Consider the following 72,089-nt stretch of genomic DNA (forward strand, 5'->3'; position numbering starts at 1 on the left):
CGGAACCCTAAAAAACTCATGTACAAATTAAGTAGAAATAGTTTCATCTAGTTTTCCGGTTTCAAACTGAATTAACTTTGAATGATGAAAGAGCTCTACATTATAGTGCAATACTCTGTTTCACTTACCAGCTCAGTCGTCAGTCTGTCGAGGCGACATCTGTTGACACATAGAAAAGATTAATACTACGACCTCTAGTGACGAGTAGCAGTACTACTTGTAGTAGCACGTAGCTCATGTGCTCTCGATACTATATTTTAAAAACATAACTTTGCATGAAATGAATATCGCTAATTTCGCTTTATAAATACTGCCAATAACTTTAAAATATTTAATTGATTGGGGTAATTATAAACAGCTGACAGGCGATGAGTCATCTTCTTGACTATAAAAATATTGACGCACGGAGTTTTCCTAGTTGTCACTCTGGAAATGCAAGACATGGGGGTAGAAAATGAACTGTATTACCAGCTGCGTAGATGCATTTTCGTATGATCAAATATTTAAGTAAACATGATCATTGACTTCAGATTTGTCTACCTCAATACAAATGGGCTCGAAGGGGGACAGCTGTAATATTTGAGGCTTACAACACTGTCTAAAAAACTTGAATTTAATTACATCCAATCACGGCTCTTAATATCGGCTTTATCACAGTCCGATAAAGAATATAATCGCTTAAATTTCCTTCTCCTAATAAGACATTTTATCGTTCGAGACGGAAGTGGCATAAAAATAGGATTGCCAACAAAATTCAGTGACGTCACAGGCATGGATGTGGTCTTCTAAAATTACATGAGATCAAAAAAAAAACAATTTCACGACGTGCGAACTGGATTTTGGCGAGAAATAAAATATTGAAGTGTTTGTTTCGGTGAACGGCGCGTGTGAAGTATAAAACGAACGTTATTAAATGGTTTTACAGTGAATTTCAAGACAGTTGTTCGTTTTGGTTGCTTCGGATACAAAAATATATATTTATGTGAGTATTACTTCGATTTTCCATACATAATGCAGTTAATATAATCGATATTAATATAATACGACGTTCCTCACGTGTTTCAAAATTAAATTAGTGTTTATTAGACCAGTACTTGTCAAAATCGTGTGTCATGCTTTTACGGTTTCACTGGACCTAAAAATAAATCAGAGTGAGTATTTTAGGATATATATTTGGCGAATTTGAACGCGCGAGGCCGGGTGAGTCGCGTGAAAGTGATTTTTATCAATGTGCGCGCTAATAACGTAGGAATAACACTTGGCCTTGACTGGCTGAAACCCGCTTTCCATGGTATCATGTTACATGAATGCATTATTAAAAAAAATAAACATTTGAATTTTTTTCTATTACTACTTAGCGCCAAAGCTCGCGTAAATTCTTTCGTTTCTTATTTCTTTTGATAGATTACTTATATTATTCAACTGATCATAGTGACCTTGGTGTGGAATTCACGAAATTATTTATCACGCGTGTGACTGACGTAATGCCTACATTCCAAGGATGCCATTTAAATACCTAATATGGGCAAATTAATTTGTATGCGATGTCAGATCCATTGCAAATTTATTCAATTTAATTTTCCTTTTGAACTGCTGTGGGCTGGTAGTAATGTTGAAGAGTGCAAGTGACCCAGTTTTATAGTTATTTGTGTACAAACTGGAATATTTTGAGCAGAGAAAAGTTGAAACATTGTAGAAATATTTTAATGTCATCTAATTTCGAGCTGTTGTCTCACCTTGATAAAAATGTAAACAGCTGATTTGTGTATTAAACAAAATAAATAATTATTCATACTAATCGTCTAATTTCCAGAAGCGCTTGTTCATTCTTTGAACTTTAAACCTTGTTTTCTTTAATAAAAAATCAAATTCCTTTGACAAACTCTCAGGAAAATTGTAATTGTTGACTTTATAAATATGTATACATTTATTCACCTTAATCTATTGCACTAGGGTAAAAAAATGTATAGATACATATTTATGAACTCAACTGTACAATATTTTGGACACCTCTGAGGAAGAAGGCCTCTCGAGGATGAAGATAATACCAAAACTATGAGACAATGTTTTGACCAGCTGCTGTCATAATAAGTGTTAACACCTTTGCTGCTGCGGCAATTTGTGTAACTCGTAATTAAGCATACTTTGGGGTCATTGGACCCCCCTCAGCAGTTGAAGGTGTTAAGGGAATAATAAATGTAACCTGTAGCTATCCAAATGTACAAAACCAATAGCTTTGATTTCAACAAAATTTACTCTAAATGTCTAATTTGAAACCTTTTATTCCAAAGTAGTTCAAACTTGGGTTTGATTTTGTTCTTTTAAAAGGACATTGGGACTTAGGAGGATAATACAGTAACAAAACAATCTTAATTACACATCTGTAATGTCAGCATTTTAGTATAGTTGAGTGAAAGACACCTCTGTTGTTAAGGCATTAGAGTGCATATTTCAAACATCAAACATTTATTCAGCAAATAGGCCACAGGGGCATTTTTACATGTAAAATTTTACAAGTAGGTACTTAAGTAATATACACAACCAAAAATTACAAAATACAATTACAAATATGGAATCAATGAAATATTAGATACTTTATTAGAGATGTATTGTATTGTAAGGACTGTATCGTTTATTATAAATACAAATAAAACCTGGTCTAACTGTTGATGTGTGTATTATTTTGTATTACTATGTTCTTAAGGTATACTCTGGGGGTATTTTTAAGCCATATCTGATATAAGAAGGTTTTACATTTATTTTATTTTAGGGACTTTATGATGATTTTAATACCGTCTAGCAATTGTAATTTGGACAAGCCTATCGAGCTTAATTTGAGACTATTTCACCGATTCCTTGGTACGATTTAAAGAAACAAAAGGTTAATATGCTGCCAAAATATGCCATCTAAGTGTCCTTTTCATGATTGCTCAATTGAACATCCACAGAATAAATGTGGTGATTTTTTATCTTTACATGAAAACGACTTTTTATGCAACATTTTGGATGCCCGTCAATTTCTGACGCCAGCGAAATGAGGGAAACAGCTAAAAGAATCTACCGAAATCCAAAGCCTAACGGACATTCATGGCGTTGAACCATGGCTAGAACAGGTCGATAGAAACGCTCCATGATGGTTATATTGTATACCAAAGTCGGGGTTGTCGTAAGTAACATGCCATATTCTCTAAAAGGCCACCAAGCACAGATCCAAAACTTTTTTTCCAACTAAAAGAAATGATTAGACTATGCCCAGATGTTTCGCTTTACGAATCATATGTAATTGCTGTTTACATAGTACGATTTTTTTTGTGTAATATCTCGTCTTGTTCGCAAACCGTAAATTTTCTTGTAGTATTTGTCCAAAATCGTTGTAGTTACTCGGGAGGATTGGGTAAATATTGTCCAAACCATATGCTTTACGTGATCTCCCAGGACGAAATGTTACTTATTATTAAAGCACTAATTAAACTATATGTGTAATTTTTTAATAAAAATATAATACCAGAAAAAACGGCTAAGTAAAGTTGTATTTATAATAAACGATACAGTCCTTAGTTCGGGCGATTTTCCGCAACTCGACGCTGGCGCCTATTTTGCGTGATAAATTGCTGTGAGAAAATCCCATTTTTATAATAATTAAAATCTGATCATGTTTAACAGACAGACATTATAGTTATTTACGATACAAGTGCGGAAAAGAGGAAATTCGACTTTTGTACGATACACGTGCGATTACCTATTCGCACTACATACATATTATGGCCCTTTAAACTTTCATACGCACGAAAAGTGCTATTTTACACACTAGTGCGGGAAAATAGGACCATATGTACTTACCTACTGTAAAATTATTATATTCATAAAACGAATTTTGAGGGTGACCTCATCTTATTTAGAAAGTTACCTCATAATTTGTTTAGCCATAAACATGGAGGTGCTAAACTGTCTCATTTTTACATAATGTTTGTCTAAGCGCTATTTGAATATCTTAGACAGAAGAATAACTAATTTCAATACTGGGCCACTTACACCATTCCGCTAACCCAGGGTTAACCGGTTAAACCTGGAGTTACCATGGTTACCACTACAATTTGACACCGGGTTAACGGTTTTACTGCTTAACCCCGGGTTAGTGGGATGGTGCTAGGAAGATAATAAAATCTACCTCATAATTATTTATTACAAGCCAAAGTAAAGTGAAGCGATTAGGATAACTTTGAAAGCATTTATAACCGCGAAAATCGAAGTTCGCAGATTGCGGGCATCTTTCTCTGTCACTCTTATTACGCCTTCATTGAAGTAAAAGAGAAAGATCCCCGCAACTTGCGATTTTTTGTTCTTGCGGTTTTTTTCTGTTTACAAACCCATATTGACATTTTTTGCTACTCTGCCCATATCTGACTGACCTTGGTTACTAATCTTCAAAGGAATTACCCAATCTGTTGCTAGGCGACTGTTATCTGCGATCATCTAGACTGAATTATAGACATGCCTGTATGGCGTGCCTAACCAGCGAGACGTAATCTTTTGTTTACACGTTAAGACGAAACAGGAGCTGAGTTTTAAATATTTTAGGTAAATATACCCGTCTCGCTAACAGAAGCGGCTCCTAAAACTAGTGCGATAAGGACAAGGCGAAAATCCTGCGTAAAAATCTCAAAAATCGAGGTTTCGTACTCGACTGTTTCCTCCTCCAAAACTTAAGCAATCGTAACCAAATTTGGAAATCTAAATGGTTATGAAATTATCTGTGTCGGACCGTTTTGCTTTTTTGGCTAATTGATATCAGTTTTTAATACTACGCCTCTCATTGCGGTATAGTCAATGAGGCCATTTTGGCCATTTTTAAAGGGCTCTAGCGCCTTAAAAAACAAAAATATCAAAAAAAGCAAAACGGTCCGACACAGATATTGACAATATTAATCTGTGTTGAAAAAATCATTGCTCTAGCATCAAAACCCACGGAGGAAACAGTCGAGTACGTTTGTATGGAGAGATGACCACTCCTGTTGGTTCTTAAGATACCTACAAATTATGAATGTCCGACCGAAACCGGATTTGTTGCCAAAATCGAAGGTTTGGTTTTGCTCTAGTTTTGGCCCAAACCACAGAATAAATAATAGTACTAAGTACAGAAGACTCACTCTCTAACAAAACGCGTCTATTACGATCAGCACAGATATGGCCGCTAGGTGACGACAGCGCCACGCGCGGCTTATGGCAAACCCCAAAATTGGGGCCGAACGGATGTACTTTTAGCTACCTGTAGCAAAGCGACGAAATCGCGGAGTGAGACACGCCTGGCCGAACTAAACCATCGGCTGGCGTGGCTCACTCCGCGATTTCGTCGCGTCGCTACAAGTACATGAAGGCCACCAATTTTGGTGTCTAGCATGTAGTTGCCGCGCACCGCTAATGGGTCCTCTACACGATGGGCCAACGCCGGCCACTCCAAGGGACGCCTTTATGCGTTAACAGGGGAGCAAGTGATATTGCTATTATCATTCTACCGCATGGCTGCGTCCCTTGGAGTGGTCGGCGTTGGCCCATCGTGTAGAGGAACCATAAGGAACGGACGCCTGCTCGCGCTTGCGCCACCTTGCGGTCATATCTGTCGCGTTTTGTTAAAGAGTGAACCTTCTGTGCTAGTACTATATATGTATTATTTATTCTGTACACATGATTTTTATGCTGAAACCTGCCAAAACCAAAAGCCGAGCCACGTGCGTGTGCGTGACGTGCGCGTGTGCGTGCGCTAAAATGTTGGAGCCGCACACGCACACGTCACGCAAGCGATGTGCCGTCTCTCATAAGGATCTGTATACTACAACGCCGCACGCGCACGTGCACGTCACGCACACGCAGCCGGTGTGCACAGGCCTTAAAACTTAGGCCAGATACTACGAATACTCGAGGGACACATTAGGAGACCTTATCACGTATTAACGCTTATTAATGGTCAGTTCTTCTTCTTCTTCTTCTTGCTCATGAGAGCCTGGGGTCCGCTTGACAACTAATCCCATGATTTGACGTAGGCACTAGTTTTTACGAAAGCGACTGCCATCTGACCTTCCAACCCAGAGGGTAAACTTGGCCTTATTGGGATTAGTCCGGTTTCCTTACGATCATTATTAATGGTCAGTTATCTGTGTAGAAATATCTGTGCCCGTGCCTCCGCCCGCGTATATAGTATTCTTTGCCTCTCCAACTTATATTGACACCAAATATTAACATACCTTTTTGATTGTTCCAGATTTTCCGAGCCACCATGCAAAAAGCACCCACCTCCAAGTTCAAACACTAGAATGTGAATACACCCGCCGCCAAAATGCCTGTCGTCTCGCCTTATATAAACAGCAGCTCCACTCTGTCCGGATCCTACCGGTCCACCCTCACATCCTCATCCAGCCTCGACAAGCCTTACTTCAGATCCAGTAGCAGCAGCACCTATTCATCATCCACCTTAAGAAACTCCTACGGCGACCGAACCACAGAATATAGAAGTAGATACTCCGATGTCGACGGTAAAAGGGAGAGGAAAAGTTCCCTAGTGGAATATTCTAGGAATTCTCGAGCGCCCAGCGTCACAGATTCGGACAGTGGCGTGTCTACTAGATTCAGATCGGACAGAAGCGAGTCTAGAGGCAGGGATGTTTCCACAACTAGAAGCGAAAGCAGCAAAGTTGAGCGCCCGAAAAGGAACTTCCCAACGTCTGCCGCTTTGGCGATGTCCACGGCTGAACTGTATAACAAATACTCACCGGCGAACTATATTCCGTACACGCAAAGGATACAGCAGCAACAGAATGAGATAGCGAGATCCAAGTCGATATCGAGCGATATCGGGCGACCGCCGGCGTCTGACGGCTCCAGGTTGAGGAAGCCTAGGAACTCCGCAGCCACAATTATCGAGGTAAGTGTTGAGAATCGTATACGTCTTGAGAGCTAACTATCAAGCTATATGGATGAAAGCTAAATTCAGTCGCTCGGTAATCCCCCTATAGTTTGTCTAAAACTAGAGGAATGTAATGAACGAAATTTTGTGCAGAGACACAAACCTACGTGAGCTTAAAAAGTGAAATTTAAATGATAAATGCCCATTAAACCAAGTTATAAGGTAACTGGCTGGCTAGCAACGTCAACATAAACATATTATTCTAAAGTAATGTGCAAAATTCTTAATTTACGTTTACGTACATTAACATTTGAGTAGAAACAAAACGAAATTAGCCAGATCGTCGATATACACAATAAGAATAAGAGCGGTCCTAATATGCCTCCTTGCGGTATCCCAATCGGTTGATGCAAGCATCAACAGCAACAAAGCAAGCTTTTAATTGGGAAAAGTTTCCTTTTATCTAGAAAAGGTGTTATGTGAAGAGCTTTTCATATCTGATATTACTCTCTTTGCTGATAATATGCATATCAGAGACTATTATATAATTGTACTTATCAAATGCATTCTAAGGTTCACGTAAGTTTGTGTTGATGTTATGATCGAGAATTTAATTTCTACTACTATCCATTTCAGGAAGAGATGCTAATAGCTCGTATATTCATCCACATAGCTTTATTGTATGTTTTCTCAAGATTGTCTTGGTTATGTAGTAGCACAATAAGTATTCTAATTCATCATTCTTGTATAGTTTCGGTTGATGTGTCTGCGAAATTATTTATTTTATTCATAGTTATTTATATTATTATTACTCTTTTCTTATGTTTTTGTTTCCGTTCCATATATTTTGAACCCCAGCTGTTTCTATGAATACCTATTGAAATCATTATTTTTAGTATTAATACTTAAACTTTAGTGACAAATAAATTGCATTAAGCGATTGTGTATACCTATATTTGTTAATAAGAAGTCGATACGATATTTTCTATCGTATTAGTATTTTCACTCCTGTTTTTAAATCTATGTGCTACTGTTTCTTGTATGAAAACTAGTACTTGTTCTTAAAAATAATACCTTTTAAACTCGCTCTAAATACATACACATATATACTTATAGGCCTCTTACTATCAAATATCTATACTTGTTATCAGAAGACTTTCGCAGACGCACAAACCATGTGTGCGCGCGTGTGTGTGTGTGTGTATGTTCATTAACATTCGCACTAAGAGAGCCATCGCTTAATAGTTGTCACTGTAACTGCTTGACGAGCACTCCATGTCACCCAGAAGAGGAACACACACACAGACACGACGCGGCAGAAAAATACCAGTAGATAACCCAGAACATTTCTGACCCAGAGGCCCGAAGGCAGGCGGTTTTACAAAGAAAGCTCACCCACAACCAGCTACGGGAAAAGAAACTCTATGACCAATGGAAATAAGGACAGCAATGGCAATGAGGTACCCTCAGTTTCTGAGATACGAAAGCGTTTCGATCCAAAAATGACAGTAACGAAACTGCCAGCGAACGACTCACGATACTCCAAAACGGTCGATCATTATCTAAACCAGCTTAAAGACGTGGAGAACGGCACAGGGTACACTAAAGTCGTCCCGAAGGACGAAAAGCCAGTGCCAGTCCACTCTTATGAGAAAAACGGCTTTAACAAATGGGATTCTTCCAGTTCACGATCAAACTCAAACTCAGACTTATCATTATCTAAAACCATATCAGAACCGACATCATTAGCGAAGCCTGCGGTCGAGAAAAACGGCATGTCAACATCATTAACAATCAAGCTACCGTACGACCGGATAGCTAGCATCAAATCTCAGTTAGACCCTAACAATCCCATAGGAAAGATTCTAGAAAAATCAACAGTCATACATGTAGAGAACGGGGACGATGACCGCCTGAAGCGGAACAGTCCTGAAATAACACCAAAGTTGAAAGAAATTAAGAACGATATAGAGAAACAAGTAAAAGCACCGCACACATCTAACTTTGCTTCGTATATACAGATCTCACAGCCTATAGCGTCAGGGACAGCCAAGAAAGAAGAAGAGGAGCCTAGGAAATCCAAACCCAGTTTGAAATACATAGATTCTGAAGAAGATAGATTAGTGCTTGATAATGATATAGACTCCCCGAGTGGTACAGGTTTTGAGAACAAAACTTTTGAACACGAAAATTTCCTTAAAAAGCGGAGTGAAAATCTTGAAAGTGAAATAGAAGATGGTGTTAAATCCATGGAAACTAGTACGGAGAGTACTGTTAGTGAACCCACAGAAGATTCTAGTCCTGATACTCCTTCTTCTAGAAGAAAGATCTTGGACGCGAAGGATATTGAAGATATCAAAGCGGTAAGTTCTATGTTCAAAAATTTGAGAAATCAGGAGAAAATTCTAGATTTGTGTGACCCAAGTCTATTTAGAAACTTTTGTTTATACAAAATTACTTCGTTGACATTACAAGTATGACGATTTTACAAATATAGAAACACATTCATTTGTGGGTACGAAACTCGCATTTCGTTTGTCACGCTACAAACATATCTTTCGACCTAAATAAGCGTTACATAAAAAGAAAATTGTGTAATCTAGAATTTTTACTTGATTTCTCGAAAACCGCCCTTTCGGCACAGAGTACATAATACTATATTACATATGCCACAACAGTATCTTTATTCACTAAAAATCGGCAAAAAAATGGAGTCGACCAAGCTAACTCTGCACAGATTTTGCAGTGCATAATTGCACCGATAATCGTCAAATGTGTGTTGTGACGTTTTTTGTTGAAGAAATGTCACTTTCGACACAGATCGGTATCATATCGTAAACAGATCGAATAACTAAAACTCGAATTGGCCTGATACTCCAGTCAAGTAAATTTTGATTTTCGGGTTTCCTCACTAAATGTTTTTGGACAATTTTATGGGGTTCCGTACCCAAAGCAATTCTCTCTGCCCAAAGGGTAAAAACGGGGCCCTACTAAGACTCCTCTGTCCGTCTGTCTGTTACCAGGCTGTATCTCATGAACCGTGATAGCTAGACAGTTGAATTATTCACAACTGATGTATTTCTAAAATAAAACAGAATAAAATAAATGTGGGGCTCCCACACAACAAAAGAAACGTGATTTTTTTTGACGTTTTTTTGCGTAATGGTACGGAACCATTACGCGTAATGGTATGGTTGATTGTGACAGTCTCTAATCAAATAATATTGTAACATCTGTATACTGACATTGCATAATCTGACAATAAATGATTACTTACTTACTTAACCCTTCGTGCGCGAGTCCGACTCGCACTTGACCGGTTTTTTATTTCGGAGTGGCGTAGATCTGTATTATGAACTCTATGCCAACGGCTCGAGGATCGACACCCGCTTATTTCTTTGGCACAGTTTTTCTAATTTGTTAACCTACTTAATGGCGTTCAGTTCCGCTTTCGACGTTTATGTGTTCGTAATGTTTTTAGAGTATTTTCCTACATAGGGTAATTCGCCAGTAACTGGCCACCGGCCAATAACTGGCCACCCTAAATGAATTCTATTCGCATTAAACACAATTAATTTTAGTATAAGGTTTCAATAACTGGCCACCTTGTACTAAAATGAATTATGTTTATAGGTGAATAGAATTCATTTTTAGTTTAGGGTGGCCAGTTACAGGCGAATTACCCTACTTATAGGTTTTCCAATATTTATTCCTTAAAACGTTTGATATTTCTGTTCTTGTGATTTTTCTTTACGATTTAAAACAGAATTGTATATTTTTTTACGTGTATTTTTGTAGGTCAAATCTTTCTCTAGATTGGGACCAAGCTAATTCTGCACAGCCTACAATAACTAAGTGTGGGAATGTCACCATAAATATCACTCCCTTCGGTCGTGTTTCAATTTATAGCCACTCGTTGCGAATTTCCTACTTTTCGCACTTGTATCATACGCTACATATCTGGCGTTATTATTACCTTTTAATAATTGATTTACGACAGCAAGCAACCGTAACCGTAACAGATATTTCCGTATTGAAACTAATGGAATATATCTCAAATATTCACGAAACAGTTCAATAGTTCATCCAATCTAAAATAAGAACATATGTTAATATAGGTGCTGTTAAGATTTAAGATTTTTTTCACCACACCAGTTCGGAAAGGCTTACTTTGCACTTCAAAAACTGATAGCAAAGTTGCATTTTATTCACATGTGAGACAAAGTAATCAAATGAAAATTTTGAGTTGTTTTCTGATGTTTGCTGATAGAATTGACTTTTAAATGATGATAAATATGTAGTAACATTAATTTGGATTTGATTTTGTTTGATATTTTACAATTAATATTTGCTTCGGATTGGTGTGGTAAAAAAAATTGTTTCACTCGAGGGCAAATTTTGTTTAACCCTCGTGCCGTGAAACCCTCGCAACGCTCAAGATTCCATTTTTCGAACCACTGGCTACGCTCATATATGGTTCTATTTTGGAATCTTTCGCTTGCTCGGGTATCATTAACTATTACAATATATATAAATAACTATTACACTCAAAAATTATAAAGTGGCTGACATTGTCTGATCGGATATCGGATGTAGGATCCTACATCCGCGTAGTCAGGCCGCGGGGGCGCACTCGGACGCCAGAACACTACAACAACCATTATGCCTACACATACGCACACAAACAAATATCGGTCCGACAGCTGACGGGGGGCCTCCGTCATGGCTGAATTTATCGGAAGCGCCGCACCGATATCGGATGTCGGAAGGCGCCTATGACAAATATACCGTTCCTACTGTCTGCCCTTCGGGGCCCCCTGAGGATGGGGGCCCAGGGCACGGGCCCCGTGTGCCCTTATGGTAAAGACGGTACTGTACGCATACAACGCGATGACGAACCACGAAGTGAATTTCTGGCACAAAAGATAGCACCTCGATTAGGAACATGGCGTTAAGAATGCGAACTATCATTAGAATTACTATTAGAAGTGCACTCGTCTAACAAACGCATCTTACGACCAGCATTAGTTGATTTTTCCTCCTAAGTCCTGAGTTCCTTTAAAAAGAACAAATTAAAATCGAATTTTGATCTATAAAGGAATAAAAGAAGGTTCCGAATTCATACATACATACACGGTGTAACATGAGGAAACCGAATAATTTTAATCACGCATTTTTGAGGTCAAAAGAAGTAAAAAATGTAATATGAGTTTAGGTCAATTTCGCGAAAAAAAGTTTTTTTTTTGTTTTGTTTTTTCAAATTTTTGAATGTATTTGTTCATAAAAAATAAATGTTATTGGTAAACTTGTCACTTAAAATTGATTTTAACATTATTTTTTCGTAGAATCTACTTTTTGCAAAGTGTTACTTGTCACTTTTTGACATCTATCAATAAGGATATTTAGACTACGTCCCATAGCAGCAACATCACCATCAAAAAGGCCTTTTACACTATGTAACAATAAAAACTTTTTTTTTAAATTAATAATATCTCTGAAACTAGGCGAATTTCAAAAAAGTTTATAGGACATTTTTGTCTCCAAATATGATCAGGAATACGCTGTTGAAATTATTCGGTTTCCTCATGTTACACCGTGTATAATCACGCCTATTTCCCGGAGGGGTAGGCAGAGACCACGGATTTCCACTTGCTACGATCCTGACACCTCTTTCGCTTCCTTCACTTTCATAACATTCCTCATACACGGTCCAAATTCAAAACTACAAAAATTACTCTGGGCCTTAGGAGGTTAAACTGTCTCTGCTTTGCCTTAAGGGCCACTCCACACTAGCGTCTCTCGAGCGTCGGCGTCTACTCAAGTCTATGGCTGTTCGACGCATCGTTGGCGCAACTGCGCAGTGACGCTATTTTCCATAGACGACGCTCAAAAAAAGCTATTATGCGATCGGTAGCTCTAAAGTTGACTGGTAGAGGTCTTCCAGCAGAGCATGGCAGTAAATCCGCCTTTTGTACAATAATGGTTAAATAAACAAACCGCGTAGTTGGTACAGAGCTAAAAAGGAAAATGTACGACCATTTTCCTCTATGGATATTGGCATTATGGAATATATTTTTTTCCTTTTGCTTTTTTGAATTTTCTAATTATTATGAGATTTAGGTTAGGTTAGATTAGTTTAAAATTTCGCATATAGCCACTCTGCCCTCCTAAGCTAAAAAGCAGTATTGCATTTAATTTTCATTGAAAATTCGTCCTTTTAGCTTAGGAGGGCAGCACTAGTCTATAAATTCGTTCTGTTATCCAATATATATCTCACGAATCTAAAGGTCTCTGTAAACTGGTTACCTGTAGATCTCGATTCGTCAGCCAATAGGAAGATAGGAACGTCGGAGGTTACGCACACAAATAAACGACCCGAATAGCGAAATGGCAACGAACCTGTGTATCTTTTTTTAAACCGTCTTTATTGGTTGGGGTCTTTACACTGGACCTTCAAGTCCATAACCCGTAGGGTACCTTGGGGACTAGATTCCAAAGGCAACCCAGCAGCAGTGGGGAGACACTCCTGACTTCGTGCAACCTCGGCTCCGTTCGGCTCAGCATTGCTCCGAGCAATTATTAGGTTTAGCACAACTTGACAGCCCTTTGCGTGCACGACCACAGATAAGATAATTACTTGAATTTTGACAACCCTAAATAGTCGAAAAAGATACTGCCATAAGTTAGAAAGGGATGTCATGATTCGACTCTGAATCGCCAAGCTGTCGAACTTCGGTTTTGTAGGAAGTGTCCTTTCTGTACGGTAGTACTATTATTTACTTATTCTGTGGGAATGAGTGGGACTTTAATTGATTTTTTGATTACATATCTATGTCAAAATCATAATATCGCCAAATATTTATCCAAAAAGAACTCATCTATGAAATGATTGAAATGGCAAATTATTTAGGCTGATTAACAGTCGCCATCAGTTATATCGGCGCGGGCAAGGTGTTCACAATATCTGAACGCGCACTCTAATTCCTTGACAATAGAGGCGTGTTCAGATATTTGTGAACACCTTGGCTGCTCCGATATATCTGACAGCGAGAGTACATGACCAGCTGCAAACATCTTAAGCAGCGCATCTGCAACATCTTAAGGCTGTCTTTCCACTGTGGTGGAGATAAGAGGAATCAAGCAACCGAGAAGAGATGTAGATTATTAACCAATGCTATTTTGTGGATGCTATCTCCGCCTCAGTGCAGAGGCAGGCAGTAAAGTTTAGAACCATCTTATCCTATGAAACTATCCAAAATAAGTTTCTTGCTTGCATAAATCCGAGATTTGACCCCGGAACAGGGAAATCTAGCTTCGGTAACTTGTGACATCTTGTCACAGAATAAATAATAGTACTACATAGGTACAGAAGACTCACTCTCTAACAAAACGCGTCTGTCACGATCAGCACAGATATGGCCGCTAGGTGGCGACAGCGCCACGCGCGGCTTATGGCAAACCCCAAAATTGGGGTCGAACGGATGTACTTTTAGCTACCTGTAGCAAAGCGACGAAATCGCGGAGTGAGTCACGCCTGATCTTGTGAAGATGTAAATCTTGGACCTACTTCTGAACATTCTAGAACTTTTCTCTGAATCAGTAAGAAGGAATTAGACATTATTATTTACGACAGGTGTATCGTACGCAAAAGCTATTCAATTATCCACCTTTTTCCCATTGATATAAGTTTAAAAATCAGTTTTTTAACAATAAGTCATACCGTCTCGCGTTGCGTCTCGACCGCTGCTAAAAATATCGCAGTGCGAAATAACTCCTGCTCACTCATTGGCTATGCAAGTAAAATTTGGGCTCCACTATATAATGAACTCCAGATCCTTATAAAATATGCGTGAAATGAGATCTCCCTGATACTGGTTCGTTAACCTACGATATAGGTAGCGATTGGAATAGGATTCTGGATACGAAATTAAAACCGGCCGAATGTCCAAGCCACGTGCGATTTAAAAAGTTGACCGCCATCTTGGAAACCGGGTGACAGTTTGTGAAAAAGTTTTCTTTTTTTTTGTCTCTGACGTCAAGAAGTCAAGTGTGAATAATTTTCGTTTTCTATTTAAGAAATTTTAATTTTAATAGCTGTTGGAGTAAGTTTGTCGGTATTTAAATCGATTTTTAAACTGTATACATTTTAAGAAAATGTTTTTAACGAATCTGGAACAGCTGTTAACTGTCACAGTGACAGAAGAAAGCGCGGGAAAATTTTGTTGGCCGTATGGAACAAATCTGTTATAAAATAACGGGCCAATTAAATATCTAATATATCTTAAAAGTCGTTGTAATATGCTTAATCCTAGTGTTTAATACACTACAAGTAGATACAGTCAACGTCAAAGATATGTTTACATTTTTCGCTTTATTACAGTCGCCATCAGATATATCTTAGCAGCCAAGGTGTTCACAAATATCTGAACACGCCTCTATTGTCAAGACGTTAGAGTGCACGTTCAGATATTGTGAACACCTTGGCCGCTCCGATATATCTGATTGCGACTGTACAAAGGGGTGAGGTGGAAAAGCGTAAACATATATGTGACGTCGACTGTGTAACTAAGATTTGTCAAAATTAAAAATCTGTCACTGTAGAAGCAGACAGCTTTGTCATTGAAAAATTACGTTTTTTAACGATATAAAACATTCAAGTAATACAATTTTTCAGCATTGCATCCTGATTTTCACAGTTAACCTTTGTGTGCGATGGTCAAAAATCGCAGGTTATAACCTCGATTACGCTGGATAGAACAGAAAGAATCGTTCTAGAAAGAAATCACAAAGATGACTGAAATTCGGTCAGGATCCTTATCATATACAGACAAGAGGTTAAATAAAATAATTCTACATTCAAATCTGGTCTATCTTTAACCAATAAATAAGAACTAATCATAAAAATATACCTGTACCACGTTCCAACCGATGATTTTCACCGTAACATTAAAAATACATGACCCACTTAACAACTAGGTATGTTCAGTCCGTTCACCCGCGCTAATATTAATGTTAATACAGTTTTAAACGAATATTCAATAATATCAGAATATTACAAATCACGTATCGCTGGAAAATGTATGACAATTCAAAGAGCATATAATCACTACGTTTTAAGAGTCGGCACTCTCGAACAATCCTCGAACCGAATTATGAACGTACATATCCCAACACACCAAATACAGGCTTAAAGATCTCGCATCCAGGCCATAATTGTTAAAAAAAGAAAAACCACACAATACTACCAACACAAAAAAAACAACGCTAGGGCTCGACACTTCCAGTACCTACTGTTTATCGATATCGATAAATGTGCGATACGTGCTGCTGTATTTACCTACTGTACTACCTATTAATAAAATAAAAGAACATTATATATATATAAACAATTTTATTTTACATGATAAAAATAACATAGTTTATTATTCAAGTAGGCATATTACAATATGCTGAATTCGCGCGCATTCTTTTTTAATCTGGTCCCTTTTTATTGAAGGCACTGGATGGAGAATGATTTCCACAAATGAACTTGTTTCCATTCAGCTTTTGAATAGGTAAATAAATACGCCAAATCCTCATTTCCTTTTCCTCAGCTTTGCCCATAATCGACATCTGAAATAAAGAGATTATCGATAAAATTGGTCGTACACTATTCGTGTCATAAGTTACTTAGTTTTTTACTTAAAAATACTTTATTCACAAAATATTTTCGTTTTAATCATGGATTGTACACGACTAAAACTAATTAAATTAGTAACTGTTAACGACTCAAAGTAAAAAATGAAAATATTGCATACAAACATCAGTTTACCGACCTGTTCGGATCAAGTTGGAAATTTGGCCAAAAATGCGTCAGTAGTTAGTCTTCTTACACACCCACTACAAACTTCACATTTCCTTAAAGATTTGGCCCCCATTTAAATAACAGCTAAAGTTATTTTACCAATTACAATAAAAAATAACCACGTATTTTCACGTTCACGACAATTCAAATGACGTTTGACGTTTTACTACCAATCATACCAACCTAAAGAAAAGTAAGTATAATACGTCTATGTTAAAAGCAAGTATGGTATGTGCCACCAAAATGCAACAGCAGTCATTTTAATTCGATAAGATTATTTCTATGCCTCAATGTTGGTAACAAGGGCTTTCATAATTTATCAAAGTATGGGGTGTCGATGGGCTGTGACAATTGACAGATGTGAAAGATATGCGTGACAGGACAGATAATATTATAAACCACGATAGTTTTTCTACAAAGAGTAGTATAATATATAGGACACTTATGTTACACATTACAACTTTTCTTTGGCAGTGAGTATTAAATCGCTTGTCAAGTAAAAAAAAATGGTTTATGAATTTTTTTTTCTCTTTATTTTTAGAGCTTGTCACCGAGGTGAAATGGTTTATGAATACAAAAGAATACAATAAAAATTTGGGGCTTCATTAACCTTGCAACAAAACCCTTGCGATTCTCGATACAATGCGGTATTTGATCGATCCATCGAATTCCTTGCCTCTACTTAGTCGGCAATGTATCGAAAAAAGCATGCGATTGGTCGCAAGGTCTGTGGAGCCTTTTAAAAATTGCATTTACGGTCTTTTCAAAATACTGGCCGATTTCATTATAAACTTGAACTTGACTGCTGACGTCAGTCAGTTTTTTATGTCAAATTATCAATTTTGAACATTTTCCGTGTTTTGTAATTTATTATTGTGATTTTATACCTATTTGAGCTGAATGTAAGTTTCCGAATAACATATTTCTGTGATATGTTTGTATATTTGTTTTTACCCATCGAAGGCCTATTGTACCTAGAACTCCTGTTATTACAGAATATCTTTAATAATTAAGGTAAAAGTACGCTTCACCGAATGCTTAAGACCTAGATTTACGTTTATTTTTTTAATTAGTTCTGGTATTTTCATACGAATATGTTCAATACAAAAATTTAAACTTAGATAAATTTGTCGTCATTTAAACATACCTATAAATTACTGAAATGATTGGACGTGTATTAAAAATATTTTTAAAGTAATTTTTTCCAATTTCCTTAATTGTACCATTTATCGAACTAAGAAACGTGATTTGCACATTATACCGAATAGGGAGGCCGCATTACCGAACTAGGAAATAATTGTATGAAAATATGGTGTTGAGTGGTGCTCAAACTTTAGTAGTTCAGTATTAAATCCCTACTATGATTCGTTCTTTAGTATTAGAAAGATGGTAAGCGATCTTGACGTTTTGTTTTATTGAAAAATACTCTTGAAAAATAATAATTTGTCTGGTCCATTTTCTATGGAAGGGTAAAATTTTATTCGCGATTTCGAGGTTGGTCCCATAGTAAAAGTTGCTAAGTATAATCCAAAAACCTCCCTGGAAATGGGAATGCAGTTATTTTTTAGCCACCCTGTATGGGAACCCCGGAATTTCATAACAAAAGTAAAAAGTTAAAAAAATCACAATCGCCCAGGACGAGAGGAATCTAAAAAAAATTTTTAGTCGTCTAGGTTTGGAGCAGCCTGTATAAAATATATTTTTATTATCTCATTGAGTTTTTTTTCCACATTCCGAGACTATTATTAGGCGTCCAATAAGTATGTCTAAAGTTTGAGAAGCGCTGGCATTGAAATGATGGTCACAAAAAATAAACATATAAATATAGACCTAGCCGTTATCGTAATAAGGATGATATTCTAATGAACATCGAATAGAATCATGGCCAACGCAAACATGAGTTCGGTAGTAGAGACCATGGGTACCATTCACCGAACGGCCGTTCGGTGAACGAAACATGGAAAATATGTGGAACCTATTTCGCGAACAGGTTTTGAAAATAGTATTTAAATCGTAATCAATATGGTATAACTACAAATCTATCATTAAATTTATTACTTGAATCGATTACAAAACCGTACATGTATAAAATTCTTGCTAATACTGACGTAAAATATCTAAAATTATTGTTTGATAATAGTCTTGCCAAAAACCTTATTTTGATGCCAAAAAGTCGTAAAACATGAACATTTCAAACGCAGTTTTATAATAATCTATATAGGTTTTTGTTGTTCGGCAATTGCTCATAAAATTACAAATACATTAATTTATTTGTGAAATTAGGTAGTTAATCTAAATAGTTTGTAATCAACCACTAGAAAAATAATTTCAAAAACATACGCTTTCCCTGATTCCGGACGCTGTTCGATAATACCTTTCAATCAAATTATCGGTGTACTCATCACCGAATTCACATTAAGCTTAATTTCTGATAATATAACTGCACTATATTAATAAAATTTACTAAAATACACAAACTAATTAGGTAATCACACCGTAAAACCATACTTTGAAACACAGAAATAAATTTAAAAGGTTTTATGACCTTAACAAATGTACGCAACTTCTTAACGATTTCTTTAAGGTTGCCCATACAAAGTGGCAATCGGCAGCGACGATCCATTTCGATCAGTTGCCACGTCTCAACTGCGGCACAATTTGGCCGACTCTGAGGCATAATGGAAGGGATAGGTATTTAACTCGTGGAAAAAAAATACGCAAGTAAATATCAGCTGTAAGTAATCGACTTATAGCCTAAAATATAAGAAATTCGGTGATACGGACGGATACGGAGCGTTCGGTGAAGCGTACTTTTACCTTATAGGGTGTAACGTTATGATGTGGCTTTTGAAAAACTTTTAGTAAACTGGTTCAATGTCGGGTCCCACTTCGGGTTTTCTCCTACCGTCCTAGTCCTACTACTTAACTCAAGAGGGTTGGTCGAAAAACCAAAACGCAACTCATAGTTACGTTTTGATTTTTCCACCACGCTAGTTTCCTGTAGCAGGCGTGGCTCACTCCGCGATTTCGTCGCTCTGCTACAGGTAGCTAAAAGTACATCCGTTCGACCCCAATTTTGGGGTTTGCCATAAACCACGCGTGGCGCTGTCTCCACCTAGCGGCCATATCTGTGCTGATCGTAACAGACGCGTTTTGTTAGAGAGTGAGTCTTCTGTACCTACTACTATTATTTATTCTGTGCCTGTAGGGAGTATACGTCAACTGTAGGGTCTGCAGGCAGGACAGGTTCCATCTAAGTCATGCCAGCCGGACTGTTTTTTACAGGCACATATACCAAAAATCGACAAATTAATGTTTTTTTGTCAACATTTTCAAACTATAGTGTACATATGAGGGAGAACTGGAAGTGGGAGTGGGAAGGGGTAGACCTCGGCGGATTTTCTCTGATCAGATCGGGGAAATCCTGAAGAAAGGCCAGGTCAAGAGCACCCTAAACCGGCGAGCGTGTATGAGGAATGTTATGAATGTGAAGGAAGCGAAAGAGGTATGTCAGGATCGTAGCAAGTGGAAATCCGTGGTCTCTGCCTACCCCGCCGGGAAATAGGCGTGATTATATGTATGTATGTATGTATTTTCAAACTACAACTGGTTTAAACTAACCGGGAATGACCGTGATTCTGACAAGCTATCACCAGTCAACATCCCTAGATATCTAGCTTATCTGATAGTATTACACTTTTTACTTTCGATATATCTCGAATTATGTAATAACTAATACGTTATGAAAATATACGTTCTTATTATAAGGTGGCTTAGGAAAATCAGTACAGTAAGTTTTTTTACAATTATCTATTTAACACTGAGAACAAATTAACCCTCTGACTGCTAAAGACGTCGACTCCTAAGGCTGATTTAGACTATGCGAGAACTCGAATGCGAGTTTCATACCATTGCGGATTTTGATCGGTCGGTTGAATTGGACGTAACCAACAGTCCGCAATGTAACTAAAATCGCATGCGAGTTCGCGCGCCGTCTAAACACAAGAAATAATAGTACTACCGTACAGAAATGACACTTCCTACAAACCCGAAGTTTGACAGCGGTTCAGGGTCGAATCATGCTATCCCTTTCTAATATATGGCACTATCCGTTGCGGCAATTTAGGGTTGTCAAAATTCAAGAGATTATCTTATCTGTGGGCGTGCACGCAAAAGGAAGTCAAGTGGTGCCAACCCTAATAATTGCTCGGAGCAATGCTGATCCGAACGGAGCCGAGTTCGACCGAAGTCAGGAGTGTCTCCCCACTGGTAAAGTACAGTCAGCCATAAAAGCATGTACCAAAAATGTAATTTTCATTATTTACCTGATCTGACATTTCTTTCTCCACTTCTTCATATAGTTTCTCCATAATAATTTGCCGCTCCGACTCGTATTTCATTTGACGAATCTGCTCTAATCTCTCCGATAGTGTTACTGTCAAAAAAACGTAAAAATTACTATTTTTGGGGGCGAAAAATCGAGCTAGCTAGGTCTTATCTCTAGGAATACGCGCATTTTTGAGTTTTTATGTTTTCCGAGCAAAGCTCGGTCACCCAGATATATATCTTCCTAAGGCCCAGCCTTAGAGAAAAACCCATAATTCGCCACAGAAATTTGAACCTTTAGTGCGGGGAATAGAGTTGATTTTGCTTTTGTTTGAGAATTGAATGAAACAAAATAAATGCGACTCTGTTCCTATTGAATATGATTTAAATTTCATCGAACTGAATAAGTACTTTATGTTGGACCTTGGGTCTTACGAGGGTATGTTAGTTTGTGAAGTAACTGTTCTTCAGAGTTCATAAATAAGGCGATCTTATAGTTTGTTTTTTTTGCATTAGAAAGAAGTTGTCAAAATTCAAGAGATTATCTTATCTGTGGTCGTGCACGCAAAAGGAAGTCAAGTGGTGCCAACCCTAATAATTGCTTGGAGCAATGCTGATCCTAACGGAGCCGAGTTCGACCGAAGTCAGGAGTGTCTCCCCACTGGTCTAAATCAGCCCTTAAACTGAAGGTTTGTCAGCTGAAGTAAATGGCGCTGCCGTTACTGATAGTGAAGGGGTGTCCTCCGGTGTCCTACGACACATAACTGTCGAACAATTCGACTGTACAGTCGCCGGTTGCGAAAATTGGCATTCGTTTTTGGCGAGATGCAATTAGGGATGCGACGTGCTTGCCCATCGATATCGATAATATGAACATTCATGTTATCACTGTAATGTTGATTTTCGTCTTTATCGTCTTGCACATTTGTACGTACGTTCTGTTTTAAATTTATTTAGTATAAAAAAAGAGAAGTTATAGTTATTAGCTGCTTTATCGGCCAAACTGCATGTGCATAGCATAGCATCTGACATTCACTATTCTTTTTGGCGTCTTTTATCAATAATCTCGTATTTTTTTACCCATTTACTGCAAAATCTAACGAAGGATTATAAGTTGGCAGTTCTATTTATGAATATTTTTGTGTCGCGCAGTGTCATGTCGCAACGCGTCAAAATTATTAAGGCGTTCTGATAATTATGTGTCTACCGATTCGTAGCCTGTGCATCGTAGATACTTGCTTCCAACGGTCCAAGGTCACCTTGATCGGAGCGCAATATAAATTGGTAACCAACCACCAACTATACGGTTGGAAAATCAAAGTCCGTGGTCGGGAGCCTTATAGCTCCGTGTACGTACCTGTACCGGCTCCTAGCTAAATTGGTTGTTCTATACTTAGGTACGCTATAGAATTTCCAAATTAGCAAGTACTTACCCTAAATGGCATAATAATCCCGTGTGGTGATTGTACTTATAAATGTTTGAGGGTCTATACAAGGAGCATTCCACGGGCTGTCCCGTACAAACGCATTTTATTTCCTGTGTTGCGACTTTTTTCTCGGCATTTAAAGCAGGCGATTCTTTTTCTGTGCATATTTTTGACCATTTGTCGTAGAAAAAGAAACTCTTATACCTTTAAATCTTCAGAAACTTCGCGTTTGTACGGGACAACGGTAGACAATTTCATGGAATGCTCCACAAAAAAAAACTTACGTCTGTTTACAATTGTATATTTCACTTGGATTATAGTTAATTCGAAACTTTAATATTGATTGATTTTATCGATATCGATATTTTACGTCAATAAATCATCGCGCTGCGCCAACGCCGCAGTGAACGCAGCGCGCGCGCGCGCGACGCGCGATTTTCGATACGAAAGCGAATCAAAGGTTAGGGTCGCGACTTGAACTATTTACCCGTATGTTTCTACGAATTTACCGGTTCCGTAACGGTAAATATGGTCTGGCAAACCAATTAAATCAGTAGAAAAAGGTGGAGAATTTGAAAAATGTAGGCGCGCTGGGTTGATAATTGATCTTCAATAAGAATTATGAATTTCGCCCCTTTTCTACTGATGAATTTGTCAGACTTTAATTTGTTAATTGGGAGAGAAACGAGGAATCAGTATTTTAGTTCAGTTACGTGATGTTGTGACGAATAGATAGTTTAAGTCGTATACTTTTCTCCTTCCCCTGTATGGTTTTTATGGTATCGTCTTGGGTCGTCCCATTCGTTTTTCGTCAAGTTCTTAAATTAGTCCTATTCTGCTTTCGTCGCTCATTCTACATTGAAAGCTACTGACGATTGTGACGAATGTAGAATGGGTGACGAAAGCAGAATAGGACTAACTTAAGAACTTGACGAAAAACGAATGGGACGACCCAAGACGATACCGTTTTTAAAGGAGTTTGGGGTCCAATGGGCGATATAAACTAGATTAAAAGACCCATTTCTGCCTTCCAAAAACTATCATTCATTTCGATTGTAAAAATTTTAATTGTAAGTTACTTTTATTATGTGTTACTGTACACTAAAGAGTTTACTACTATTACAAACGGTTTGAATTGTGCAAATACTACTTGTTATAAATTGGATTGGACCTCCAATTTTGAAATAGAGCCGTAGCTTAGAGTTACATGCCATGTCATAACGACTCACCCTTGACCATTTCGAAAAGTTTCTTACGTTTAATATCAAAGGTTACAATAGACGCCTTCGAATTTTTTCATGGTTTATTTCTTTCAGTGCATATTTTGGATCGCCGATCAGAATTTTATAAGTAAAGTGATATTTTGACTATTAAAGTGAAGTCACTTTAACATTGTGTTGAAACTGTCAAAGAGTAAAGTGTCAAGACTGTGAGACTATAAATATCGAGATTCAGTGCTCAAATTTTAGCAAGTGCAAGTTAAAACATTATACCTACATTTAGTGCTTTAAAATTAACTAAGTCCTTCCAAATTCCTGTTAGTGGTTCTATCCTGATCCAATCCCTATTCCAGAAGTGTCCAGACTAAAACAGAAATACTAAAACACTTTGTTAATCTTTCAACAGACTTATCTAACTATAATAGCCAAATTATTTTGTATCTCACTTGAATAAAATTTAAATCACTGGTACCTGGTACCACCATCCACTCTTCTTGCTTATAATTTTCTAGACTAAACCCCCCAGAAATTGACACCTAATCCCATATAATTCCCAATCAATTGCACGAGTTTCTCTCATTTAGTTCCAAAATCCTTCAAAACGGCTGACTACTGTCTCAAACTCTGTATTGACTGTATTACTTAACCTCTCCGGAAACCCTTAAAAACATTCCATCCGTCCATTCCCTTGCAAAAAGTATATTTGAACGGTGTTAATACTCAGCGCGTATATCGGTGCGGTGGTTAGACTTAGCGATATTGGTGCGGTGTTAAGATCCAGCGCGTATATCAATGCGGTGTTAAGACCCAGCGCGTATATTGAAACGGTGTTAAGACTCAGCGCGTATATTGGTGCGGTGTTAAGTCCAGCGCGTATATTGGAGCGGTGTTAAGACCCAGCGCGTATATTGGAACGGTGTTTAGACTCAGCGCGTATATTGGTGCGGTGTTAAGTCCAGCGCGTATATTGGAGCGGTGTTAAGACCCAGCGCGTATATTGGAACGGTGTTTAGACTCAGCGCGTATATTGGTGCGGTGTTAAGTCCAGCGCGTATATTGGAGCGGTGTTAAGACCCAGCGCGTGTATCAGTGCGGTTCTTAGACCCAGCGATATTGGTGCGGTGTTAAGACCCAGCGCGTATATTGGTCCGGTGCTTAGATCCAGCGATATTGGTGTGATAAGAACCAGCGGTCAATCAAACTCAAAGACTTAAAACTACAGAGCTCTGTTTTCCAACAAACGTATTTGCCTTTGCTTTCATCTTGAAGCCACTACAGAAGTTTTAAGAAGAGAGGAGAGTCCGATTTCGTCGCTCGTTCGATGCTCACATATTACGAGGCGTGTGTGGTGCTACTATGTTTTGTGACGAGCGTTCTGGCGGCTATTGGCAATGAGGTAATTATTTTGAGGCAACACATAAAACGGTATTTTAATGCTTTGTCCTACGGCTGTAGTTACGAGTAGATTTATAATTATGACAGAGCTATAATATTGGTCTATGTTTGAGATTTATGCCAGATATGAAGTCCTAGTTTTAAATATGAAAACTGAAATGATTTGTCCTGTAAATGGCAAAACTACTACCTACTTTGTCTTGATATTAACGTCAGAGTTATACTGTAAGGGCATAGCTAAAATCCAATACGTCATAATATTTCATCAATGCCATTGATTTGAATGAATTTGAAATTAAAACACGTGATGTGTAGGTTTTCTTTTTATTCATTAAATTTCACAGCATAACAGTAATTATCCAAGGGATGATCAACACAGCTAAAAAAATAAAACTTAAGTATATAGCTACCGTTTAATAGCACGGAAATTGCATTATTTCCTAAAAAATAAGTTAATAGCATAATTATCTAACTAGTTGACATTTCTTACCGCCAATGTTGCATTAAAAATATATTGTTTCGTGTTGTCACGGTAATGACGACCACGGTAATGACACCCACGGTAATGACACCCACGGTAATGACATGTTTATCGCAAGGTGTGGTTGCCGCCGTTGCTTCGAGACTCTGAGTGTGGCTCCGGGGCCGCGGACCGCGCGCGGGTATGCCGCCTCCTACCAGGTATCGACGAAACTAGACAAATATGGAGACAAGACTAGGGTAAAATTACCCTTTTTTAACCTTTACACTTGTCATTAGATTAGCTTAGTATAGTCGCACCAATAAAAGTCTGCAGCGGATTTGATAGCCCACGCAGCGTAAGTGTTATTTATACGTCATAATTTCATAGAACTTTGACGTTTAAAATGACACTTGCACTGCGTGGGCTATCAAAATAGCTGCAGACTTTTTACGGTCTGACTCTACATTGTTTTGGATGTAGATATACTTGAATAGTATAAAATTTGTTAAAAATGGATTTCAAACAAAAACAGAGTTTCTAGAAGATATATTTCCTTTCTTTAATAATATTTTTCAATGTTTTATAAGATGAAAAATATCCAATGAGTTTTATTAGACTAAATCCTTTAGACATTTTCAAACATATTTGATCTGAGTATGACCCAATTTCCGTGATTAGTCACAAATTTGAATCCATTTTTAAAATAATTATTAACTCAGAAAAAAGATCATGATTATCTATTCTTGAGTGCATTATACCTAGTATACCAAAATGTAGAGTATGGTAATTATTGATAATTGTTAAGTATTTAGCAATCAAAACGTATAAAGTACCCCAAAAACAAATACTTTATTTTTACCTTTATTGTTATTTAACCTAATCGCACATACTTTACCCAACATAGAACCTGCGCGGGTTAGCGTGCGCGTCGTGTGTCACAGGCGCCCGGTAATGACCACCACGGTAATGACGCAGTAACACGTCGCTTTTGTGGCATGGTGGTGACAACCAACTTAGACTTGTGTATGAACTGTTTTCGTGAATATTTGAGGTGTTAGGTAAAAATGTTTCACGGCTGATTTCCGCTGTATGTATTCCGTTTAGGAGTCAATATAGGGTAATTTGCCAGTATCTGGCCGGTTTTAGTAATTGATTACCAAATGAATTCTATTCATCTATAAACAGAGTTCATTTTAGTATAAGGTTTCAATAACTGGCCACCTTGTACTAAAACCCAGGCCGCGTAGCCAAGATGCCAATCGCTTACGCTCCGTAGCGATCGAAACGCAACTGTCACTGTCACACTAATATGGAAGAGTGATAGAGAGACAGAATGCTTTTCGTTGTCGAAGCGATAGCGATTGTAACCTTGGCTAGGCCGGCAGTTCATCACAGTCATTGCAGTCGATGTAGACTGTAGACTACCTCCTCAAAATACTTTCTTCAGTCGCTGCAACTATCATCTGCAAAGATGCTGTGGCCAATGATGATGTACTAAAATGAATTCTGTTTATAGTAGGGCTTGCAATATCGGATGGTCTCCAATTCCGGAACTGATTTTCGATATTGGATTCGAATTCCGGAATTCCGTAACTGGTTCCGGAATTAGGGGTTATCGTATTTTACTTAGATTTTTTTGTAAAATCCAACAAAAAATGTGAAATTCTGATACTTTACGTTTATTAAAGTTAATATTGTTTAAGAGAAATTTAATTTGAAGTACTACAGATAATTTCATCTCTTTTTTACCACCTTATTAAAATGGTTACTTTTATTCAATTCTATGATATGCGGTATTTATTCGGGGAAAATTTAGTTGCTAGCAAACCATTCGATGGATAATTTTATAAAATAGTTAAATATAACAGCTCTATAATCAGCCTACTCTTCGTAACATAGTACGTAGTGGTGTTGTTCAAGAAGTTGAAGGTCGAAGTTTGGCTTTTTCCTTCCTAGTTCCTAATTATGATTCAGAATATCATATATTATATGCTTCTACAGGATCCGAAATCGTTGATAGAGAAAACCTTCTATCTAAATCGAAGATTCGCTTATGTAGGATTGAGACTATTCTGACTATTCTAAGCAAGTAAATCACTTTCTTTTTTTTATGAGCCCATATCAAACCGAAAAGTAAAATATACCCATACTCACTGAATGACTAAGAGGCACTTATTAACAACAAAAAACACCAGTATAGTGTAGTTTCTTAACAATTTTCAATAATAAACGTATTAAAACCTGAAAAAAGTACTTAAATCCAATTCCGGAATTTTCGATATTCAGTTGTATCAATTCCGGAATTGTAATATCGGAAAATTTGTCCGAGATTCCGGAATTTCGAAATTCCGGAATTCCGGAATGCAAGCCCTAGTTTATAGGTGAATAGAATTCATTTTTAGTTTAGGGCGGCCAGTTACTAAAACCGGCCAATTACAGGCGAATTACCCTATTAAAGTTTAAATGGGGTAATCATACTGTTTCTCTTACCTCGAGAAAAATGAACTGTGTTTTCTTGCCCCCACATGACCTTACTTGTGTGTAAACTAGAGATGCAACGGATAGTTGTTTGGCCGGATAGCGGATATACGGCCTGACCATCGGCCGAATATCCGGTATCCGGCCGCCGAATATTCGGCCAGCGGAACTATACCTACATTTCGGTTTCTCAGGTGCGCATTCTGCAGGTTTGACCTGTTTCCTAGTAAAGTTCGCGCGGACTCATTTCTAGGTTCGAAATGAGTGCGCGTGCAAGTCAGTGGAATTATTAAATTGTTTTAAAATAATAAACAAGTACGATTAAGACCGTGTCTGTTTTTAGATCCAATTTGTTTACTCCGAAATCAAGCATATAATAATATCCGGTATCCGGCCGGATAGTAGGTCACTAACCGGTATCCGGCCGAATAGAAAAATAATGGCCAGATAGGCCGGATATCGGATAGTAACCGGATATCCGGTGCATCTCTAGTATAAACAATATGGTGGTGGAATTGTTATTTATTCATTTATTCCCGGCATGTAACCCGTTTGATTCCGGTGAGCTTGTGTCGTGTGTAGAGTAGAGTTAGACCAAGAATAGTCTGCAGCGGATTTACAGCCCACGCAGTGAAAGTGTTATTTTAAACGTCAAACTTCTATGAAATTATGACGTATAAATGACACTTGCACTGCGTGGGCTACTAAATCCGCTTCCGGCATTTATTTGTCCGACTATATTTAGCTTTTTAGTTCATCTAGGTTTTTGCACGGTGTGAACACATTTTATTTAGTCTGATTTATTAGATTTTTATAGCTTAGTGAATTTTGTGTGTTTCTCAGGTTTAGAGTCAGACCGAGAGAAGTCTGCAGCGATTTTGATAGCCTGCGCAGTGCAAGTGTCATTTTAAACGTCAAACGTCTGTGAAATTATGACGTAAATTACATACATACATAACACTTGCGCTGCGTGGGCTATCAAAATCGCTGCAGACTTTTCTTGGTCTAACTCTCTGTTTTTCAGATATTTTTGAATTTTTACTGTCAAATATTATGTTGTGTACAGTCGACGTGAAATATATGTTTAGAGTTAGACCAAGCATAAGTCTGCAACGATTTTGATAGCACGCGCAGTGCGAGTGCTGTTTCAAACGTCAAACTTCTGTGAAATTGTGACGTATAAATAACACTTGCACTGCGTGTGCTACCAAAATCGTTGCAGACTAATCTTGGTCTAATATTAATTGTTTTTTTTTGGATTGGTATAGGAATTAGCGGGTGGGAAGAGCGGGGCTAGCGGGCTGCGGCGCAGCACCGAGAGGGAGCGAGACACCATAAGCGAGAGCCGCGAGAAGTCGCAGGTTAGCGGTAAGTGCGATAGAAATAAGCTGAGTTGCCTAAGTGAGGTGCGAGATTGAAAAGCTTGATTATATCACTATTGTATAGTCGTACAATACTTTTTGTACGAGTCAACAAAAATAATACTTTCCTGGATCTAGATGATTTCGTTATAGGTACCTAATGACGAAATTATAGCTGGTCAAGCAGATCTTGTCAGTACAAAAAGGCACGAAATTCAAATTGTCTATGGGACGATATCCCTTCGCGCCTACAAATTTCAAATTTGCCGCCTTTTTCTACTGACAAGATGTGCTTGACCAGCTATACCTAGCATTTACGCCGCCGCTAAGACCGACTTTTTCGACATCCGCATTAGCGTCGCATCATCATCATTTTATGCGGATGCGGATGTTGAAAATAATGCGGAAGTTCCACGATTGCGGATGTTAATATTCGAAACATCCCCGATTAGTGCTGAAACTCTGTTTTTCTTCTAAAATCACAATTTGATTATATATTTCAGGGTCAGCTAGGCTTTTTGGTAAAGTTGGGTAGAATAGTGCCGCCAACCCACCACGCAAAACAGGCGCAATAATATGACGTCGAGTTGCGGAAACCAAGCCCGCGAGAACCTATAACCTATACAGGGTGTGTCTGACCTTGGGGCTTTAAATTCAGGGCTCGATTCTACTCGCTAAACTGAGCTACTTTTATTATGGCACCAACCCCGAAATCCCGAAATTTTTTTTTACTTTTTCATACATTTTGGGTGATCAGATGTCGACGTTTTCTATGGAAAAGCCAAAAAAAAATCCCCGATTTTAGGGTTGGTCCCATAGTAAAAGTAGCTCAGTTTAGCAAGTAAAATCATGCCCTGGATTTAAAGCCCCATGGTCAGACACACCATGTATATTTCAATACCTGTTCCAGGTCTAAACGGACTCCGCAACATCGGCAACACCTGCTTCATGAACAGCGTCATCCAATGCTTGTCTAACACCAAGCCCCTGCTGGAATACCTGGACCAGGAGCAGTATACATCGGACATCAACACCACACTCTCCTGCATGAAAGGCGCGCTCATAAAAGGTACCATTACTGGGCTGGATGGCCTGTGTCATCCTTTGCTTGTCCAACACACACACATACTCCTGAACCTATAATGCTACTACTATGATGAATACTATGATGTTCAGATTTCTAGACACAGACCAAGGTAATTTGGTAAGTGTTATTTTAAACGTCAAGCTTCTACGAAATTATGACGTTTTCTTAATACTTGCACCGTCTGGGCCTTGGGCTATCAAAATCGCTGCCAAATTAGCTTGGTCTGACTACCAGATTGCGTCATTAACATAACAGTGCCCGTTTATCATAAGCTTATAACTTGTTATACAAGTGGAAGTCCCTTTTTAACAAAAGCTGTCAAAAAGGGACTTCTTGTATTACAAGTTACAAGTTTTTGATAAACAGGGCACAGGTCTCACTTCCATCCATTTTTTTGGCGCCCTTCGTCATAATAACTCAAGTTCCGTTCAATAGATGGCGTTGAATATTGGAGGAACGTTATTTTATTGGTTGAAATAAATGATAGTTTGTTTATTTATTTTTATTTTGTGTAAGTGTCTATAGTTCGTTTTTTTTAGCATTAGAAAGAACTTGAAAGAAGATAAGCGAGCTTGACATGTCTTTTAATTGAAATAAGCTTTTTAAAAATCAGTAACTATTACTTATGAAAGCAGAAGAATATAAATGATCGTATTAGATTCATAATTGTTACATATTTGCCGTAATTAACTTATTTTTAAAATGTGTTTTTCATTTAAAAGACACATCAAGATTGTTTACCTTACTTCTAATGCTACAAAAAACGAACTATAAGGCCCGTTCGGTTGCCTAATCCCATGAAATTATGTCTTAAACCAATGTTATGAATTCCAGCGTTCGCGTCAGTGATCAAAGAGTTATGGGAGCCGGGCTCGCGTGACGCCGTGGTCAACACCACCTCCTTCAAGTCGCAAGTGCAGCGGTTCGCGCCCAGGTTCATGGGCTACAGCCAGCAGGACGCCCAGGTCAGTGCCTATAGTCCTCCCCCCCTCGTCCCTCAGTGATCAGAGCTGTGGGAGGCGGGGTCGTGACGCCGTGGTCAACACCACCTCCTTCAAGTCGCAGGTGCAGCGGTTCGCGCCCAGGTTCATGGGCTACAGCCAGCAGGACGCCCAGGTCAGTGCCTATAGTCCTCCCTTAATCTTTGGGCATCTGAAGCAACCTAACGAACCTATCCTACCTATATATTGGTTTAATGTGACTATCGTCAAAACAATACACAGGAACATTACGATCTGCCTGATCACACGATCGGCCGCCGACATATATATATTTATTTTTTGCGACCCTTGGCGTGGGATGTGACCTACGTGAATACTTTGGCACCATCCCATGTCCAGCGCTCGGCCCGGAGACCAGGGACGGCTGCAGAAGACACCCAACTCAACAAGTTGGGCGACTTACAGTCGAAACCTTCGGGCCATGGTCATCAGACACCAGACAAGTTGTGAAAGAAATTTCAAACAAACTTGTCTGGGTGTCTGGTGACTTTCGACGGGCTAGACCTCTCGCCACGGTGCTGTCATCTAGTGAAAAACTCGCGGAAACCCTCATTGAAAGATTTTGTATATATTTACAGGAGTTCCTCCGCTATCTGCTGGAGGGTCTCCACGAGGACGTGAACCGCGTCACCGTCAAGCCGAAGCCGATCCTCACGGAAATCGACGACAGCCTCAGGTTTGTATTATTTATTAGTGTTTAGTATTCCACCTTAATACTATACCATGCTATACTGACTTATTAGAGGTAGCGAGGCTACTGGCCGGCTACACAGGAACAAAGGTCTAAAAAATAACTGACAGATTCAGTGTCACCGCAAAATCACGAATTGATATCCTAATTCGCAAGAAAAACAGTAAAACCTAATTTAAGTACATGTAAATAACCAGGAAGCAGCCATCTACCCGCAGAGACCTCTGCCAGCTGCAGAACACAAAACTACCGGTAAGCCCAGTCACCTTCCTTTAGGTCAGTATAGTGTATAGTAGACTGCGGCGGGACACATCTTTTCAAAATTACATTTCTCTTTATTTTACAAAGGTAAGCTTCTAATCACAGGTAAGAAATCAAAATAACACTTGGAATAAAACACTTAGCTAAATGGTTAAAGAACGTTGGATTCTATAAGCTTTCAGAATAATCCTTCAGATATAAGCCTTCAGGAACGTGGCGAATTAGGCACGAGGTTGGCTAACGTCCGATCTCTAGCGCGGCTCAATCAAGTCTGTTTTGGGAGCCTCACTGCTCCCGCCTTTAAATCAAGCAGGCAAACCTGCTCGACCGGTCCGCCGACATAACGACAAAAACTGCCAACTCGTACCTACGTTCACCCAAGAGAACGTTCCAAAGCCCCAAAACCTTCTACCTGTCATCTTAGTTCAATAACATGCCAATAGATGGCGTTACTCTCTGCGCAACATTATGAATTTCGTTACAACCCAGTAATACGTAGCCAAACATTGCTAATCGACTTAATACAGGCGTCTTTAACTATGAATTATAGCGCTGCAATACATCCTCCTGGAGTCACGCGCCGACAAGTACAACAATTACAAACCACCACCATTGGCTTTACGCCACAATTAGACATGTGAGATGCGTAACTTCAAACTCGAGTAAATCCATCTGTCAGATTATGCGATTTTGGTATTAAGGAAAGGTAATAGGGTAGATATTTGCTGAGAGGGTCCAATGGATTTACCCGAATTTGAAGTTAAGCGACACATGTGTCATTCACGAGTGAGTGATTTAAATGAACTGTATCATTTGACTAAACTCACTCTCTTCAACTCAATGCAGATTGACTCGCTCACTTCGCTCAGTAACTCATATATCTCCTCATATATCTCAGTGTACCTTGCTCGGTCTCTCCCACCCCTGATTCGAATGAGCCGGCCGAGCGTGACGAGCGAGTAACACGATGCGAATAGGTTTCGGAGCGGGAAGAAGAATTCGGAGGGTGTTGGGAATACATGACTATCCTTTAGCCGTCGATAGGGGTCATCGATTACATCACACATTTAGGGGGGAGGGGGGCCAGTAAATGTGACATCTTGTGACAATAGGCATGAGGGAGTCACTTTGCGACGTCACTTTCACTAAACGTCATTGTTAACTAATGTTCTTATATGGTTGCAGCGATTCAGCCAAGGCCCAAGAGGCGTGGCAGCGCTACCTGCGTATGGAAGACAGCAGAGTAGGCGACATCTTCGTCGGCCAGCTCAAGTCCACGCTCCGCTGTACGCACTGCAAGGCTGACTCCGTCACTTTCGACCCATTCTGGGACCTTAGGTGAGTAGACCCAGTTATGGACATAATATACAGACATCTACGTCGGTCAGTCCAACGCTACGCTGCGCGCATTGCAAAGCTGACTCCGTCACTTTCGACCTATTCTGGGACCTTAGGTGAGTAGACCCAGTTATGGACATAATATACAGACATCTACGTCGGTCAGTCCAACGCTACGCTGCGCGCATTGCAAAGCTGACTCCGTCACTTTCGACCCATTCTGGGACCTTAGGTGAGTAGACCCAGTTATGGACATAATATACAGACATCTACGTCGGTCAGTCCAACGCTACGCTGTGTGCATTGCAAAGCTGACTCCGTCACTTTCGACCCATTCTGGGACCTTAGGTGAGTAGACCCAGTTATGGACATAATATACAGACATCTACGTCGGTCAGTCCAACGCTACGCTGCGCGCATTGCAAAGCTGACGCCGTCACTTTCGACCTATTCTGGGACCTTAGGTGAGTAGACCCAGTTATGGACATAATATACAGACATCTTCGTCAGTCAGCTCAAGTCCACGCTCCGCTGCACACACTGCAAGGCTGACTCCGTCACTTTCGACCCATTCTGGGACCTTAGGTGAGTAGACCCAGTTATGGACATAATATACAGACATCTGTGTCGGTCAGTCCACGCTACGCTGCACGCACTGCAAGGCTGACTCCGTCACTTTCGACCCATTCTGGGACCTTAGGTGAGTAGACCCAGTTATGGACATAATATACAGACATCTGTGTCGGTCAGTCCACGCTACGCTGCACGCACTGCAAGGCTGACTCCGTCACTTTCGACCCATTCTGGGACCTTAGGTGAGTAGACCCAGTTATGGACATAATATACAGACATCTGTGTCGGTCAGTCCACGCTACGCTGCACGCACTGCAAGGCTGACTCCGTCACTTTCGACCCATTCTGGGACCTTAGGTGAGTAGACCCAGTTATGGACATAATATACAGACATCTGTGTCGGTCAGTCCACGCTCCGCTGCACGCACTGCAAGGCTGACTCCGTCACTTTCGACCCATTCTGGGACCTTAGGTGAGTAGACCCAGTTATGGACATACTATACAGACAGCTTCGTCAGTCAGTCCACGCTACGCTGCACGCATTGCAAAGCTGACTCCGTCACTTTCGACCCATTCTATGACCTTAGGTGAGCAGCCCCAGTTTTGGACATAATATACAAGCCGTCGCGATATAACGATACTCTCGTTTGCAATGTTTAACTTACGAGTACGCCCCATGTTGCACAATGTACTATTGTGCAAATGTATTACGAGCAAATGTGACGAGAATATACCGTTTGATTCCAGCTTGCCGATCCCGTCGCGGACGGGCAACCTCAAGCTGCAGCAGTGTCTGCAGCACTTCACCAAGGAAGAGGAGCTGGACGGAGACGAGAAACCGGTCAGTACTCTCCACACACCACTAAACACTTACCCCCTTGTTCATAAAACTTTATGGGCCTGATTTAGTTCATCGTCATCATCTCAACCACGTGAGATGATGACGATATCACAGTCCACGTCCACTGCTGAACATAGGCCTCCCCCTTTTTTTGGGGGGTGAATGCCATAATCGCCACGCTTGGCAGGCGGGTTGGCGATCGCAGTCGAGTACACCGAATTTGAGGGACGCTGCTGCCCGTCCACCGGTGGTCTTGGACGTGGTTTAAGGACATACCCGGGTCCCGATTTAGTTAAATTATGTTTTATAATTTAACTGATATCGGTATCTGTATCGGTATCGCCGATTATTTACTTCAAAAATCGGTATCGGTATCGTATCGGCAAAATCATGTATCGTTACATCCCTAGAATCTAATACGATCATTTATATTCTTCTGCTTTCATAAGTAATAGCTACTGATTGTTAAAAAGCGTTTTTCAATTAAAAGACATGTCAAGATCACTCACCTTCTTTCAAGTTCTTTCTACTTAATGCTAAAAAACGAACTATAACGTATGTATGTCTGTCTGTTTGCAGACATGTTCGCGGTGCGGCGTGCGGCGCAAGTGTCTCAAGTGGTTCACTGTACACAAGTTCCCTCAGGTGCTGGTGCTGCATCTCAAGCGGTGAGTACATACAATAATGTGTGTACGTGTACGGACATGTCCGCGGTGCGGCGTGCGGCGCAAGTGTCTCAAGTGGTTCACTGTACACAAGTTCCCTCAGGTGCTGGTGCTGCATCTCAAGCGGTGAGTACATACAATAATGTGTGTACGTGTACGGACATGTCCGCGGTGCGGCGTGCGGCGCAAGTGTCTCAAGTGGTTCACTGTACACAGGTTCCCTCAGGTGCTGGTGCTGCATCTCAAGCGGTGAGTACATACAATAATGTGTGTACGTGTACGGACATGTCCGCGGTGCGGCGTGCGGCGCAAGTGTCTCAAGTGGTTCACTGTACACAAGTTCCCTCAGGTGCTGGTGCTGCATCTCAAGCGGTGAGTACATACAATAATGTGTGTACGTGTACGGACATGTCCGCGGTGCGGCGTGCGGCGCAAGTGTCTCAAGTGGTTCACTGTACACAGGTTCCCTCAGGTGCTGGTGCTGCATCTCAAGCGGTGAGTACATACAATAATGTGTGTACGTGTACGGACATGTCCGCGGTGCGGCGTGCGGCGCAAGTGTCTCAAGTGGTTCACTGTACACAAGTTCCCTCAGGTGCTGGTGCTGCATCTCAAGCGGTGAGTACATACAATAATGTGTGTACGTGTACGGACATGTCCGCGGAGCGGGGTGCGGCGTACATTAAAGCAAAAAAGTTTACAAGCATAAATATTAGGTAATTTATGTTTTATTCTTTTCTTACAAATACATAAGTCAAAATTACCGCGTCCTTATGGTAAGCGGCAATGTGGTACCTTTTGGTTGAGAACGTCACATGTGTTTTTTGGTTTGTAAATATATTTGTGAACAAGATTGTACTTACAAAAAAAAAGATTGAAATCGCCTGACTTCGTTACATTATCCATAATATAGGTATCTATAGCACAGTACACTAAGAACAGTAGTGAATCTAAGGCCGCTCGGCAAGTTATTTGCCTACTCTTGCGTTGGCGCTTAGGGTTGTCACTACTTTTATTGTACCTTCATACTGATACGCGACCCGGCCGCCGCGCCCCGCGCCCCGCGGCGGTCAACGACACCTTCTCGTAACTCATGAGGCCCTGGTACTTGTGCAGCGCTAAATTCAATTTTTAAAGAGTTTTTTTCTCGATTTTAGCCACCGTAGCCTATGGAGACTAACAAGTAACGCTAAGCGGTATTCGTAGGCAATGGATGTTCCTATATTAAGGGTGTCACATGTGCGTTTCTGACTTATGATGCAATTGTTCCTACAATACAATACGACCGCGGCGAGCTGTACTGAGGCCTACCGAGAGCAGACAAATGCGAGCGGGTGGGCAGCGTACTCGAATGCACGCGATCAAAGTCGCGGTACAGCCCACACTGCCGCCACCGTATTCCCCCGTATTTTATGCTAATGTGTGCGTGGCAGCGCGTGCGTACACGGCGTCTGGCGCGCACGCACACATTCAAGCCGGCAGCGGCACATTTCTATGAAGATTCACTACTGTTCTTGTACTGTGTCTATAGCTTCTGACTTAAACATGTTTATGTTGGCAGGTTCTCACCAACGGAGCGTTTCCGCGGCAAACTGAACGTCGTGGTGGAGTTCCCTCTGACAGGTCTAGACATGTCGCCGTACGCCGCCAGCAAGTCGCAACAGGCCGTCTACAACCTGTACGCGGTCAGCAACCACTCAGGTAAACACACAGACAGACAGACAGACTGAATGTGGCGGTGGAGTTCCCTCTGACAGGGCTGGACATGTCCGTGAGACAAGTCGCAACAGGCAGTGTACAACCTGTACGCGGTCAGCAACCACTCAGGTAAACACACAGACAGACAGACAGACTGAATGTGGCAGTGGAGTTCCCTCTGACAGGGCTGGACATGTCCGTGAGACAAGTCGCAACAAGCCGTCTACAACCTGTACGCGGTCAGCAACCACTCAGGTAAACACACAGACAGACAGACAGACAGACTGAATGTGGCGGTGGAGTTCCCTCTGACAGGGCTGGACATGTCCGTGAGACAAGTCGCAACAGGCCGTCTGCAACCTGTACGCGGTCAGCAACCACTCAGGTAAACACACAGACAGACAGAAAGACTGAACGTGGCGGTGGAGTTCCCTCTGACAGGGCTGGACATGTCCGTGAGACAAGTCGCAACAGGCCGTCTGCAACCTGTACGCGGTCAGCAACCACTCAGGTAAACACACAGACAGACAGACAGACTGAATGTGGCGGTGGAGTTCCCTCTGACAGGGCTGGACATGTCCGTGAGACAAGTCGCAACAGGCCGTCTACAACCTGTACGCGGTCAGCAACCACTCAGGTAAACACACAGACAGACAGACAGACTGAATGTGGCGGTGGAGTTCCCTCTGACAGGGCTGGACATGTCCGTGAGACAAGTCGCAACAGGCCGTCTGCAACCTGTACGCGGTCAGCAACCACTCAGGTAAACACACAGACAGACAGACAGACTGAACGTGGCGGTGGAGTTCCCTTTGACAGGGCTGGACATGTCCGTGAGACAAGTCGCAACAGGCCGTCTGCAACCTGTACGCGGTCAGCAACCACTCAGGTAAACACACAGACAGACAGACAGACTGAATGTGGCGGTGGAGTTCCCTCTGACAGGGCTGGCCATGTCCGTGAGACAAGTCGCAACAGGCCGTCTACAACCTGTACGCGGTCAGCAACCACTCAGGTAAACACACAGACAGACAGACAGACTGAATGTGGCGGTGGAGTTCCCTCTGACAGGGCTGGACATGTCCGTGAGACAAGTCGCAACAGGCCGTCTGCAACCTGTACGCGGTCAGCAACCACTCAGGTAAACACACAGACAGACAGACAGACAGACTGAACGTGGCGGTGGAGTTCCCTTTGACAGGGCTGGACATGTCCGTGAGACAAGTCGCAACAGGCCGTCTGCAACCTGTACGCGGTCAGCAACCACTCAGGTAAACACACAGACAGACAGACAGACTGAATGTGGCGGTGGAGTTCCCTCTGACAGGGCTGGACATGTCCGTGAGACAAGTCGCAACAGGCCGTCTACAACCTATACGCGGTCAGCAACCACTCAGGTAAACACACAGACAGACAGACAGACTGAACGTCGCGGTGGAGTTCCCTCTGACAGGGCTGGACATGTCCGTGAGACAAGTCGCAACAGGCCGTCTACAACCTGTACGCGGTCAGCAACCACTCAGGTAAACACACAGACAGACAGACAGACTGAATGTCGTGATGGAGTTCCCTCTGACAGCGCTGGACATGTCCGTGAGACAAGTCGCAACAAGCCGTCTACAACCTGTACGCGGTCAGCAACCACTCAGGTAAACACACAGACAGACAGACAGACTGAATGTGGCGGTGGAGTTCCCTCTGACAGGGCTGGACATGTCCGTGAGACAAGTCGCAACAGGTCGTCTACAACCTGTACGCGGTCAGCAACCACTCAGGTAAACACACAGACAGACAGACAGACAGACTGAATGTGGCGGTGGAGTTCCCTCTGACAGGGCTGGACATGTCCGTGAAACAAGTCGCAACAGGTCGTCTACAACCTGTACGCGGTCAGCAACCACTCAGGTAAACACACAGACAGACAGACAGACTGAATGTGGCGGTGGAGTTCCCTCTGACCTGAATAATATTTATTTACGATACAAGTGCGGAAAGTAGGAAATTAGTAGTGGTCGCTTTTCGGTGAAGGAAAACGTCGTGAGGAAACCGGACTAATCCCGATAAAGCCTAGTTTCCCCTCTGGGTTGGAAGGTCAGATGGCAGTCGCTTTCGTAAAAACTAGTGCCTACTCCAATTCTTGGGATCAGTTGCCAAGCGGACCCCAGGCTCCCATGAGCTGTGGCAAAACCGGGACAACGCGAGAAATACTACATCTATATTCATTAGAGATGCACCGGATATTCGGTTACTATCCGGTATCCGGCCTGTCCGGCAATTATTTTAATATCCGGTCGGATACCGGATGGTGACCTACTATCCGGCCGGCCGGATAGTAGAATTGATTGATTTCGGAGTAAACTAATTGACAATGTACGATTAATACAAATAAAAAAATAAAATAAAAATAAAATTCATTTATTTCGGACCATAGAATCCATATCGTAACTAAATTCCATTAAATTTAAAATAATAAAATTAAATTAAATTAAAAATTAAAACTTATAACATTGTCAAGATTTACAATAAAAATTAAATTAAATTAAATTACAATAAATTACAACCACGTAAAATTTAAAATTTATAGAAATAAAAATATTGCAATAAAAACTAAATAAGGCCTGATTCGAAACAAATTTGACAAATTCACAGTGATTTTTCTTGGATATTTTCTAGCTTACTTTATATATACACTACGACATTATAATTATCAGAATCACAAAATTATTATACCAAAAAATTTTTTTTTTATCAATTCTAAGATGATCAAAAAAATCAAATAAACGCCGCCGTCTTTTTAATTAGGCGCCAAATTGCTGTCAAAAACTTGATAAGTATGGAAGAAACTTGCACATAACTAATTTCCAACATAACCTGTTACCTAATATTTATATTATACCAATACTGAAAGGTAATTTCATTGCAATATCCATGAAACAATGAGGATCTAGACATATCTTCAAATATCTGGCGTATCAGGAATTTCGTCGATGTGGTGTCAGTTACCGGGCATTGGTTACTTTTCGACAGAGAAATCGACACCAACATCACTAAAAGAAACGGTTCGCAGCTTTAGTTTAATAATGCGGATTTCCAATATTACTTTGATAATATTTGGAGATGATCCACGATGTTTATGAGGCAATCAGCATGCTTAAGCCAGTACCCTCGAAATCGGACCAAAAAACTTGATTCAACAAAGTCCCACAGTATTGACCTATTGAACGGTATGGAGTGGAGTGTCCAAGGAATTAGTTCGTTAAAACAACAAAAACTATATGCAATATAATATTTCAAAATAAACATTGTTCTTGATAGGACTCAAACTAAGAAACTGTCAAAAAACACTGTCGGATGTATGATGGAGGGCATACAACAAAACTAACGACAGGAGCGGGAAGAAATGGAAAATGATGAATTTACTTATAAATAACAATTTTTAAACAAATTTTCAATAAATTATGGAAAAACAAATCTTGATTCAGCTAGCTTCAGTACCATTAATAGGGTTTTCAATTTGGCAGATTGAATTCGAATCAGGCCTTATATTACATTAAATTAAATTTATTATTGAGGCTAACGTGCATGGAGGACCAGTGTTTCAGAAGGCCACTGTCCCACCTGTTAGCCAAATAGAATGAATATGAATAATATAATAATATGAATATGTTGGCAGGCACGACCTACTCTGGGCACTACACGGCGTACTGCAAGCACCCCTACACGGGCGACTGGCACGAATACAACGACTCGAGGTAACTACAGACTATTAGTATATTATACAACCGTCATATAATAGAGGGTTTTACAGTGAAAATAGGAAATCTGAATATAGGATCACTTGTGCGTCCGTCTGTCCGTCCGTCGGGCGGGGTCAGTACTTGGATGGGTGACCGTTTTTTAATTTGCCTTTTTTTGCATTTTGCATGGTACGGAACCCTTCGTGCGCGAGTCCGACTCGCACTTGCCGGGTTTTTATATTCATGTATTTTCAGAGTGGAAGCGGTGGTGGCCGAGTGGATATGACACCTGACTTTCAATCCGGAGGTCGCGAGTTCAAATCCTGGCTCGTACCAATGAGTTTCGGAATATGTACGAAATATTATTTGATATTTACCACTAGCTTTTCGGTGAAGGAAAACATCGTGAGGAAACCTGCATACATCTGCGAAGAAATTCAAAGGTGTATGTGAAGTCCCCAATCCGCGTTGGGCTAGCGTGGGGACTACAGCCCAAACCTGAGGCCTGTGCCCAGCAGTGGGACGTGTATAAGCTAAATTATTAATATATTATATTTCAGAGTGACTCCAATCAACCCCCGCAACGTGGTGTCGTCGGAGGCCTACGTGCTGTTCTACGAGCTGGCCCGCTCCTAGTGTACGCCAGTCAACACCGGCCAATAGCCCAGTCAACGAGGCCGTCTTGGATCACTATTCATAGACCAGGAATCCTCTAGACGGAGTTTAGAGCAATTATTTCACGACTGCCAAAAATACAGGGTTGCGGGGGACGAGGTGAGCGGGTCCCGTGTCGTGATTGGTCCGTTCAAAGACACGGACGTCACATAAAGACACTTGACTCGAAAATGGAGTAAAGCTACCGTATATTTGTGGCAGAGGGGGTAGCGCTACTATGCTCAGTCTGGAGGATGTCTTGTCTGTGTCACTATTGCTCCGTCCTTTAGTCATCATGATACAGAGTAAACCTACAGGATTATAAGGATTTAATATCAAATGTTTGCTAGATTTGACAAACGTTTATAAATTATAAATAACGCCATGTAACATTATTTCAGAATTTGTTTATATTAAGCTTGGAATAAATTTAAAAGTAGAAAAATTACTATCTTGGGTGAGACTTGAACTCACGGCCTCTGGATCTGGAGTTCAAGTCTCACCCAAGACAGTAATTTTTTCCACTTTTAAATTTATTCTAAGCTTAATAGCATCGTTCGCAGACGTTTCTGCTTGTTCAAAATTAAAATTTGTTTATATTGAAATAAAATCTGAAAATCACCTTTATATGGACCTGAATCATTTTTATATTTACTAAATTATTTACTATTTTTTTCCTATTTTTACCAGAATTAAGGCATCGTTACACAGGCGCGTTTTCCGGGAGGGGCGTGAGCGGGGCGCGCCGCTTTTACATATAACATGCTCACGCCCCGCCCGGGAAACGCGCCTGTGTGACGGAACCTTTATTTTTTTTACTGCTGATATTTGTTTAAACTTGTATTTATTATATCTAACACCACATTAAACCCATATTATACAGCTTAGATCATGTATTATCTCGGACGTTATAAATAGTGGCGAAAACACCTCGTTGACTGGAGTAAAAAGAAGCTGTTTCAAATAAACTAAAAACAATATAAAGTACTTACGTGAAATAGTCCACTGAATATTGTTATCAAAATGTTTCGAGTTTGACCAAGCTAAATATGCATGACATTTGTAATTATTGTAATTACAATGTGTGGCGATGTCATCATTAACACATTCATTGCCATTAAATGCTACGGGTTACGCTCGTAGCGCGTAGCCACGTTTTCGCCGTATGTAGCGCGTAGTCGCTACGAAAAGTGTACCCGACTGTCGGGTACTTAGCCCTGAATGTTTTAATGTCAAATTTCTATAAAAAGATGGCGTTAATGACACTTCCTCACATTGTAAAGTTGTTAAACTTGGACGGAGTATTAAATAGTTTTTTTTTTGAAACAGCTTCATAAATCATACAATTATGATGCAGTTAAAATGGATAACTTTATGAGAAACGAGCAATTTCCGTTGTATTAGGAACTAAGGCGTTGTCAACTTATATTTTCGTACGAAATATATTGTAATATTCATAGTTTGGTATCAATTATTTTTTAGCATTTAATAACATTATATTAGAGAACATAAAATTATACATTGATACGATAAATGTGGCTCTCCACAGCAAAAGGGTCCCTGCTTCATGTGGAAAAAGGACCTTTCTATCAGAATTTCTGTTGGAATTTTATATAAAAATTACCTTATTGCACTTAGACTAAGGAGCCTTTTGTAATGGAAAGCCACAAATAAATAAAAGAAGACATTCATTTCGTTGGGTTTTAATACGGACGCCTGCAGGCTACGGTGTCCGCTTACCATCAAACGGCCCGTACTCTAATTTGCCACATAAAAACTAAAAATTGCTCGTTTTAGCCATCTTGCCTCTAAACTGCAAACTTTAGTTTTAAATAGAAATAAGATAAAATTAAAAAGAGTGGACAAAATACTATAGAGATTTCTTTTTTTCATAGACCAGTTAACAATAAGGACTAGTATACGAAGTTGCGTTTATTCTTGTTAAAAAGGCGTTGTCTCAGTTCCATATATTTTGTATGGACCTATGAGCTACGCAGTAATAATTATAACGCCATCGCTAGTTATCAAATGTGACGTTCCGCGGGAAAGGATACCTTATGGCGGTCGGCGCTTAAGACACGAAGCACCGCATTTAGTATTGGAGCGTCGCTGTAGGTACCTTTACCCGTGGATTATCACAAATGGTGTTATTGACGGTCTGTTCTTAACTGGTCTCTGGTTATAGTATACAGACGCGTTAACGTTGTAAATTGCGTCCTTATGTACATATGAGTGTATATGCTTATTTAATTATTAATATATAAAATGATAAATATAAAAATAATTTATTAAACTATTTATTGTGAATGTTATTTAGTATGTCCTGATTATGTGAGGTGAGTTGGGGCAATCTCTAAAATATAAAATGTATTGAATAATTACGATATTTCAACAAACCGGTATACTGTAAAGACTGTTAACCTTAAATTTTACGTTTCTCCTAGTTTTTAGCGTTATACAAAATATATAATACCAAAATATATGGCCCCGTGCATGAACTATAGGGGGCAGCATAGGAGCCGTCAGATTTTTGGCGCGAGGCGTAAATGTGTCGTTTATGCTTCCGATGTAGCCCACAAGATGGCAGAACCTATGCACGAGGAAACGTACCGACGAGAACGGTAGATGGCAGCACTTGCTTTGGCAATGTACATGTGCACATATGTTTCTAATTCAGGCCACAAGATGGCATACTCAACGCGCACGGTCCCTATAACTGTTTACTATTGAAATTGAAATAACCTAAAAATTGCTTTTTATTTTTTAAGTAAATAGTTATAGAGGTACAATAACATAGAGATGACACGGGGGGGCAAACAACCGAACGAGATGCACTTATGGAAATTTCAGTAGGAGTAGCAGAGAAAGCGGTATTATTGCTTGTCCTTGTCACAGTCTCACTTTTTGTTTGTTCCCCACCAAAAATGTAGTATGGTTTATGGTGGGCAACAAATAACCCGACCGAATTACGTTGACTGTTTTTGGTACGTTGTCAGGAATGTTAAAACGTGTTTTTAATATTGTCGCTTTGCGTATGTTTTGTCCCTCACGGAGGCACGCGTATAGCTCATCTATGAAATACTAGGTCTATGTAAATATTTTAGAAAAAGAAATTTAGGCCAAATCTTACCTCACACAATTTGGATTCTCACCTTTATTAGATAACTAATTGTATTATTGCATTACGTTTTTCTAGTTTTATTTATAATTATAACTGACTATCAGGAGAGTATTTAAAATATGTGACGTCCCACGGGTTAAGGTACCTCATGGCGGTTGGCGCTTACGCTATTATTAACGCCGCTCCAATATCCGCCATAAGGTACCTTTTGCCGTGGAACGTCACATATTCGTAAGTTAACAATGGGGTTGGCAACTGTCACAGGCTTGCATAGATGGCGCCATCATAGCTTGACCCCTTTTTCTATGAGATCTGGCTTAAAGGGCATTAAAAAGACAAGCTATGCTAGCGCCATCTGCGAAATACTTCGACCGGCGAACCCCATTCTGGTAAAATACGCTGAAAATGAAAATATACATTAAAACCTTTTAATACGGTAATACATATAAATATACAGTAATAAACTTAAAGAAAAAAAAATATTAAAACGTACAAAGGGTTTTAGTGTATTTTATAATTCAAGAATATGTGTCCGTATACCAATATGATCTGCGTTTAGAATAAAAGAGGTGCTTTGGGGTGATTACGAACGGCCAATAATTCCATAATTCGATTATAATATTTCTCAAATTCACGCTATTTTATAGTTTTGATTTCACAATATGACTTATGAATATAAGCAAAGATATATTAATTGTAGAAAAAAATCCTAAGAAAAAATTGTGGATAATGAATTGTGAAATTGAGAACCGAATCTATATATAATTGTAATACAGTTGCCATCAGATATATCGGAGCGGCCAAGGTGTTTAAAAACATCTGCACATGCACTTTAACGTATTGGTATTACATGTTTTGATTGACTGAATATTACAGGTTTTGTTCCGACATTTTTGAATACTGGCCGCTCCGGTCTGTTGGTGACTGTTTAGCAGTACAGCGCCATCTGTATCAGCTGTCGAATTTGAGGCACGAAATATTTTATACAATCGGTGAACCTTCGTTTTAAGTGTAACGCGTAAAAGTAGAGATATTTCGTAATAACCCCAACGCACCTCGTACGAAGTTCCCTCCACCATAATGTTATATTCTCACATTTATAATATAAATAACTATTTAATACAAAAGCTTTAGCGTTGATAGTCAATTCGTTTTAAAATTGTTGAGTTTTTAAAAATCTATCGAGAAATTAGGTAAATACATTAATTGTACTTATTTCACGTGAAGCTTAGTTGGAGTTGGACTCATATTTTAAGCTTTTTTATCAATTACACATACACCGTGGGCCAATTAAACTAGACAGATTTTAACCACGCATTCCTGAGGTCCTAAGGAGCAAATAATATTATATATTGGGCAAAAAAAAATCAGAAAAAAAAATGTTTCGGTTTTTCTGCACACGACACGCTATTTCTTTTTACATCTCGGTGAAAAAAAAACAACAAGTAAATTGCAAGTTTCGTTTAAAACTAGGTTATAAATTAATTAATTTATTCAAGACCCACAGAGGATCAATTTCATTCGAGTAAACACATTTTAATCTTACAATTAATGTTAGTAGGCACACACACAAACTTACTAGCTAAAGTAGTAGTAGTAAGTTTGTGTGTGTGCCTACTAACATTAATTGTAAGATTAAAATGTGTTCATATCACACATATAATTACATATTACAGACGACCGGTCTGGCCTAGTGGGTAGTGACCCTGCCTGCGAAGCCGGTGGTCCTGGGTTCGAATCCCAGTAAGGGAATTTATTTGTGTGATGAACACTAATATCTGTTCCTGAGTCATGGGTGTTTTCTATGTATATAAGTATGTATTTATCTATATAAGTATGTATATCGTCGCTTAGCACCCATAGTACAAGCTTTGCTTAGTTTGGGGCTAGGTTGATCTGTGTAAAGATGTCCCCCAATATTTATTTATTTATTTATTATTTATTTACATATTTATTTTATGTTTGTCATTTTATGTTAGGTATGTCTAAACCAAGTCACATAGTGGCAGCGTCGCAGCCAGAACGGCGTTTTTCACTAACTTATTACAGACACAAATTTTCACAACAATTGTCATTAAAACAAGATCGATTTCAGGAAACTTTGTATGACATTTTAATCTCAAAATGCGGTTAAGAATACACCTTTAAAATCTGTCTGGCTTAATAGGCCCACGGTGTATATCAATGTTCTTAATATGTGATAAACTTTGATATGGAAATTATAAGGAGTTTTCGGAAACTAGATGCCGATCAGATATTTTTGGCGCCGTGTCAAACACAAAAGCTGTCACTCGGACGCCACGTCACCGAAGTGTTGAAACTGAAATTGAACTTTATGCATATGCACGTAGGTCTATGTTGCTCTGTGGTTTCTGACGGATTAATCCGTCTTCGGCGTTGGAACAACGGTGCGGATATATCCGTCGTTGGCGTGAAAAAGGTTAAAGGACAGGTAAGGAATTCCTATAGGTACATGCTATATTGATAAACTGAGTTTATCGATTCTTACCAAAATTGATATTCGGTTTAACAGTTTCTATTATTAACTCGTCCCTGTTAAAGAAATTCGGGTCATCACAAATTCACAAATATAATTACTTCTTGTAATTTCTATATAACTGTCAAAAAAGTGTCGTTTTCAGAGAAAAGGGCTCACTGACTGGCGTATACGTGTACGCTATTTTTAACATGTTTGAAAATGTCAGCAACGCATGTTTAGCTGTTTGGGTTGCAAGCGTCCATATGCCACTTTAACCGCTTACTATCGTACGATATGTATGCTCGTTACGTGACTAATCATGCCTTCACTGGTGCCTTTTCTTTGAAGGTGACACTATACCCTTCGTGACACATGATGGTTCCTATGACAGTTCATTTTTAGGGTTCCGTACCCAAAGGGTAAAACGGGACCCTATTACTAAGACTTCGCTGTCCGTCCGTCCGTCCGTCCGTCCGTCCGTCTGTCACCAGGCTGTATCTCACGAACCGTGATAGCTAGACAGTTGAAATTTTCACAGATGATGCATTTCTGTTGCCGCTATAACAACAAATACTAAAAACAGAATAAAATAAAGATTTAAATGGGGCTCCCATACAACAAACTTGGTTTTTGACCAAAGTTAAGCAACTTCGGGAGCGGTCAGTACTTGGATGGGTGACCGTTTTTTTTAGTTTTTTTTTTTGCATTATGGTACGGAACCCTTCGTGCGCGAGTCCGACTCGCAATTGCCCTGTTTTTTATTATTACAAGCTTTTATTTAGTTTCACCTGACCGTTGTCTGTCTGTCTGCAATCAAAACTTGCAAGTTAAATTTGATCCACTTCCCGGTTTCCGATTGAGCTGAAATTTTGCATACACACGTAAGTCGGGTGACAATGTAATATTATGGTGTCATCGAGCTGATCTGATGATGGAGGCCGGAGGTGGCCATAGGAACTCTGTGATAAAACAACGAAACCTAATTGTGTTTGGGGTTTTAAGAACTGTCTCGATGAGTATTAGTTGCCTGTGGAAAGAAAAGTACAGTCAGCGATAAAAGCTTGTACCAAAAATGAATTTTTTGTCAAAAACTTATTTATATGGAGTACACATTAATTTATTTAGAACTAGTGAGCCGCCCCGGCTTCGCACGGGTTACCCAAAACCTTAACAAATTATACACTGAATAATTTTACGGTTTAGACTCACTTTATTTTAGTCACTCGCGCGACATATTTCGGAGAGCCTAGGTCTCCTTTCTCAAGCACTTACAGTGCGAGCAGCGTTCACGACGGCCGTGTGTCGCGTACTGCGGCTCGCCGCATCGCACGCTGCGCGCGCGCCGACAAAACAGGTTATTATACACCTAAACCTTCCTCAAGAATCACTATTTGATAGGTGAAAACCGCATGAAAATCGGTTCAGAAGTTTTGAGTTTATTGCGAACATACATACATAGGTACATACAGACAGACGTGCCGGGGGACTTTTTTGTTAGGTGTAGCGATTGTAACAGTCAAATAAGAAAGACTTACTGTAATATTGCTTTAATATTTTTTTAATAATGCTTAAATCAAAAGAGTAGCTTAGGGTAATTCGTCAGTAACTGGCCACTTTTAGTAACTGGCCGCCCTAAACCAAAAATGAATTCTATTCACCTATAAACAAAATTCATTTTACTATAATATATTTTACATTTTACAATAACTGGCCACCGTATACTAAAATGAATTCTATGTATAGGTGAATAGAATTCATTTTTGTTTGGGGTGGCCAGTTACTGGCGAATTACCCTACTTGAAGTAACTATCACAGGGACCATCATTGGACGCGATTGGCATAAATTAGTTCCTACACCCATCACATTATTTATTAGTACTAGTATCGAGCTGTTGCCATCTCTGTCCCCCACTACAATAAAAGGTTTATTTATACTTTTGGAATTCTGCGTGGAACAATACAAATATATCTGGGCCAAATAATATTCACAGTTTAAGTATCCCTTCAAGCGGCATACGTAATTTTACAGTAGTTGGAATTTAAATTGTATGTTAATTATAGTTCGTCTTTTTAGCTTTAGAAAGAACTTGAAAGAAGGTAGGCGATCTTGACATGTCTTTTAATTGAAAAACGCTTTTTAAAAATCAAAAACTATTGCTTATGAAAGCAGAAGAATATAAATGATCGTATTACATTCATAATTGTTACATATTTGCCGTAACTTATTTTTAAAATATGTTATTCAATTAAAAGTAACGGCAAGATTGTTTACCTTATTTCTAATGCTAAAAAAAGAACTATATTTTGTTATTGGCTCAGATATGTATGTATGTGTGTCTGTGGGGCCGTAAAGTTAAAAATCAGTTTAATAACAAGAGGGGGCATATATTGTAATTATACATATTATATATATTCAGAATAATACCTATATTATTAACTCCAAATGAAAAGATAAATGAGTGACGTTTTCACTTGCGTTGAATTTTGTTTAAATCTTAAGTGGATTAATACTCGGTCCCTATATACAGAGTTGTATGGAAAAATAAAATATTGCATTTTGTGTGATTGTATTTATTTATGGAAAATCCCAACTAAGTTACATTATTTTCATTTTCAGTTTCAAGAAGCAGAAACGTCTGCCAACGATGCTACTTTTAGTTCGTTTTTTTTTATCATTAGAAAGAACTTGCAAGAAGATAAGCGATCTTGGCACGTCTTTAAATTAAAAACGCTTTTTAAAAATCAAAAACTATTACTTATGAAAGAAGAATATACTTAAATGATCGTATTAGATTCATAATTGTTACATATTTGCCGTAACTTATTGTTAAAATGTGTTTTTCAATTAAAAGACACATCAAGATTGTTTACCTTATTTCTAATGCTGAAAAAAACGAACTATAAGCTGAGAATAAATTTTAAAGTGGAAAAATTACTGTCTTGGGTGAGACTTGAACTCACAGCCTCTGGATCGATACTCCAGCGCTCTGCCATCTGAGCCACCAAGACCTCATCCATAGCCAGCAAATAAATAAAATAAAATAATAATTTAAATTTATTCTAAGCGAAGTTACATAATAGCTTACAATACAGTTTTTTCTCTTACGAATACAATTTTTTTTCCTTTTTTAGGAACACTCTATGAAGTGAACACATTAACAAGTACAATAGAGTTAGACCAAGAGAAGTCTGCAACGATTTTGGTAGCACACGCAGTGCAAGTGTTATTTATACGTCATAATTTCATAGAAGTTTGATGTTTAACTCTTTCGTAGCGGCAACATACTTGCCATCATACTTATTTACAAAAACGCATCTCTACATTAAGAATTACGGTTCGAAATCGAATGATTAGAAAGGAATGTCAAATGGTTAAAGGGTTAAAATAACGCACTGCGTGGGCTATCAAAATAGCTGCAGACTTTTCTTGGTCTCATGCACTCTAATTACCTATGTACGTACATAAAGTTTACCCTAATGTGTTCATTATCTCGTGTATTTTTTGGTTGTCCGATAACATTGTGGAAAGCTTATTGATTACATCAAGTTTTGCTTTTAAGACACTTTTTATTCTGTTTTTCAAAGCGAGGCTCTTACTAACGATTTCTTCTGTGCGTGTACAAGCTTCACAAGTCTGAGTGGAGACAGTCGGCGCTGTTGGTGTGTGGAGCGCCGCGTCACACGCGCATGCCGGTCTGCGCTTCGTGCGGACGAGCACAGACGCAGGGTCCGACCACACCCTGTCGTCTGTCGCGTCCTCATGTCTGACGCTAACCCGCACCTGGTACTCGGTGTCCGGGTACGGGAGGGGCAACGCGAACTTGCACCAAAGATCGTTACAGCGCACAGACGTCGCGTCCGCCTGTCGCCATTCATCTCTGAATGCCGGCAGTCGGAACTCCACTCTGTACACACAAGCAACGCAGTCACTGACGACCAAGCTACCATTAGCGGTCAGTATCCGGACATGCGGACCCCACAACGTCATAACAGCCTTGTGTGAACTTGTTTGTAATACTTCTAAGTGCGAAACCCTATCTAGTTTTATAAGCGAGTTAGTATTTACATTAAATGTTTCATTAAAACAAAGTTCATAATAGCAAGTCATAACTGTCATAAGTAATAATGAAATATTTTGATTCAAAGTAAATCTTCTATGGGATTTTTCTTGGATATTTTTCTTACACGTGATATTTAGGTCACCCGGCACAGTGTCACAGAGTAGTGTCGCTCCTTTATTGTTATCGTAGTTATCTGTATAAAACAGGCTAAATGTAAATCTGTCACACTATGATGTTAGTTTTTATAATATTTTACATTGATTACGTATGTAAGTAATTATATCAGAGACTCGCACCTGCAGACAAACTGTGTAAACAGTTTTGCAGGGAACTGAATTAGATCATAAGGTTATTTCTTGTATTAATAATAGTAAAAAAAAAAAAAAAAAAAAAAAAAAAAAAAAAAAAAAAAAAAAAAAAAAAAAAAAAAAAAAAAAAAAAAAAAAAAAAAAAAAAAAAAAAAAAAAAAAAAAACTCGGATACCGCCACGTACACTCCTGTATACGCCAGTCATGTATAACGCACCGGAAACGTTCACACTGCGGGTAGTAGTCCACTGTAACCTTTATCGCGTTCAAAACATCGTATTCTTCACCGTCTCCCGTTACTTTAACCACACACTCGTACCATACCTCCTCTTCTCCGCGGTCCGCTCGTGTCCTGTACATCAATGTTGTGCTGTTGATTAAGTCTGTTGGTAGCTTTTTATCTAAAAGTTCTTGGATCCGGAGAGAAGCACCACGATGCCCGCTGCAGAGCACCTGATATTTCTCTCCGTGAGGCACGAAGTAGACTGGCCAGCCATGTTCATTTAGTTTATAATACTGAGCCCTTAGCGACTGGATAGATATCCTGGGCTGGACCACCACAGTCAAGGAGTTTCCGCAGCCTGTTCCACTGTCAGTGCACATGTATTCATAGTAACCGAGGTCTGGTTTGTACACCTTCAGTTGTACGGTCGTCGTATTAATCGGCACAGCTTGTATAGATTGACGGTTTACTTCCATCTCGATGTTGCGTATATCACCGGAACAATTTATTACGAGGCTTTCTTCGTAAGATATCTCATAGTCTTGTTTATAGTCTTTCTTGTGGAGATTAATAGTCATGTTCGGAGGCTGGCCCTTGCACGGGGCCCCGCTAGCAGCCCCGGCACCCGCGCCGTCGTCATTATAGTCATAGTAATAGTAGTCATCATCATCATCAACCTCGGCCCGCTCCGCGCTCAGCACCAGCAGCGCCAGCACGCTCACAGCACCAGCAGCAGTCTTCATCGCGGACAAGGACACGACCGAGCAGCTCAGAGTTGCAAATAACACTGTTATGAGACGGAGATGAAGTTAATTAATGTTTTTATCGCCGACTTATTTTGTTTTTAAACTTCCTCCCAAATTTCATTAATATTTCGCCACTTAATTAGCGCTCCCTGTTTCACTCAACCATAGAGGTATTTTATTCAATATCCCTAACATTAACCCAATATTACGTAACCGGATTATCCACAAAAGAATATTCTCGAAATCAAACATACTTAAATTTCAGGAAGAAATCGCAACTGTACCTTGGGATAATGTAATTGCATTAGGAAAATCAGTAAATGAGAACTATAACTCATTCAGCGAAACCCTAAAAACAGCCCTAAATAAATGCATTCCTATAACTAAAATTGTTGTTAAACCCAAAAAATCAGACCTAACAAAAGGACTAAAGACCTCCTGCCGCAACAAAAGACTCCTTAAGCTACTTGTGTCACAGTCAAAAAGTGAGGTCTTGAGAAAACACTATCAAAACTACTGTAAAACTCTACGGAAAGCCATGTACAACTGCAAAAAACTCTATAATAAACAATCATTTGAAAAAGCTCAAAACAAAACTAAATCAATGTGGCAAATAATAAATAGAGAGACAAATAAAAACAAATTGGATTGTCCAAATAACATTCAAATTAAAAAGGCTGATGGTAGTCTAGAAAATGATCCTAAATTAGTGGCAAATATCTTCAATATGTTTTTCTCCTCTATTGCAAATGCCCATTCCACGTATACAAAAAAAATCCCCACAAATAACGAAGTAAATAACTCCTTTTTCTTAAGGCCTATAGAGCCTGATGAAACAATTTCAATAATAAAAAATCTAAAAAATAAAATATCTTCCGGCATTGACGAAATACCTCCCACTCTAATAAAAAGTTGTGCCATAAATCTAGCTATTCCATACACGCTGCTAATAAACCAATCATTTTCAGAAGGGATTTTTCCGGACGCGCTAAAAATATCCGTAGTAAGACCAGTACACAAAAAAGGAGTAACGTCAGACATTAACAACTATCGACCGATTGCTTTACTACCAACATCAGCTAAAGTCTATGAATCTGCAATGATAAGACGCCTCTTTTCTTTCTATGAAAAATTCAAAATTTTGGATGAAAACCAATATGGATTTCGAAAGAACCGCTCTACCATCCTAGCCATTTATAAATATGTCCAAAAAATTTTCGATGAAATAAACGATAAAAAATACGCAGTAGGCCTTTTACTCGACATGAGTAAGGCATATGATAGAGTTAGCTATGAGTGTCTATTGGTTAAATTGCATAACACAGGAATCAGAGGCTGTACATTAAAATGGTTTAATTCATATTTGGAAAATCGATTCCAATATGTCGAAATAGCAAATACTAACTTCGATACAGGCTTAACACAATACGTCAAATCAGACAGAGTCCCTGTAACTGGCTCTATCCCGCAGGGTAGTGTGTTGGGTTGTTTGTTATTCCTTATCTATATCAACGACCTTCCAAAAATATTAGATGTACATTGCACGTTATTTGCAGACGATATTTCAATATTATTCCCCTGTACTCACCCTGAGGAAGCTGCCACAATATTAACCCAAACACTACATAAAACAGAGGAGTGGCTACAAGCCAACAATCTTGAACTTAACCTAAATAAAACAAAAGTCATCCAATTCAAACCCCATCAAAAACAAGACTTACCAATTAGCCTTACTTATAATAACATTAAATTAGAATGCATAAAATCGACAACTCTATTAGGGATTGATATAGATACTAGTACCAATTGGAAGCAGCATATACAAAATCTGACGAAAAGGATATCATCATTCATTTATGCCCTAAATCACCTCAAACGCGTAACGGACTTAAAGACAGCTCTCGCAGCGTACTATGCATACGCTCACTCCAGAATATCCTACGGGATCGTTTTATGGGGTAATAGTACCGACATAGACAAAATATTCATACTTCAAAAAAGATGTGTCAGAATCCTAGCCAACATTGACGAAATGGAATCCTGTAAGCCATTTTTTGTTAAATATAAAATACTTACCCTTACCTCTATATATATTCTAGAGACCAGCAAATTTGTAAGAAAACATAGTGAACTATACTCTCCTGAAACACTACCCAGAAGAAATGACCGCAATTTAAATAAATTAAAGCTTCCTTTTTCTAAACTGAAATTGGTCACAGCTAGCCCACACTATATGTCCATAAAAATATATAATCACCTCCCAAATAACATAAAAAATGAGAATAAACTAAGCCTGTTCAGCAAGAAACTAAAATCATTCCTGCTAAATAAATGTTATTATAGTATAAGAGAATTTTTTGAAGATACATAATATCTCTTTGGTGCAGTGATACTTGTAATTCTAAATCTATAATTAGTATGTGTAAGATATTATCAAAATGTAAAATAATTAAATAACTATTAGGAATATATGTAAATAATATGTACAATTTTAGATTTTATTAGTATGTTGTCCTATGTGGAACCATGTTGCTGTGCCCTAACAGGGCGTCACATGAACAGCTTATATTTAAGAACACCTGTACCTGCTATGTGATATGCAATAAACGATTTCAATTTCAATTTCACTCACATACGAGCAAATATTACTTATCCTCATGTACTAATATCAGTCAAGATTAGCAATGCACGCACGAGAACTTTCCAAAGTTGCGAAACTTTCCACATGAGAATTTCTCGGTAACTTCTGAGAATGTTCTCGAGAACGAGAATTTATTTATTTATCGTAGTTTATACCATGAATATTCACGATAGTTTAGGTGTAGTCCTTACCCCCAGAAAATTCCGACTTTTGGTCGTCCACTTCCGGTCAGAAAAATGTATGACGGCCCGGCCAAACGGTCAGACTTAGGTGGGGGGGGCTCGACCAAATGTCATAGAGGGACCCTGGCAGTTCTTGACGCCGCCATTTTTTTTCAATATGGCCGACTTTTTTTTTAATCTTTTTTAATTTTGTCCTAGCGCGCTGAAATTTTGGTCACGGAATCTCGGGGTCCCCTAGATACCTATGAAATTTTGGATACCTGATAGATACCTGGGAAAACTGGCCACTTTTATTTTGTATGGCAACTTTTAAACGGTGCGTGATAGGTGGCGGGTGCTCGACCAAATGTCATAGAGGGCCCCGAGACAAAACAAACTGCATAAAAAAAATCAAAACGGCCGACTTTTTTTTTTAATTTTTCAAGTTGGTCCGAGCGCGCTGAGATTTGGCATGGCGGGAGATAGAGACCTCTAGATTCTAATAAAAAAAATTTTTTTTTGAAAAAATTGTCGAAAGTCGAAATGTTCTCTGAAATACAGTGAGAATTTAAGCAATTTATTGGTAAACTTATCACATCAACAAAATAGCTAACTGTAATAGACAATAATATATGCATAATAACATTTAGTTTTAAGTTATGCCTATTTAAACTTTATTTCAAGTATATTCTCTTGTTTAAACAATAATTTCCATGTTGCAGGAATGTTCTGAGAACATTCTCGAGAACGTTTCCGCTTTTTGGGAATGTTCTGCAATTTGTACATTGCTAGGGGTGGCCAATGGCCATAACTATTGTATTTTTTCTAAGATATTAACGAACTTGTTTAAAATTGTTGTTTTGGGCAAAGTTTCCCCTGAAGGCAAAGTTGGCTATAATGACGGTAATTTATTTATAGGACAAAAGGTTAATGGTATCTAATATCATACAGAAATAAATTAAATATATCTAAATATTTTAATCTAAAAGCGGAGGGCGAGTTGTACGGGGTGCAAAGGTGCCCATCACCAAAAACCAGCCTATATACGTCACATATTGTACTTACGGTGTAAGGAATCACAAAAATGTACTATTTGGATATTGGCTCAGATATGTATGTATGTGTGTCTGTGGGGCCGTAAAGTTAAAAATCAGTTTATATAAGAAGAGGGGGCATTTATTGTAATTATACATATATGTATGCAGAATAATTTCATAGAAGGTAACCCTTCGTTCGTTCGTTTAACCCTTTAGTCCGTAGCGGCAACATACTTGCCATCGTACTTAAAATAAAAACGCATCTCTACATTAATAAATAGGTTCGAAATCGAATGACTAGAAAGGAATGTCATATGGTTAATGGTTAAAATAACACTTGCACTGCGTGAGCTATCAAAATAGCTGCAGACTTTTCTTGGTCTATCTCTAATTGCCTATGTACGCACATAAATGTTACCCTAATGTGTTTATTATCTCGTTTATTTTTCGGCTATCCGACAACACCGTGGAAAGCTTATTGATTATATCAAGTTTCGCTTTTAAGACACTTTTTATTCTGTTTTTCAAAGCGAAGCTCTTACTAACAATCTCTTCTGTGCGTGTACAAGCTTCACAGGCCTCGGTGGAGACAGGCGGCCCTGCTGGTGTGTGGAGCGCCGCGTCACACGCGCATGCCGGTCTGGGCTTCGTGCGAACGAGCACAGACTTACTAGTGTCTGACCACACCCTGTCGTTTACTGGGCCCTCAGGTCTTCGGTAAGCCCGCACCTCGTACTCGGTGTCCGGGTACGGGAGGGGTAACGCGAACTCGCATCTGAAATCACAGCGCACAGACGTGTCCACCTGTCGCCATTCGTCTTCGAAGGCCGGCAGCCGATACTCCATTCTATACACACAAGTATCGCAACCAAGGTTTACGTGTCTGTAAGAACCAGCAGACTGTTGTGACAATGTGTAGGGGTGAGAGAAAGGCAAAGGGATGGTACTCACAGCTAATCCTTTAAATAGTCCAGATTACAGTGCACTGTTCACTCCGTTCACTCGCGTTTCGGGGGCCTTTGGTTTCGGAAGGCACACGCGACACTGAGGGTGCAGAACTTCACCCTTTCAAGTTCTTTTTGAAGAGTCCGGGACGCACACGCGCGATGTGTGTCTAGCTCGGAGGCAGATCGCATTCTGCCGAGCGTTCCCGAATGATCGCCGTGAGTTATGATTTTGGGAAGGGGAGGGTAGTTGGAAACTGCACATTGTCACACTGTGTCCATACAATCGTATTCAACCACTCCATAACAGCCTCGTGTGAACTTGTATGTAAAACTCGTGACAGCGAAACCGTTTCTAGTTTTATAAGCGAGTTGGTATTTACATTAAATGTTTCATTAAAACAAAATAGCAATTCATAATAGCAAGTCATAAGTAAAAATGAAATATTTTGGTTCAAAGCGAATTTTTCTTGGATATTTTTCTTACACGTGGTATTCATCTCGCCTGGCACAGTGTCACAGAGTACTGTCGCTCCTTTATTGCCATCGTAGTTGTCTGTATAAAACAGGCTAAATGTAAATCTGTCACTCGGATACCGCCACGTACACTCCAGTATACGCCAGTCATGTATAGCGCACCGGAAATGTTCACACTGCGGGTAGTAGTCCACTGTAACCTTTATCGCGTTCAAAACGTATCCTGCACCGTCTACCGTTGTTGCTTTATCCTCGCACTGATACCATACCACCTTTTGTCCGCGGTCCGCTCGCGTCCTGTACATCAATGTTGTACTGTTGATTAAGTCTGTTGGTAGCTTTCCAACAATGTTTACGATCTGGAGAGAAGCACTACGAGGCCCGCTGCAGAGCACCCTAAACTCGGCGCCGTGAGGCACGAAGTAGTTTTCGTTCCCATAACGCGCTTTATGCTGAGTCCTCGGCGCCTGGACGGTCAGCGCGGGCGCGACCAACACAGTCAAGGAGTTTCCGCAGCCTGTTCCACTGTCAGTGCAGATGAATTTATGTTTACCGAGTTCTGGTTTGTACATCTCCAGTTGGACGGTAGTCTTGTTTATCGTAACAGCTTGTATTGCTTGCCCGTTTACTTTCATGCTGATGTCGCGTGTATCCTCGCCGGAACAATGTATTACAAGGTTTTCTCCGTATGGTGTCTTATAATAGCGTATCTGGTCTTTCCTATAGAGATTAATCTTCGGCGGTGGTTGGTCCCCCTTGCACGGGCGGGCGCGGGCCCCGCCGGCAGCCCCGGCCCGCGCCGCGCTCAGCACCAGCAGCGCCAGCACGCTCACAGCACCAACGTTAGTACACATCGTGGAAGGACACAACTGTAATGAGCCAGCTAGTGCTGCGGCGCGCTCACTTATATACACGACTTGTTGTATCATGTGCCGATAAACAGGTATATAAATGGCTAATTAGGAATTAAATGCAACTTAATTAAATATGAAATAATGAACTGTTTGCGAAGATAAAACTCTGTACATGACATCCTGTTGTTACACGACTGCCCAAACAAAAAGAGTTTATTGTTTTTTCCTGAAGTGGTGGTGATTTAATATTACAAACTCTTTAAGGCCAAGATGTTTAAGAACGATCTAAAGCCACATACTTAAAATCCTACTGTAGAAACAGAACTGTATCAATCCTGGAGCCGCTAAAATGTACCCTATATTTGAAAACACACTGAAAATTCCCAAGTTAAGTTATGCATGTTTGCTAGGGTGACGGCACCAATCATGGACATGTTAAGCGCACTAAATTAGAATTTCGTTTAAAAATGGGATGTTTTTTGACGATACAAAAATGGTGATTTTTTTTTCGGCACTTAAATACATGAGGAACATTTAAACAAAACCAAAAATTCTGTATGTTTAATACATAATTAATAAAAAATATATAAATTGAAATTTACGAAATCACCATTGATGGACATCAAAAATTCAGTAATGGACACCCAGTCATGGACATGGACCCAATTATGAACATCCATTAATGGACACTTTTGTATTGAACACATAAATGAAACAAATAATGTCACAAATCAACTTTTATTAACGCTATTTGAACTTTCATTTAGATTTCTAAGTTATACTATAAGAGTTCTAGGACTAATCCGGTTGCCGGCTGCATGAAACAAACCTGATCAAAAAATAGAATATACCTACCCTGTAGAGGTACCTGACATTTAGTACCTTCCAACGCACTTGGTCGGCCTAGGCTTAACCTGGCAGATTTTGTACAAATGGCAAAAACGTTGGACAAAAAAACATCAAAAAAATACCTCATCGAAAAATGGAATTAAACTTGTATGGTAGGATACCTGACCTTGGGGACAGTAAAAAAAAAAGTGGTCGGCCTCACCTTAGCCTGGCAGTTTTTGCAGTCCGACCAGATTTATTGGACCACATGACACCTACAATTTACCTCATAGCAAAATAGAATTGTTGACGTAAAGTCCATTCCAATAGAACTTGCAACCTATGTAAACAAACCGCCATATTGAAATTGTCTCTGAATGATGAATTTGCTAGTGATGGGCAAGAGTCTTACTTAGTCCTTTACTTAAGGCCCTAACACACTATCGCACTGCATCACGAACTTGGTGCGTCGCATCCATAAGTGAGAGCGAGAAACAGATATCTCTTAAATTCAATAACAAAGAAGTAAGATACGCGTACATGCCAAGAAAAACAGTGAACGAGTAAAATAATATTGAAACCGTCAATCATTCAAACTGTTGAATGATTGACGGTTTCAATATTATTTTACTCGTTAAACATACATCGTCTCGTCTATGATGGGTAGTGTTGTGACTAAAGTTGGTGATATACTCGTAAAGCCGCTACACACTACGCGACTCACGGTCTGTACCTGCCAACGCGGTTATATACACTACGCGGTAGTTTGACAATTTTAATTTCAATAAATATGTAAACTCAGATTAATCGTTTTAATTCCTTTTTTTTAAATAACCTTTTCCATTCTTTCGCACCATTTTTAAACATTATTTTTAAACTACGGAAAATTATAACTGGTCGTTTTGGACTGTTCATAAATAAAAATCTACCCTACATTTGACAAAATAATGACTGCATTATTTTGTCAAATGTAGGGTAGATTTGGCAGGTACAGACCGTGAGTCGCGTAGTGTGTAGCGGCTTTACGAGTATATCACCAACTTTAGTCACAACACTACCCATCATAGACAATTGTAGAATGTAAAAGAAACAAAAACGTCATTACATCAGGGCCTAATAACCTAACTTATGAAACCATTTTAAACTTTTAATGAAATATCCAAGATACAGTTATATATTGTTGTATTTTACGGTAACGACCGCTTTAATAGTGTATAGTGTATGTGTTTCAATGGTGTTTGATGAGATGATGTGAAAATTCAAGGAGAAACAGTGACAAAACAAAGTTACGTCTTTTGTTTACAAAGTTTGCAAGTTCTATTGGAATGGACTTTATGTCTTGGTCGGCCTCACCTTAACCTGACAGCTTTTGCAGTCCGACCAAATTTATAAAAAAAAAACATGAAAAAGACCTATCGAAAAATCGTATGAAACTTGTATGGTACGATAGCTGCCTTTGAGGACAGTAAAACAAAATGGTCGGCCAAATCCTGTATTGGCCGGCCGATTGGCGATTGGGTCGATCAAATTTGTGGTACCACGTGAGAGCTACAATTTACCTCATCAAGAAATAGAATTGGCAGTTTTTGCTGCCAGGCTACGAGTTTTTGCAGTCCAACCAAATTTGTGGTACCACGTGACAGCTACAATTTACCTATAGGATGAAAAAAACGGATTATAATAGCTAAAATAAACCTATTGACGTATGGCTTGGTCGGCCTCACCTTAGCCTGGCAGTTTTTGCAGTTCGACCAAATTTGTGGTACCACGTGACAGCTACAATCCCTACAATTTACCTCATCGAAAAATAGAATGAAAAAAACAGATTATCTTACCTAAATTAAACCTGTTGACGTGTCTTGGTCGGTCTCACCATAACCAGTCAGTTTTTGCAGTCCGACCACAGTTTTAAAAAAATCATCAAAAAAATCTTATCGAAAAATCGTATGAAACTTGTATGGTACGATAGCTGCCTTTGAGGACAGTAAAAAAAATGGTTGGCCAAATCCTGTATTGGCCGGCCGATTGGCGATTGGGTCGATCAAATTTGTGGTACCACGTGAGAGCTACAATTTACCTCATCAAGAAATAGAATTGGCAGTTTTTGCTGCCAGGCTACGAGTTTTTGCAGTCCAACCAAATTTGTGGTACCACGTGACAGCTATAATTTACCTTGTCGAAAAATAGGATGAAAAAAACGGATTATAATAGCTAAAATAAACCTGTTGACGTATGGTTTGGTCGGCCTCACCTTAGCCTGGCAGTTTTTGCAGTCCGACCAAATTTGTGGTACCACGTGACAGCTATTATTTGCCTCATCGAAAAATAGGATGAATAAAAAACGGATTATAATAGCAAAATAAACCTGTTGACGTATGGCTTGGTCGGCCTCGCCTTAGCCTGGCAGTTTTTGCAGTCCGACCACATTTATCCATCCATCTAAGACAAAACAAAGAGCCCAATTATGGACAACTAAAAATACCCAGTTATGGACATCGTCTATTATTGGAAAATAAAGAGCAATCACAAAATCAACCCAACTCAAATGTTTAGTGCAATAAATTAAATAATTTAACACAATAAACTAAAAAAGTAATAAAAAGCTTAAGCTTGGACACTTGTCCATTACTGAATTTCATAAAATATCGAATCCAGTAATGAACAAACCCCACAAAAAACTTATTGCTGTGATTGGACATATTCAACTTAGCTCAATTTACTTGCAATATAGTATTATTCAGTAAAAATAACATTAAATCTCATTACAACATAACACAAGATAACACCATGCACAAATATGTACTCACCTTCTTAACGATTTCAACAACAATAACGGATTTTTATGACCACCGCCCGCAACGAGATTTTACTTCGCAGCCATCTTAGAACAAAACGGCTGATTTTGGTGACATGTGTCAAAATGACAGCTCAAACGTCTATTGGTTATGCTTTAGTGTTGCCAGTTGAAAAATGTTGGGACAGTTGCTTAATAAATTCGATCAACGTAAAAAATGTCCATAATTGGTGCCGTGTCCATTACTGGTGCCGTCACCCTATATAGTTTTGTCACAAATATGTATAACCTATTATCTACTAAATATAGCAGGGTGGCCAAAACTATTGTATTTTTTCTAAGATATTAACGAACTTGTTGAAAATTGTTGCTTTGGGCAAAGTTTCCCCTGGAGGCAAAGTTGACTATAATGACGGTAATTTATTTATACAAAAGGTTAATGGTATCTAATATCATACAAAAATAACTTAAATAAATAAAAGACCTCCGCGCAGGGCCGGATTAAGCATGTCAGGGCCCCTAGGCAGTGCGAGGCTTGGGGCCCCCTACAGTCAATTCTGCACACAGCATATTCAGTACAGTGAAATAAGTGAGCGTTTTTAATTTCTATCTTCAGGCGTCGGCCGAGTAGATCGAAATCGAACGATGTTTTTTCACTCTTATTTATTGCGTGGACATAAAGCTTTAATTCTATCGGTTTTTGCCGATTCCGCGTCGCGTCAAGTGTGGGGAGAACCCTTTAGGCTTAAAGCCAATTCCCAGTGGAATACCAAAGATGGGAGCTTCAGCGTCACTTTCCTATCTACCTCTAATGGCAAATTTTAAACGAGGCTAAAGGCTAAGCTCAACTAGAGCCGCAAAGTAGATTTTCTCAAAAGTTAATATTTTGCGAGGCTGAACAGCAATTGTTCGACTAAATCAACCAAGTTAAAATCAACGTAATAATAAAGAACCAAAAATAAACGCGAGCACAGCGAGCGCGAAATTTTTTGTTAACAATATCGCAAATTGTAAAAGCATGTTAAAAGGCCGGGTACCGATCTTTACCTGGGGGCTGATTTTTGAATTTGGATCGCTCGATTTCGTCACTCGAAAATCGTTCGAAAACGGCAAAATGCTAATTTTTGAAATACGAGCGATATAAATTTGGAATCTAGTGGCATTGACCACTCGTTTTTAATTCTATTGGTAGAATTTAAATGCGTAGTATTGGAGTTATTATTGAACGAAATACACGAAATCGAGCGGTCGAAATTCAAAAATCGGCGCCCTGGACCTAAAAGTCCGAAGGGCGAAGCGAGGCGAGCTTTCATGCGAAGTTAAAGCCATGCTTCATCAGGCTTCGGGATAAATAGTTGAGCACAGAGACGAACCAATGTCCGTTGTATTAAAAAGCGAGACCGCAGGCCGAGCTTGGCACAGCGAGGCCAAAGGCTAAGCTGAAATAGAGGAGATGTGGAACACAAACCAATGGTGAATTGAGGTTATCTGTGTCTATAGGGCCCCTAGATCTAACATTACTACCTTTTTTGAAAAATTAGATATAATGATGTCAAGAATAACAAAAAATAATAATCATAAAGTTATTTTGTGTGGTGATTTTAACATCAACCGCAACAATCAAAACTTAATTAATACTTCATTTGAATCTCTGTTGCTAGAATATAATTTCAAACTACAAATCCGTGAACCTACAAGGATAACCACTAAGACAAGTACTTTGCATCGACAATTTTGCCTTTAATTTTAAAACCAAAAATGTTGCAGTTATTCATGATTTAAAATTATCTGACCACACTGCCCAAACAATTGCCATACCATGCTTTAAATAAGAGAATATTAGAATCATGGTATATTTGGAAACGTGACATGAACAAAAATAACCGTAAAAAGTTTAGAGATTGCATTAATAAATTATCTTTTAGTGATACATTTAGGGCAAATAATGCTGACGAAGCATTCAGGGAATTTCATGATCTTATTACTCTATTTTTTGAATTATGCTTTCCACTAGTCAAAATTAAAATATATAACACGAGAAAGACAAAATATTAAGATTTCTGCAAAAGGTAAACGACACAGGTATCACAGATATATACATTTCCCCAATGAAAATCATAAACAAAACCATAAAACATACGCAAAACTTTAAAAAAAATGCATAGTAACTTCTCACAAAATATCAAATGCAAAATATGTTGAAAGATGTAATAATATTGTGAAAGGAACCTGGAACGTTATTAAAGAAAATACCAGTAATAAGGATTTACACGGCAAATGCATAGAATCAATACTGGTCAACAACAATTTAATTTCATCACCTGAAAAAATTGCTACTGCGTTTAATAATAAATTTATCGATGACATTAGTAATAACAGTGGACAGGGAACTAAATATACAAGTAATAGTTTAAAATCTAGTATTTATCTAAAACCAACAGATCCCTCCGAAGTCTATAGAGTTATTAAGAATTTAAAAAACACTAATTCAGTAGGCTACGATAATATTCCGACATCCCTCATAAAAGAAAATGCTGACCTACTGGTATACCCGCTAAACCATATTATCAATTTATCAATTAGAGATGGATGTTTTCCTCATAAACTTAAAGTGGCAATCGTGAAACCAATTCTTATTACCATATTACTGATATACATATTCAAACCATATTACCATATTACTGAATTATCTATTAATAAATTTAAGAATTATGTAAAGCGTAAACTTATTTCCAAAGCTTATTATACCACACAGGACTACATGAATGATAATACAGCGTGGGATTAATTGTTATTCGAAATGATTATTTATTTATTAGGTATATTTGATTATTGATGAGGAAATGGATATTCCGATGTAATATTATCTACTTGTTTGTTACTTATGCTTTTTTTTGACATTTAGATTTTATTCTAGAAATTCTAGACTAGTATTTTTTTATACAATTTTTTTTTAATGTTTGAGGATCCTTTTGTGAAATTCTTAGTGTTAAATTTGACATGTATAATAATCCAATTTTATTATGGAATAATATTAACATCAATAAATTGCTCTGATAATTAGATTAAGATTAATTACGATTCATAAGAGCTTGTTGCTAGGCCTACATGAATAAAGTATATTTTGATTTGATTTGATTTGATTTAAAAATGGTAAATCTTCAGATATGGATAATTATAGACCTATCGCCTTATTCCTGTATTCTCGAAAATATTTGAAAAAATAATGTACCATAGATTAATTGAATTCTTTAACAAATATAATATACTTACTAACGCACAATTTGGCTTTCGAGCAAATAAAACTACGGCTTTAGCTGTGTACGAGCTTGTTAAAATTGTCAGTCAATGTAGAGATGTCAGGACTCCTGTATCTGCTATATTTATGGATATGTCCAAAGCCTTTGATCGAGTGTGTCATAAAAGGCTTCTGGACAAATTATATGCATATGGGATACGTGGAAATTGTTATTCGTGGTTAATGTCATATCTCCAAAACCGATACCACTGTACTGAAATTCAAGCACATTGCCCAATAAATAATACATTCAATAACTACAGATCTGAATATAAAAAAGTGATGTATGGAGTACCACAAGGCAGCATTCTTGGTCCGTTGCTGTTTTTGATTTATATCAATGATTTACCGATTATAACAAAACATAAGATACTGCTTTTTGCTGATGATTGTTCGATAATTATTCGTAGTGATGAGACTGAAGATTATGAGGCTGAAATCAATAATGTGTTTCATGACGTTAATGTTTGGATGGAAGCCAATAACCTTCAAGTAAATTTACAAAAAACCAAACTAATGGAATTTTACTCACCACAGGGCAAACAATTGCAACCAAAGATTAGTTATAAGGATTGTGAGCTAGAAAATGTTAACCAAATAAAATTCCTAGGAATAATAATTGATTCACATAGCAACTGGCACCACCATACAGAGCATATTTTAACCAAATTTGCCAAATTCATATACCCTTTACGAAGACTAAAAAATATATAATCAGTACAAACAGCCTTACTTGCCTTCCACTCATATATAATGTCAAATCTGCGTTACGGACTAATAATGTGGGGAAACAGCAGCAATAAAGATAGAATCTTCAGATTACAAAAAAAATGCATTCGTTCAATTTCCGGTATCAATCAAATGGAATCATGTAGACCATATTTCATTAATAACAGAATACTTACTTTCCCATCACTTTATATATATGAAGTCTGCATATTTGTAAAAAATAATCCAGATTTGTTTCCTGTAAAAAACTCTACTACTCAACCAATCCGAACCAAATACATGTATGACATAATACCTTTGTAAACCTCACCCATAACCATACAATAAATATTTTTTGATTTTGATTTTGATTTTTGAGGTAAAAAGTGAGGCTGAAGGTCGAGCATTTCTATGAAAAACTGGGGACAAGTTCGTCTTCTTTGTTTTAATCAATAGTTCTCGAGATTCTGTGTCGAAATAACCAAAAGATGTTCGTTGTTCGAAAAAATGGACCATTTTCCTGAAAACCCCTATTATTACAACTTTACAACAGGTACGCAGAATACGCCCCGTAAACTATAACGAACCTACTGCTTCAATTTTATTGCAGTATTTCATTTATTTAAAGAATGGATCGTACAAAAGCAATAATAAAGCATACTCATTATTATAGGAATAAAAAATTTACTCATGAATTTTGACCCTATGGAACAAAATTTTATTTGGTGTGGGCTGAGCCGCCGGGGCCCCCTAGCCGCGGCGGGGCCCCCTAGCCGAGGCGGGGCCCCTAGGCAGTTGCCTACTTTGACTTAGGGTTAATCCGGCCCTGCCTCCGCGAGTTGTAACCGGGTTACCACGTTACTTGCCTTGCCGCGTTACCACGTTGGATAGCGATGGCCAGTCTTTGCACCAGGTACGAACCCGCGTGAGTAGGGAATGCTCCCGGTACTGAGTCTGTATGGCGAGAACCGGGAATTCCCGGTTCCGGTACTGTATTTGTATAGAAAACCAGTACCGGGAGCACTCTCTACGCGCAATACGCGCTAATTCTACGTCCCACCTCCCTTATAAAAGCTATGGCGTCAGACCAACACCCCGAATAATAGGAATATTTTTTTTAATTGGTTGGGAATATTTAAGACCAAACAGAAAATATGCAAATAATAAACATTTTTATGATGTTTTTAATGTGTTTTTATGAAAATACCTCATTGCAGTTGGTACACGTATCAAACGTGTTACTGAAAATGAAACTAAAATTTGTGTTGGTCGTAAACTTTTTGACAGTATTATAGGTAAAAAAAAATATTAATTAAAATAGAAATAACATTTATGCACCTCGTATTTCTATAAGTAAGATTAGTAAGCAGCAAATTATTTGCTTAGGTGCTTATAGGTAGTTCACAATAAAATGTACAATACAGAAAACATTAAAGAATTCTTCTAGGTAATTAAGTATAGAATTATTGTAAATACATACGCAAAAAAACCCACACGCGACGCAATACGTACGCGAGAAACAGCGTATAATTATAAGTATGTACCTATAACACCTAGGTAAGGTAGGTATAATCAGAAAACACTCTTATATAACTGTACATAGGTGGACCTTATTACAAAAGGCGTACGGTCCATCGATGGACAGTTAACAGTGCGGGTGATGATACTTAGGTATATAGAATAACATAATGACACCCGAGCAAGCGAAAGATTCCTAAATTTAACCACGAGCGTTGCGCGTATTCTAATCTTAAGCGTTGCGAGGGTTTTAATAGGCACGAAGAACTATGTTATCAAGTAATAAAATACAAAAAATTTCACCAAATCAACGCGAAGATAATACTAACTAGAGATGCAACGGATAGTTGTTTGGCCGGATACCGGATACCGGATATCCGGCCTGGACACTGGCCGAATATCCGGTATCCGGCCGCCGGATATTCGGCCTGCGGAACTATACCTACATTTCGGTTTTTCAGGTGCGCATTCTGCAGGTTTGACTTGTTTCCTAGTACAAGTTCGCGCGGACTCATTTCTAGGTTCGAAATGAGTGCGCGTGCAAGTCAGTGGAATGATTAAATTGTTTTAAAATAATAAACAAGTACGATTATGACCGTTTCTTAAATCCAATATCCTTTACTATCCGGTATCCGGCCGGATAGAAGGTCACTATCCGGTATCCGGCCGGATAGTAAAATAATGGCTGGATACGCCGGATACCGGATAGTAACCGGATATCCGGTGCATCTCTAATACTAACTGTAAAACATTAGAAATCAAAACAAAATGAACCCTGTTGAATAATTATCATTCAAAACCATCAATCACTTAATGCTTGAAAGTCAATTCCACCAGCCAACATGAGCAAACAACTCAAAATATTATGCATTTTTTAATTACTTTACCACTCTTGTTGATAAAATGCATTTTCATGAGCTTTTGAAGAATAAATTTAAGAGAGCCTTTACGAGGTTTTCTGCCTTAACCAGCTAGTGTAGTAAAAAGTATTTTTTGTGATACATAAATATATATAGGTAAGTATTTACATGATTATGTATAAATTTTACCTATAAATTTGGCACAACTACATGAAATAATAAATATATTCTAGATCTTGAGGCTAATAAATAATTACATAAAACACAATAAAACTTATATTACCTAGTTGGTACGTATATACAGTCAAAGAAATTGATTTAGGTAGTAATATACTGTACTATTTCGTAAATTTTCGTCACTGTGACAACGTATGTATCACCTCACACACAGTTTTGTACTCAGCAGAAAATATTATAAAATAACTACTTATCAACGCTAAACAAGAACACTAACATAATTATTATTGGTTTAATATAAGACTAAAGTTAAATTAATTCATTAATAAAATTTAATTTCATATAGTTTCAATAAATCAAACTTAGGCCGTTAACGAGTAAAAGTACAACAGTTTCACATGTTCGCCATATTAAACACAATTAATAATTATACACTAAGATATGAGCCCATAATTCATGTGTAAATGTAACTTGGCGTAACTGGAGTCTTCATAGGGAATATCTAATTTTGTATAAACAAAATGTATTAATATAGATTTAGGTATAAATCAAAATACATTTATTTCAGATAACTAAGATTCATACATTGATTAATTACCTTACGTTACGAATCACAATTTAATTTAATTTAATTTTACTTTATTAGGTACACTAAACAGACATATCGTACAATATCATGGGTAATACATTTGCACATTATGGCTTAAATCTAGCACGAGATCCAAAACAAGTGTACACAGCATGTTTTACAATTGAGCGGAAATATTACAAACTAATTAACACCATATTATAGGTACAGTGAAAAATATCAGAGAAGAAATAACTATCTAAACATTACAATATAACGAGTAACGAACTTTACATTAAATTATAAAGACTATTAAACATCACAAATGAAACAAACTTAAAAGAGGATTAAGGCAAATGTCATCAGTTAAGTGGGACAATAATAAATAATCATACATCACCATTACAATATAAATGTATAGTCAATAAAAAAAAACATAAAAGGCAAACTCGGATTTTCCACAGATTAAAACTGTCTTAACACTCGTCTGTCTTAAAAAATCCATAATATCGAATATTTAGTACCGAAGAATATTTTTAGACAAGCAAAATTGAAAATAATAACAAAAATCTTTGAAAGCATTTTCGTTTCTTTTTTAAAATAAAAGAATGTTTCCTTTTAGTAAAATGAGCTTACTTAGCCTCCATTCGCACGTGAGCTTTTTCAACGCGCGTTAAAAAAGCGCTTGAATCTGTCCGCACTCTAAATTCGATTTAACGACCAAGGCTTATTAAAGTCGAAAATGCAACAACGCTTCATAAAAAGCGTCGCCGCTGTCGTGTGAATACATTACATGGTTATCCATTTGTGTCATTCTAACGCGCGTTGAAAAAGCTCCCGTGCGAATGGGGGCTTACGGTTTTAGCGCTTTCTTTCCAGGGCCCATTAATATTTTCCACCCTGTATGAGTAAATCGCAAAAAAAATTACGTAACTAAGCGCAGTTAAGAAGCTGTGATTAGTCCATTTGTGTTACGCATCTAACTTAAATAGAAATGGTTTAACAGTGGTAACACAGTGGAATCGGGTTATTCGCGGATGGTCTAGAACGCAAAATGACTAGTGTAATATTTTGTCTATATCGCAATTAGTCTACATCGCAAACGGTCTAGAACGCAAAATGCCCACATTATTTTTTCCGTTTTATCTTAACTTTATAGCGATGTCGACGGAGCCCCGTTTCCGCGGGGCTCCTATTCTGTGCTGTTTTGCAGATACCTAACGAACTTACCTTACCTATGTAAAATGTGGTGATATAAAAAGTGGGCATTTTGCGTTCTAGACTGTTTGCGATGCAGACTAATTGCGATATAGACAAAATATTACACTAGTCATTTTGCGTTCTAGACCATCCGGGATTGACCCGTGGAATCAATTAACTTTAGACTAATTACAGGTGCTTAACTATTACGTACAATTTTTTTGCAATTCACTCGTATAGGTATCTAATAAAAATAATGATTTTCTGAAACTAAGCTGCAAGAAGGAGTTTAGCTTTCAATGATTTACACTTGAAAGAAGTCAAGGGGTTGTGCTCAAATCACGCGAGGTTCGATAGGGGGAGGGGGGGTCAGGAAAAAATCACGATAGATCACGTTGGGGGAGGGGGGGTATAAGGAAACCTCACGTGTATTTTTCTACAGTGAACGAAACAAAGAAAAAAGAACCTACCACATGAGTAGATACTATTTCTCGGTTACGTTAAACATAAATCTTCACTTTGCACTTCAAAATAGCGAGTCTATTTAACGAAAATAGAAAAATAAACAAGATTTTCTTTAAACAATACTATTTATCTTAAAATTAGTCCAATGAAAAAATTTAAAAAAAAATACACGTGAGGTTGTGTGGGGGGAGGGCGGTAGCCAAAAGCCTCACCAAATATCACCAAAGGGGGAGGGGGGTCAAAAAGTAGCCGAAAATACCTCGCGTGATTTGTACACAACCCCCCAGAAAGTGGGCAAGTTTTAAGAATAATTATGTAGGTAATAATGGCTCCTCTACACGATGGTCCAACGCCGGCCACTCCTAGGGACGCACGCTTATGCGTTAGAGGTAGCAAGTGATATTGCTATCTCATTCTACCGCATGGCTGCGTCCTTTGGATGGCCGGCGTTGGCCCATCGTGTAGAGGAGCCATTACACAGAAACATTTGACAGCAGGGGCACAAGCAAGCCAAGGGGGACCAGCCAGCGTATTATGGATGGCTTTATCCATCTTTATCCATGTGATAAAATAACTGTCGCTTTTTAACACCGTGGGATAGAAAGTGACGGACACCGTTTTATCACGCTGTCATGTAGGCAAGAACGACCATCATATCTGTAC

At 38.8% G+C, this 72,089-nt stretch overlaps 1 protein-coding gene across 1 annotated transcript; it reads left to right on the forward strand.

The window, feature by feature from the left end:
• The first annotated feature begins 609 nt into the window (after positions 1-609).
• Positions 610-44,254, forward strand: LOC134677914 (uncharacterized). The gene is made up of 13 exons (XM_063536359.1): positions 610-982; positions 6,257-6,916; positions 8,257-9,261; positions 29,320-29,419; positions 30,323-30,481; positions 31,334-31,464; positions 32,079-32,176; positions 33,638-33,790; positions 35,111-35,204; positions 35,784-35,872; positions 37,431-37,570; positions 41,241-41,319; positions 41,865-44,254. Exons 2-13 carry the CDS (start codon positions 6,332-6,334, stop codon positions 41,938-41,940), a joined length of 2,709 nt encoding a protein of 902 aa, XP_063392429.1. The 5' UTR covers positions 610-982; positions 6,257-6,331; the 3' UTR covers positions 41,941-44,254.
• Positions 44,255-72,089: the final 27,835 nt, after the last annotated feature.

Source organism: Cydia fagiglandana, chromosome 27 (genome assembly GCF_963556715.1).
Source record: "Cydia fagiglandana chromosome 27, ilCydFagi1.1, whole genome shotgun sequence".
NCBI classification, from domain to species: Eukaryota; Metazoa; Arthropoda; class Insecta; order Lepidoptera; family Tortricidae; genus Cydia; species Cydia fagiglandana.

Coding starts and splice junctions, on each gene's coding strand:
- LOC134677914 (XM_063536359.1), top strand. CDS start 6,332: ATGCCTGTCGTCTCGCCTTATATAAACAGCAGCTCCACTCTGTCCGGA. Junction 31,465..32,078: donor ACAGCCAGCAGGACGCCCAG/GTCAGTGCCTAT, acceptor ATATATTTACAG/GAGTTCCTCCGCTATCTGCT. Junction 35,873..37,430: donor CTGGTGCTGCATCTCAAGCG/GTGAGTACATAC, acceptor TTATGTTGGCAG/GTTCTCACCAACGGAGCGTT.